General features: G+C 40.1%; 1 protein-coding gene across 4 annotated transcripts; it reads right to left on the bottom strand.

Annotated features, from left to right (window-relative positions):
• Nucleotides 1-3,991: 3,991 nt before the first annotated feature.
• SPMIP4 (sperm microtubule inner protein 4) lies at nt 3,992-47,167 on the bottom strand. Of its 4 annotated transcripts, none has more exons than XM_012773335.3 (10): nt 46,806-47,166; nt 45,980-46,137; nt 35,449-35,625; nt 28,401-28,472; nt 25,419-25,448; nt 22,487-22,668; nt 19,434-19,522; nt 8,613-8,787; nt 8,233-8,324; nt 3,992-4,852 (listed from the first exon to the last, which is right to left on the bottom strand). In XM_012773335.3, the coding sequence occupies exons 2-10, from the start codon at nt 46,111-46,113 to the stop codon at nt 4,052-4,054; spliced, it is 1,752 nt and encodes a 583-aa protein (XP_012628789.2). In that variant the 5' UTR covers nt 46,114-46,137; nt 46,806-47,166; the 3' UTR covers nt 3,992-4,051. The 4 variants fall into 4 exon arrangements, with proteins under 4 accessions (XP_012628789.2, XP_012628790.2, XP_012628791.2 ...); XM_012773336.3 differs by having other exon boundaries at nt 19,434-19,483; XM_012773337.3 differs by lacking the exons at nt 8,233-8,324; nt 8,613-8,787 and having other exon boundaries at nt 46,806-47,167.
• Between the last annotated feature and the right edge of the window lie 5,050 nt (nt 47,168-52,217).

Raw genomic sequence — 52,217 nt, 5'->3', positions numbered from 1 at the left:
CCAGTTTTCTTTCCATTATTGAAGCAGATCTAAATGTATGTATTTTCTCTGTAAGGTGTGTCACAGCCTTCTTGCACTTTGAAACATTAAATCAGGGGCCCTCAAACTTTTTAAACAAAAGGCCAGTTCACTGTCCCTCAGACCATTGGAGGGCCGTACTATAGTTAAAAAAAACCTAGGAACAAATTCCTATGCACGCTTTTTTACTTCCTATTTTGAAGTAAAAAAACAAATGGGCAAAAACACCCACATGTGGCCTGCAGGCAGTAGTTTGAGGACGCTGGCATTAAATAGTATTTCAGTCTGGGCACAGTGGTTCACACCTGTAATCCTAGCACTTTGGGAGGCTGAGGCTGGAGGATCACCTGAGAGGCTGAGGGCAGGAGTTTGAGACCAGCCTGAGCAAGAGCGAGACTGTCTCTACAAAAAATAGAAAAATTGGCCAGTCACAGTGCCAAGTGCCTGTGATCCCAGATACTTGGGAGGCTGAGGAAGGAGGATTGCTAGAGCCCGGGAATGTGAGGTTGCAGTGAGATATAATAATGCCACTACACTTTATTCTGGGCCAGAGTGAGACTGTGTCTCAATCAATCAATCAGTCAATCAAAACATACATACATATATCCACACTACACTTGGAGGCTATTTTAACCAGCAAAATCACCAACAAAAGGCACAAAAATATGAAAAATATGGCATAAAATAGACAATAAGTGGGACAGTTGTTTACAGTTTGGAAGCTGAAACAAGAAGACAGTGTCACCTTGTTCAATCTTAGCTGGGAACTATATTTCCCAGACAGTCGAGGTCAGTTTTCTGGCAGCCAAGGGGAACACAGCTCTCAGCACTCAGTGGTCAGTGTAAGATCATCATGCCTGTTATTCTCTTCTTGTCCATCTAGATCCGTTTTCCACACTTCTTGCCTTAGGCCACCTAAGGACTGTGTCATCTGGGCCTCCTTGCTCTCTGACTTCTGATTGGGTTCCTCCCGTGGGAAGTACTGTACCCCTGGACCCTTCCCTTTTCCTGAAGGGCTGGAAGTGGTAAGGCTTCTTGCTGTTGCAAGTTCCTAGGATCCTCACTATACTTAGGAGGTTCCCTAAAGCCTGCTCATATCTTTGTAAATAGTCCCATCACTAACCCGCCCCTCAATGAAATCCCTTGAAGGTAAGGGTCTCTTTCCTGCAGTCACTTTCCCCCTTTTTCAGAACAGTGTCCTGAACTCAGTTATACTTTGTTGTTCTCCATGCAAGAAACCTTATTTACCTTTCTTTAGAAAATAATCCTCCAGACTTCTGTCAGCATGAGAGAGGGCAGTTGCCCCATACTATGAAGTATAGGTTAGAAGGGAGAGAATCTAGGGAGCCTCGTGTGTCTCTGTTTTCACCCAATCTTCCTTTATTAGCAAACCCTCTCCCCAACCCCAACCCCCATGCTGCCTTTGCTCTCTCTCATATCCAAAGGCTCCTGGTACTGAGTTCCTGAGTCTTTGGGGAATTCTGTGGTATAACTCAGGCTGTTTTCCCCATTGCCAGTTCAGGGTTTTAATGTTCTCAGCCAGTTAGGATCTATATTTCATCTATCTCTTTTCTGTTTTTTTATTTTGTGTTGTTTTATTAATTCTGTTTTCCAAAATGTTTCTGATGTCTTAGCTCCTATTTCCTGCATTGACTTGGCTAGTTTATGCTTGTGTGTAGGATAAAACAAAAACAAATTACAGCAGTAAAAAGGTTTGCTGTAGTTTTCATGTGCTTTTTCACAGTAAGTAAAATTAGACGCATGGATTCAATCTGTCTTAACCTGGAATCCTCCACTAGTACTTTTTAAAATTGAGCTTTTGATGAGCATACTTGGAGTGTGGGTATTCTCTATACCAAATAAGGTCAGATCAATTAGCCTTACCGATCATCAGCAGAGTTAGGAGGAAAGCTGATTTCCTCTTAGTTGAGGAGGATGACTATGACAATGTCTGAAGAGAAGGTTGTACCACTCCTACATGGATGTGGGCAAAGTAAACGTCATATTAATAGAATGTAATTTCTCACCAACTTCCATGCAACCCAGGGGAAAATGTGCAATTAAAACCTCAAATTCCCATACTAGAAAGGTGTATCATTGAAGTTTGCTCTTCGAGGTGGGAAGGTCGCTTGAGGCCAGGAGTTCCAGACCAGCCTGAGCAACATAGCGAGACCTTGTCTCTAAAATAAACTTGGCTGGGCATGGCGGTATGCACCTGTAATCTCAATTACTCATGAGGATGAGGTGGGAGGATTGCTTAAGCCCAGAAGTTTGAGGCTACCGTGAGCTATCATGGTGCCACTGTACTCCAGCCGGGGTGACACAGTGAGACCCTATTTCTACTAAAAAAAAATTGTTCTTTGGAATTCTGGTCCAATGATATACTTTATGATATAATTCTGGTCCAGTGATATACTTTATGATAAAAGGATCAAATTAGTTTAAGAAATGTGTAGACTATAACCCCCTCACCTTGGACAATCCTAATTATATTACATATTAAAGGCTATGGAGAATCCAGTGATTAAATTATGTGATTGAATTTGTTACTCTAGTTTTCTCCAATATTATTTTACCATGTAAAATTTTGCCTCCCATAATACATAATGTAATTAGTGTTATATATTAATTAGAATACAGTTTGGAAAAAATTTCCTTATTTTAGCCCAGAATAGTTGTTTGTTTTTTGGTTTTTTTGAGACAGTCTCATTCTGTTGCCCGGGCTGGAGTGCCATGGTGTCAGCCTAGCTCACAGCAACCTCAAACTCCTAGGCTCAGGTAATCCTCCCGCCTCAGCCTCCTGAGTAGCTGGGACTATAGGCATGCGCCACCATGCCCGGCTAATTTTTTTCCATATACTTTTAGTTGGCCAATTAATTTCTTTCTATTTTTAGTAGAGAGGGGTCTCACTCTTGCTCAGGCTGGTTTCAAACTCCTGACCTTGAGCGATCCTCCCACCTTGGCCTCCCAGAATGCTAGGATTACAGAAATGAGCCACCACGCCCGGCCTAGAATAGTTTTAAGGAGGTATAAACAAATGACATGTTGGTTGGTCATAAAACACAAACAAAAGTTAAAACAAAAAAAAAATCTTCACAAAATACTTAAAAAAATACCTCATGAACTTTCTGTGATAAATATGTTTGAAATAATCTATTGGCACATTGAGTTGACTTGCATATATGGGAGTTAGCTAAACTCTTGGTGAACACCTTCCAAAAATGATGATTCTTGGGATCTGGAATGACTGATGTTAAACCATCCTTTCTTGCTACAATTAGAACTCACCAGTTACTAATTAAAGCCATTACTAGGTTTTCACAATAATAATTTTATCTCCATGAAAGAAGTAGTGATGTTTCAGTGATCAGAAGGTTAAAGAGCAGGAAACCTATTTGACTTGCAGTGTGTGCATGCACAGCATTTTGGGTTTGACATTTTCCACTGGCTGTTATTTTGTCCACATGTTTACATAAAGGAGTAGGGTCCACGTATTTACTTTATTAAGATAACATAGTTTGCAGAGCTGTCTGTCCCTCAATTAACTGGACGTTTGAGTTTTGTCTTTTCTACCTAATGTTATTTTGTGTAAACAATTACGTAGAGGCACAATGTTCACATAGTTCTCTTATTAAGCTACTATAGTTTGTTACTTATTAAGCATTTGAGTTTTTTACAAATTTTCATGTTTTGGTAGAACAGTGAGATGATGTAAACTTTGTTGTACACATTGCTTTTCATGATTTTGGAAAATTTTCCTTGCAGTATAATTTGAAGATGAGATTAAAGACTATAAATTTTTCTGGTTCTAATATTTTATTGCCAAATTGTTAAACTTTTTTAAGAAGTCAGAACATCACCTTTTCTGGGTTACTCTGACCAGATCCTAACTTAAATTCCTGAAAACATAAGCCTCATTAACAAGGTCATTATGGCTTCATCTAGAAAACAGAATCCAGTAAAATGAAGGAAATTCTGTTATATTTTTTCTTTACTTGCAAGATGCTGGGTTTTGAAGGGAAGAATGAATATCTCAATTATAGAAATAATGAGAATTATGGCCAAAGAATTGGTGTCTCATCCCTGAATGGTCATTATCCCTGAGGTCTTTCTGGTCTTCTAGAATTGATTTAAGGAAACGTTTTTGTGCACCAGTTTTTGAAAAACAGTTCTTAAGGTCCAGCAGGTTGGTGTGAGGTGTGGCCACTCCAGATCTAGGAATCCAGCCCAGAATAGGTTTTGTTTCATCATAGGTTTCCATATTCAAACCCAACTGTTCTTCTGGTTTACTTAAAAAATGATCTAAAGCCAAGCCTTCTGTGTCCAATTCATTTTGTAAAATACTAGGCTTACTAAGGTTAACAGGGTTTGGACACATATCACGTAAGGGATATTTATAATGGTCATAGCGAATGTAATCGCTTGGTTTACTGTACTGTGTGGGTTGGGATTTTAATAGCTGTTTCAAGTACAAATCTTCTGTCTTTTTAGTATCTGTGACTTTCGGAAATGATTTTATGTTGTAAATACTACTTAGATGTTTTGTTGGGTAGTAAGATGGGCGTGTATAGGTAGACAGCAATTGTTCTTCTTTGATCTTCTTTTCAATATCCTTTTCTTTCTGGGTCACACCAGCTGACATGTTATCTCTAAGTGCCATCACTTCTGTACTGGGTACAAAGGTATGAAAATTACACAAAACTCTAGGGGTACAATCCGGGCAGGCAGGCTTTTCCTGGACGGCAGCCTGCAGAGCGCGTCGGTGCTGAGTCGATCTGGCAGTTCGTCCTTCCAAGGGTCTGGAGGGTTTGAAGACAGGATGGAATTTTTCTTGCTGTAGTTGTGGGATAAAAAGGAGAAAAATAAATCAATTAATAAATATGGCATTACAAGGATATTTCTACAAATGGCAGGTAGAAAGTCATACCCATTTCACTGTCTGAGTACATGAGAGGGGTGCAGGAATGTACGTTACAATGTTCTTTGATGTTAATTTAAAGACATTGAAATTTAGGTCCAAATAAACACATTGTTCTCCCTCACTGGTTTTAGCTAATATGGAAAGGGCATATTTTTTATTTGGCTATATAGAAGCTCTTCTATGTAGGAATTCTTTGCTTTTAAACTTCAGAGATATAAAGGAATCACTGGAATAAAACTTCTGCCTATCACCAACAGATGATGTTGGCAGTCGTGTGCAATTATTTAAATCTCAGCCAAAGCCTTTTATATTAGGCCAAAGCAAGAATTCTTAAACCTTGGCTGAATCAGAATCTTCTTCAGAGCTGACATGAAATTCAGCTTCTAAGACCTTCCAAGATTGTGATTTGGAAGATCTGCAGTGGGGCTCAGGAATATACATTTTTAACAAGCAGCTCAGGTGATGCTGAGGCCCATAATGTGCCATGCTTTGAGAAAGGCTGGTCAGAGGTGTCATGTCTGTGCTTCTTTTGAAATGTTTTCTAAATATTACGAACTCATCCATGTCTGGTAACTGTGAAAGCAATGAGTGCATTCAAAGTGCTATATATATGCTGAGTGGGAGAAGGAGAAAGGAGTTGACTGGAAAGGGGCATGAAGGAACTTTCTGGAATCATAGTATTCTGTATATTTATAAGGGTTTGGGTTTGTCAAAACTCAGTGAATGTACACTTAAGAGTTGTGCAATTTCATTCCACCTTAAAAAAAAACTGAAGCCAGGTGTAGTGGCTTATGCCTATAATCCTAGCACTTGGGAAGGCTGAGGCAGGAGGACCATTTGAGGCCAGGAGTTCGAGACCAGTGTGGACACCATAGTGAGAACTCTGTCTCTATAAAAAAATGTTAAAAATTAGCCGGGCATAGTGCTGCGCACCTGTAGTCCCAGCTATTCGGGAGATTGAGGCAGGAGGATTGCATGAGCCCAGGAATTTGAGGTTGCAATGAGCTATGATGACACAATTACATTCTAGCCCTGGGCAACAGAGTGAGACCCTGTCTCAAAAAGTAAAAAAAAAAAAAGAAACAAATATTGGACTCTGGTTGAATATACACATGCTGAATATTTAGGAGTAAAGTATACTAATGTTTATAATTTAGTCTAAAATACATAAAAATAATAAAGTTTATTGGTGGATGGTTAAAGAGATGGAAAAATGGATAGGTTATGTGATATAACAAGTATAGTAAAATGCTAATGGTAGAATCTAGGTGGTGAGTATATGGGTGTTAACTACAAGATTATTTCAACTTTTCTATATATTTTTATAATAATATGTTAAAGAAAAAACTAAAAAAGGATGTATGCATGATGATGGAATTATCAGCAGAGTTAATAAAAATGAGACTGGTGAGAAAAATAACTGTGGCTTGGACTTTAAAAAAATGTACTTAGGAATATCCTTTTGGTTACAACCTAATCTGTTCATAGTTGGAAAAATTTCCATACTGAGTTATTATTAATAACAAATTTGTTAAATTTTTGCTAATCAAGTGTGAGTAAATAATATGAAGAAAATAAAAAACTCTCTTTGACATGCTTTGTTAAATTTGTCATAAACAACAAAAAGATAGGGCTTATCATATCATAATTTAATAGCATGTCTTTATGCAAGAAGCAGTTTTTGCTACCTTTAATTTACTACTGCAATATAATATTTCATATGCATTTTATTACCACTAAAGCATGTTTTCCCAGAGTCTGTTATTTATGTTTTAGTCAGAAACCAGCAAGATTCACCGAAACTTTCTTTTAAACTTCCAACTATTTTAGGTATATTTTATCTTGTTAATAAATACTTAAGTGTTGATTTATTTGCACAAAAATTTTGCATATAATATACTTGGCAAGCATCCTTTGTATAACAGTACATGTATTTCTTTGTAAAAATGATAAAGCTGCTTCCTGAGAATCTAGACCCTCCAGGGTCAAATCTGAGGAAATCTGGACAGGTGCTGAACACACCTGAACACACTTGCTCCTTGCAAGTAAAACACAAAACCAATTAAAAACCCTTCAGTGAATGATAAAGCAGTCTAGGCAGTCTATGGAACCACTTCTGGTGTTATGATTTTATATCACCCTAGGAAATGCTGAAGCTGATGTAAAATGGATACGTTCAGCTCAGTCTTTATGAAGAGTTCAAATTTGAATAATCTTACAGTTGTTTTGTATGTGTCTTTCCATAATTTACATCTTTAAAAATATTATTTTTTTTCAAAATTTGTAGTTGTAGAGAATAAAATGTAGGTCTCAAATAAAACAACATATATGCAAACTATTAGGTCATTTCATTTCATTTACATAATTAAGCCAACAGATTATACCTTCTTAATTAAAGGGCTTGATCATTTCCAGGCCATTTCACATAATCAATTAAAAAGTCTCTATTGATACTTGCAGAGAATTTATTGGCTTTTGGTTGTAATTTAGCCAACTCTCAATTATTGTAACTATCAGGAGGAAGCATTCATCTATTCAAAAGCAATGGTGATGTACAAGATACACAAATATACAAAGATCCACAGAATTTATTAAGAATCTCACTAAATTACTAGCTAAGCCCTATTTTATAAACCAACTCCTTTGTAAGTTATTTTAGCAAGAGTAGCATAGTGGAAAATCTGTTAAAAACATACACACATATACACACAGTGAAGAGGAAAAGAAACTTTGTTTTTCCAAGTAGTAGACAAGGGTATTCAAACTAGTTCAAATGAGTTCAGAATTAACTTTTTTTGTTTTATTTTTTTTATTTTTTTTTTATTTTTTTTTGAGACAGAGTCTCGCTTTCTTGCCTAGGCTAGAGTGAGTGCCGTGGTGTCAGCCTAGCTCACAGCAACCTCAAACTCCTGGGCTCAAGCGATCCTTCTGCCCCAGCCTCCTGAGTAGCTGGGACTACAGGCACAAGCCACCATGCCCGGCTGATTTTTATATTATATATATTAGTTGGCCAATTAATTTCTTTCTATTTTTATGGTAGAGACGGGGTCTCGCTCAGGCTGGTTTTGAACTCCTGACCTTGAGCAATCCGCCCGCCTCAGCCTTCCAGAGTGCTAGGATTACAGGCGTGAGCCACCGCGCCCGGCCAGAATTAACTTTTGAAATGAGTTAAATTTCCCCTTTGCTAGCTTAGTTGCCAATATTCATGACACAAAAAATGGGCAAAGCAAGAAGGAGCTGAACTCCTGGATACTTTCCCCCTAAATAACTGAGAGTTGACTGCAATTACTTACAGGCTCTGGGTCAAATCCTATCTGTCCAGTTAAGTCTGCCACCTCCTTTTCATGGAAATCATCCAGTTCTAGGGGGTTCATGGGCCCCAGACCTTAATGGAAACATTGTCTTATTATTTTGTTATAGTAAAAGAAGAACGCATTTAAAGTTGTCATTTATAGGAAAGCTTACCCATTCCTTTTGTAACATAATTAGAACCAATAAAATGAAAACCAACCCTACCTCCCAGCTACCCATGAAGAGAAACTTACCACCCACCTTAATTCCTATTAGTACTTAGACTGAGAAACAGGGAAAAATATTAGAAGATGAAAGCTTGTAATAGTATTTGTCAAAGATTACAATTTTGTTCCAATTTTGTATTAAAGCAAACTCATACCTGTAAAATCATTAGTGTATGAAGTGAGCCAGTGGGACCTCTCAAGATTTCTTTGTATGTTGGCATCTTTTGCAGAGTTAATATGGTCCCATGAATTTAAAGAAGAGTTTGGAGCGTAGGTTTTAGGAGGTTTTGGGTAGAATACTGGCTTGTTTTTCTCAACACATTTAGGAAACTAGAATATGAACATAAAGATTATTGCTATTACTGTCATCTAGTAGAATAAGGGCTGATTCACCATCTCCGCAGGAAAGGGGCAAAGGAAATTCTAGGCCGAAGTCAGATATTGTTTTTTGTTCATTAATTGCTAATATTCTATAACTGTAACCATATTTAAACACAATATTTTGTCAAAGAAATGGTAGGGTCTTTTCTAAAAGTCTTTTGCCTTAGCAGGGACTCTGATAACACATACTGGAGAAATGTCCCTGCTTATTCTTCCTCCAGTGAAATTTTATTGGAAATACAAAGGGCCCTGAGGTACTCTTTTGGCTAAGGTTAGACAAAATTGTGTGCCTCCTACTTTTCCTTCCCTGCCTGAAATGAAACCATTTGATGTCTTTTATGAATTTCTGATGCCAGTTAAGTCACTGAAATAAAATTTTTATTCTTCAGACATAACTATGGCATTTTATTTTGTATTTTCAAAAGAGGTATGCTTGTAAACATGAGTGAATGAATGTTTCACAGCAGTATTTTTGGTGACGTAGACATTCACCTTTTCTCAGTATCTCTCTTATATTTAATAAATATTTACTGAGCACCTATATGTGCACAGTAGTGGCAAGAAACAGGATGGATCAAATCCTTGAGACAAATCCTGCCATCTGGGAGCATACTGGCTAGTAGGGGAAATAAGGCCTGAACACAAATGACTATAAGATGAAAAGTAACTCTTTTGTTATAAGAGAGATTAAGACAAAATTATTTGGAAGTTCAGAGGAGGAAGAGATTTATTCCACCTGAATGGGGAAGTGGGGCTGGGAGCGGGGAGAGAGGGAGGAGATGAGAGGCCTTGTTAGGCCACAGAAACTGGCATTTGAATGACATGCAGAGATGGGGTTACCAAAGCAACAGCAGGAGCACAGGTATGGATGGTGGTGGCGAGTGTGGGACTGATATTTCTTGAACATTATGCTGCTTGTTTTCCTCATAGCTAGGCCCATGCTTACCATTTGCAGGGCCTGGGGCTAAAAGTACAAATGAAAGTCCATATTCCATTTGTCTAAATAGTTTAATTTATAAGTCAAGCAAATAAATTGTTAAATAAAATATTTTCCATTCTCCTACTTGTTCAGGGATAGAGAAGACAAAATACCTTTGTAACAACCTGGAAGACCAGGTTCAATTTTAGACTTGTTGGACAACTCTGAGTTCTGCACGGGGACATGGTGGCTCAGGAAAAGCCAAGCCATTGGCCCCTGGCCTCAGCACCCCTCTTGCTTTCTTTCTTACCTGCCCTATTTACCCATCACTCCCACTTCTAGCAAACAGCCATGTCATCACCACTCCTTTGGCCTAGAGGTATATACTGGATGGCAGCACTGTCAACCATTGGCAAGAGGGGCCTGAAGAAGATCCCCCAAGAAGGCCCTAGGACTGGGTCCAAAGCCATTTGGCTAGGGAATTCTGTGGCCCAAGATCATGGTCTGGAGAGGGAGACAGGGGAGCATGGGCTGCAGATAGACACATCCTCTTGCTCCCATAAACTCCCTGTCCCATAGGGAGGGGCACAGTCAGAGGAAGACTAGATCTGGGCCCTCTAAAGCATGGGGTACTTTAAAGTTTCTGGGCTTAAGAGTGACACTGCTCATGGCAACCCTGTGAGGTTGGAGTGATCCCGATTTTACATATATAGAGCACTCACAATAGAAGGCATTTGGAATCTGTCTCAAGAAGTATTAAATAACCCATAGGAACCTGTAGCAAATATGTGGCTTACTTACTCAGGGCTAAAGAAAGCCCCTTTGTTCTCCTAATCATTATTATTTGCAGACCCAGCTTACTTGGAAATAAGAAGGACTTTTTTCAAATATTGTTGTAAGGGGCTGGAGTAATCTTGTGTCTTATACTGGCTGAATGAATAGCAGTGACCAAGGACATGAGGAAGAAAATAGGAAATGTGAAATTTTACTGTAGCCTATGATGTCTTGGGAAGTGGTTAAAGAGCCAGGAAACACTGGAAGGGGGAGCTGGTTAATTTTCAGTAGGTCAAGGTGTTGTTACTCGGAGAGAAGAGACAGAGAGAGGGGCTGGTGGCAATCCTTCACTCAGTAGGTGTTCGTTGGTTCGATATATTCTCTAAAGAGGAGAATTTGTATCTGATACAGAAGATAAGTGCAAGGCAGGAAGGAATTCCAGTTCCTGAGATGTAAGTTTCTAGGCAGACAATCTAGTCTATGAGGAAGTGATGTTAGTTGTTTTGAATTTGGAATACAATCTTAGAGGAATAGTACTATATAAATCATGGTTATATTGCCAGTATAGCTCATAAAGTATATGTAACTCATAACTTAAACATTTACTGAATACCTAGTACATGCAAAACTATGTGCTAAGTTTTGAGGGCTCTATGCAAGGCACCCAAACTCCATAAATTGCCATTAAAATAACAGAAAGTAATATGGTTGTCATAAATGAAACAAAAAAATCAAACAGTTTTTTTGTTTTTAGTCTTGAATGATGGGGCTTAACTAGGTTTAATAGGGGAGCAAGAAAAAGTTTATTGTGAAGACCACATTGCCCTTTGGAGAGACTTTAGTATTTGGGGACACTTGTTCTTTCCTGGATCATATTTCACTTAATTCTATTGTATTAGCACCATTTTTACACTAAGAAGTTATGATCAGGCACTTTGTTCATTTGCATATGGAACGATGAGAGACATAGAGAAAGGGAGCAAATAATGTGGCAGAGATATATATATATATTTTTTGGCATCTAGTCAGGACTTAGAAGTTTGAAGGGGGATGAGGATGCACAGTTGCGGAAGGTGCTGCCTGGGCTGGAACAAGGGGAAATGAGGAGGGGGCGAGGCGGGAGATGGGGAGAGAGTGTGGCCTTTGGCAGGTGGGGGGGGGCACAGCGTGGCGGTGATGATGGAGAGGTGGGCTGTGGGTATCCCGTTATGTGGTAAGATGTACTTTGCTGAGGGAGGTGCCTGCATGCTCACCAAATTCCCTCTGGCCATTTGAGGATGGGTGTGGATTGTGGAGAGAGAACTGTCTCGGGACTAAGCAGTGCATCTCTAGGAGAGCGCTGGGCCTTTTAGGCCAGAGAGATGGCAGACAGCTCAAGAAAGAAAACTGCTCTCCTCTGTAAGGGGAGATACAAGTGAGCTCCTTTTCAAAGGGAAGCCAAGTGTCTGTCCAGATACTTAGGTTTATGGAAAACTGGGTTGTCAAGAACATTGTGTTGTAAAATACAATTAACTGGAGGAGAATCAAGATGGCGGACGAGAAACACCGCCAGAAAGAGCGTCTCTGCAGAAAAGACAGATTCTAGCAGAAATTAGAAAAAAGAAGCAAGAAGGCGAGCCTACAGCAGACGAGGGCCGGAAGGAGGGGTACCTGAGACACCGGGAGACTCCACGGGAGGAGGCTTCGGAGCAGAACTGGAAGCTGAGACTGCCGGAGCAGCCCGGAGACCAGCGGGAAGGGTAGGTGGATAAAACACCTTTCCCCTCCCCTGCATTTGGGACTGCTGGTGGACTCCCCAGTGGGTGGAGAGACCTGCGGACACCAGCCCAGAGACAGCCGCTGCCAGCTAGCGGTGAGCCTGTAGCGGACACGGCACAAGACTCCCAAATCCCTGTGCACCTCCGTGTGCACAGACCCGAGCCACGGGGCAGGCACCATATTGCCTCCTTCTCCACTCCGCGGACCCTACCTGCGGCTGCCCAGAGAGACAATATAGCCACCAGCCGGAGGCACCTCCAGGGAACGGGACCTTCCTTTTTGGGACCCTACAGCTGACTAAGGGGAACTCAGACTGTGAGCTCCCTACCCGCCTGCCCTCCCAGGTGCTGCTGGCACTGTGTTCCCAGGAGAACGGTGCTGACTCAGAGGCTGAGAGACACAGACACAGCTTGGGCTCCCTGTGGGTGAATTGGGACCAGAACTCCTCTCCCTGGTGGGGATACAGTTTGAACTCTGGGACCCAGAGGTCAGACCTGCAGACCAGATCCCATGCACCGAGGTCTAGCATTGCCCGGGGCACAGAAGGGATATTTGTGAACAGCCTGCGGAAGTGTGTGTGCCTCCAGGGGCAGATCAGCGCCCTAGAGGGCAACCCTCCCACCAAAGGGAGGCCGTGCGCCCAGCCCAGGCAGCATTTCTGCGCAGGGAACCTCCCCACAGGCATCACAATCTGGGGAGGCCTGGTGACGTGTGGTCTGGACTGCTGGCAGAGGCCCAGGAGTAGCTGCGGAGTTGGGGAGGGTGGAAAGAAGCGAGGCCCGCTCCAGACTGCGGGTCTCAGACAGCCCCACCCCCACAAGCAGACTTTCTGGCTGAGCGGGACCATTCCAGCCCCGCCCTGACAGCTTTTCCTGGAAGCAGAGAACAGAACTTTGACCCCTGCTAATTGCATTGGTGGTGCCTGAGGGCAGGCTTACACAACCCAGCTCCGCCCAGAACAAGAGCTGATAACAGGACACAAAATCAACAGCATAGCCTGTTCCTCCAAGCAAGCGCCACCTACTGACAGGGACAGCATTGTGCACAGCCTTATCACGGCACCCACTGACTCATTATACAGGGAGTGGTCAAATCTCACCCACAGGACACCACCTAATGGCTCAGAAACTAAACAAGGCGTGTGAATACCCAAACAAAAACCAAAAGGAAAGAAACAACAACTGATCAGCATGGGAAGAAATCAGCGAAGGAATTCTGGAAATATGAAGAACCAAACGGAAAATACACCCCCAAAGAGGAGCACCAGCCCCCTAGAAATGGACACCAACCCAAATCAGGCAACCAAAATGACAGAAGAGGAATTCCGTATGTGGATCATAAGAACACTCACCGACCTGCAACAACAACTCAATAACCAACACAAAGAAACCACAAAAAGCCTCCAGGATCTGGAAAAAGAAATGGACACAATGAAGAAAAGTTTAACCGAACTCCTGGAAATGAAGAATCAATTCAGGGAACTACAAAATACAGTGGAAAGTCTCAAGAACAGGGTAGATCAAACAGAAGAAAGAATCTCAGAGCTTGAAGATAACACCCTCCAACTAAATAAAACCATCACAGAGATAGAGCAGAGAAACAAGAGAAAAGAGCAAAGCCTACAAGAGCTGTGGGATTATGTGAAGAAACCTAATGTGAGGGTCATAGGGTTACCAGAAGGGGAAGAGGACAACACCCAAGGGTTGGACAAGCTATTTGAAGATATAATAGAGGAAAATTTCCCAGGCCTTGCTCAAAATCTCGATATACAAGTTCAAGAAGCTCAGAGGACCCCTGGCAGATTCAATGCAAACAGGAAGACGTCACGACATGCAGTCATCAGACTGACCAAAGTATCAACTAAAGAGGCCCTTCTAAGAGCTGTAAGACAAAAGAAGCAAGTGACATACAAGGGAGAGCCAATTCAAATAACACCAGACTTCTCTAATGAGACTTTACAAGCAAGGAGAGACTGGGGCCCCATTCTCACTCTTCTGAAACAAAACAATGCCCATCCTAGAATCTTTTTCCCTACAAAACTAAGCTTCATCTATGAAGGAGAAATAAAGACATTCTCAGACAAGCAAAGTCTCAGAGAATTCACCAAGACAAGACCAGCCCTACAAGCAGTACTCAAAACAGTGTTATCCATAGAACACCACAATAAAAACTCACGAATATAAAAACAACCAAAACCCAAAGATTAAAGGCCAGATAATACAATGGCTCAAGAGAGAAATCAAAGCAACAACATCCAACCCAACAGAATGAACAGTAATCTACCTTACCTATCAGTTCTCCCAATAAATGTGAATGGCTTAAACTCTCCACTCAAGAGACATAGGCTGGCTGAATGGATAAGAAAATACAGGCCAAGTCTATGCTGTCTTCAGGAAACACATCTAACCTGCAAGGATGCATATAGACTAAAAGTAAAAGGGTGGAGATCAGTATTCCAGGCAAGTGGAAGCCAAAAGAAGCCTGGCGTGGCAGTTCTAATTTCAGACGATTTAGTTTTTAAAGCAACAAAAGTAGTGAAAGACAAAGAGGGTCATTATATAATGGTGAAGGGCACACTTCAACAAGAAGAGATAACAATTTTAAATATATATGCACCCAACTTAGGTGCACCCAGTTTCATAAAGCAAACCTTACTGGATCTAAGCAAATGGATTAATAGCAACTCCATAATCACTGCAGATTTCAACACCCCACTGACGGCACAAGACAGATCCTCCAAACAGAAAATTAATAAAGAAATAATGGACTTAAACAAAACCCTGGAACAACTGGGTCTGACTGACATCTACAGGACATTCTACCCAAAATCAACTGACTATACGTTCTTCTCATCAGCTCACGGGACATTCTCTAAGATTAACCATATCCTAGGACACAAAGTAAATCTCAAGAAATTTAAAAAAATAGAAATCATACCATGTACCTTCTCAGATCACAGTGGAATAAAAGTAGAAATCAACCCTAACAGAAACTCACATTTCTACACAAAAACGTGGAAATTAAACAACCTCCTACTAAATGATTACTTCATAAATGAAGAAATCAAGATGGAAATAAAAAAATTCCATACTCCAAAAAAAAAAAAAAAGAATATTGTGTTAATACGTAGGCTCAGCTAAGCTCTAAAAATGGATTTGTTAAAACATTTCAAATAGTCCAAGGTTAGGGAAGTTTATGGCACTTGACCTACGTGATTATACTGTATCTTACTCAGAAGATGATTACAAGGAAGATTTTATCCTAAAGACTATTTTCATATTGCAGAAGCTAAGACCAGATGCGTGGGTTCTTGAGAAACAGAAAGGACCAAAGTCTAAAGCCACTTGAGCAAGTAGTGACATAAACAGCACAGAAGAGTAACATATTAAAACCTATTATTGTTTGCCAGTTGTAAAAGGAAAAGGAATGTTGACTGGCTTGGTTATGGCTGGAACTGGTCTGTGAGAAGAGATCTCAGAGGGAAAAGAGTGGTAGGAGAGGCCCTGATTAGAGTGACAGCAAGTGCAATGATTAGTAATGACTCTGCTGGGGGACAGTATACAAGTCCAAAGAGACAAGAAGTCGGGCAGCTCTGGGGTCTGGGTGGGAAAGAGGTACCTGATCTCTGTAGGTCCCGAAGGCACAGCCTCTATACAGATGTAAAGTGAAAGCGTGAGGGCAAAATGACATTTTAACTACTCTGTTAAAATTAAGCCCCAGCACTTACTTTTTAAAAGAGTCAATCTTCTTATGTGGACTATTCTCCTTTCCCAGGTTACCCATTTCTTAATGTTGCTAGGTCAACAAAGTGTTATAACCACTGGAATAATAGTACTGCCAGTAGCTAATGTTTATTATGAGCTTATCATGTACTAATATGTTGCTGGGTGCTTTTCTATGCATTTCATTCTCAGGACAACATTACCAGGTAGATTTTATTATTCTTTCTGTCTTATCTATGAGGAAACTGAGGTATTATTGAAGGATTAAGTATATTACCTAGGTCATAGAGCTGTCAAGTTTTACAGCCAGGAGCTGAGCCACTTTAAAATTCACACTGTTTACCAATATGTTATGCATATTTTCTTATTGGCTTGGATGGAAAATACTAAAATATGGTTCCTGGAGTTTCTTCTTTTGCAGCTAGGTGATACATTTTTGAAACTGCTTATCAGGTTCTTGGTGTCCCTCCTCCTCTCCTGGCACAGGGTAGAGGAGGAGGAGAGAGAAGACTATTAGCTATAAATAGAAGCTACAGGGCTGGGTGCGGTGGCTCACGCCTGTAATCCTAGCACTCTGGGAGGCCTAGGCGGGTGGATCACTCAAGGTCAGGAGTTCAAAACCAGCCTGAGCAAGAGCGAGACCCTGTCTCTACTAAAAATAGAAAGAAATTAATTGGACAACTAAAAATATATAGAAAAAAATTAGCCAGATATGGTGGCACATGCCTGTAGTCCCAGCTACTCAGGAGGCTGAGGCAGTAGGATTGCTTGAGCCCAGGAGTCTGAGGTTGCTGTGAGCTAGGCTGATGCCATGGCACTCTAGCCCGGGCAACAGAGTGAGACTCTATCTCAAAAAAAAAAAAAAAAAATAAAAGAAAAAGAGAAAAGAAAAGAAAAGAAGCTACCAAGTCCTTAAAAACAAGGCATTCTTGCTATGGGTCCCATCGTCAGGTGATGATTGAATCGATGTGGGATACAGCCAAGGTTGAGAACAACTGCTCTAGCAATAGGAAAGGTAAATATCATCAAAATCCCTCCTTTAATAAAAACAGAACATTACAGATAAAATTGAAGACTCTTTGACTACCACCCCCAATTAAGTGGTGAAAGGCAGGAAAAATGGGAGGACAAGTACAGGGCATTATCTTAAAGATTAAAAAAAGATGAGTCTTCCATCAGGCTCAGTAACAATTTTATATTTTTTTGTCAAGAGAAGTGCAAAACTGGATTAGGGTTAGAGATGAGCCAGAAGAATATCCAAAAGGTCGAAAATGAAGACCAGTTAGAACAGATTAAGAAAGTGGGATTAATCATTAGAGAGAAGAATCATCAACTCTGCCAAAACTATTTATGTACAAAGTGCTGTGGTGGATATACACATAAAACAATATCTTCTCAAAGAACCTGTCATTTAGTTGATGAGACATAAAATGCATGTGAAAAGGTATTGTTTCCAGTATGTGTGGTAGAAGTCAGAAGAAGAAGAAATCACTTCTGCTGGAGCAATCATGCGTTATAAATTATAGTGTTTTCTAGTTTTCAAATCTTTCATATGAGCCTTATATCCTGTGAAATTTGTAGGACATATTTTGCTGAAATCATACAGATAAATTTTATTAATTAAAACACAGAGAAGGGAAGCAATATGCCTAAGATCGCTTAGAGAGCAAAAGGCAATGGAAGACTCACTAGCATATAGGTCTCCTGACCTGGTTCTCTTACCACACAACAGAAACAAGGAGAGTTGAGCTGAGCCTTGAAGAAATGGCAAGTGTTAGGCAGAGAGGCCCCGAGTAGAGGGCATTACAGGAAGGGAAATGCCATGAACCTGTTCCGGGACCAGCAGGTGGAGCCAGGCTGCAGGGGAGAAAGTGAGGCTGGCTCCTTAAGGGTCTTCATACCTCTTTTAAAGCATTGGGATTTACACTCGGGCAGCAGGGGGAGCTGTTGAGGGTGGGTGCAAAGGGGTGTGACATGAGGGAAGCAGGATTTTGATGAACAGGAAGAAAATGAACTGCAGAGTTGGAGCCTTTGGCTATGAGAACATGCAATGATGGGATGGCACCAGAATAACTTCTCATATTTCTGGTTGCTTAGATAGATTTTGCTTAAAAGAATGAGAGAGATCCAGTAAGGCAGATGATTCTTTAAGGATTCTTCTTGATGTTTAACTTTAAAAAGCAAACAGGAAATTGCTTACTTCATAGATGACTGTGTGACACTGCAGTGACCACATGCTGGCCTGCCATAATGAGTTCCCAGGTAAAATTAAAATGTTCCCAACCTTCCATAATCATTATTTGCCTATCTCATAGATGGTTGGATGCAAGGAGATAATACGTTGGGAACACTTGCCACTGTTTCTCACAAACCGATGGTCAATAAATCTTAGCTATTTTCATTTTCAAATGTCTAGATATTTTCATGATTTAACAATTTTTCTTTTTATTCATGTGGAGATATATGGTATAGAGGTTAAAAGCAGAGACTAGAATCTCACAAACCTGAGCTCTGTGATTATGACATAGTCACAAACTCTCTCTTATCTATAATATAGGAATGGTAATCCTGCCAGGCGCGGTGGCTCACGCCTGTAATCCTAGCACTCTGGGAGGCTGAGGCGGGCGGATTGCTCGAGGTCAGGAGTTCAAAACCAGCCTGAGCAAGAGCAAGACCCCGTCTCTACTATAAATAGAAAGAAATTAATTGGTCAACTAATATATATAGAAAATTAGCCGGGCATGGTGGCGCATGCCTGTAGTCCCAGCTACTCGGGAGGCTGAAGCAGAAGGATTGCTTGAGCCCAGGAGTTTGAGGTTGCTGTGAGCTAGGCTGACGCCACGGCACTCACTCTAGCCTGGTCAACAAGTGAGACTCTGTCTCAAAAAAAAAAAGAAAAAAAGTAATGGTAATCCTAACCTTGGGAGATTATTATAAGGGTTAAATGATGTATTATATATTAAGTGGTTAGTGTGTAGCAATGGCTCAATAACTGATAGCTTTTGTTTTATTTTTATTTTTAGACTTGACACAAAAGTACTCATAATGGTTGAAACAATAATAGCTTGTAAATCTTTCTGAAAACCTCCCATTCACTCTGAGCATATTTGGAGTTACTTGATAGATTATGAATCATAAGAATAGGGTTGGGGAAATACACAGTGTGGGAAACACAGTCCATCTCTACCATCTTTCTGGGGGGAACATTTTTTTTTTTTTGTAACTGTGAAAATGTTCCATAGCTGCCAAAAGTACATGAAATCAGCTAAAAAATTGAATTGGAAAATGTGAATCATAGTCAAAATCTTGCATTTTTCATTCAGCTAGAAAATAAAAATAATCTAGTTTTGGGATTTTTATAAACGTATTGAAGAAAAATATTTTTTACTTTCTTTGAAACACACATTTAAAAAGATACTTACGTCATAATATACACCTTGACCTGGCCAAGTCAATGCTCTCTTCTTTGAATCTGTGGGAAAATCAAGCAGTTCATATCTGTAAGGATGACCTGAAAATTCAGGAAAAGTATTGTTATCCTGAAGAAATAAGCACAGTCTTTTATCCAATGGGATTAATAAGTACTATAAATACAAATGAGAGAGGCAGAGATGAATGTTGTTGGTATACATATTAGCTGCATAGTTACAGCTTATAAGGCAAATTCCGCTCTTGAATTCTTGAGCCCTCACGTAAGCAGTGTGTGGCTACATACAGTGAGAATGAGTCTTTAACTCTAGTGCTCTCAGCAGTAACTGGTACATGGCACCAGGACTCCACCTTTCTTGTTAATGACACAGATCCTTATTATGTAAATAATAAATCTTCCCGGATTCTCTTTCTGGTCTCTGGGGGCTCAACAAATACATTTCTATACTACTTATTTTGGCCTTTCTCTGCCTAAATATTAAGAGTTTTCCAAAATTGAATTAGTACTTGCTTACTCAAAAGGTACTAAATGAGAACATTTTAAAGATAACAGCATCTTAGATTTTGGTTCATAATGTTATAAACTTTACAACACAGCATGGCTTTGTTCCCATGATAAGTTTCAGGTTAAAGAATGTTCTAAACACCCATCCTCATATGTAGTAAGAACAGAGGCTGGTGTTTATTGAACATTTACTATGTGCCAGTCACTAAGTGTTTTTTATATATATCATCACATGCATTTTTCATAACATTACTATGAGAAAGATACTATTTTTTCCTACTTTAATGAATAAGGAAACTGAGGCACAGAGAGAATAAATAATTTTTCCAAGATCACACAGCTGTAGGTAGAATTCAAACTTAGGTAATCTGGTTCTAGAACCTGTACTCTTAACCTACATGCTTCTTATTTCTAATAAAGAAGAGTTAAAATAAGTGGAAAAGTAGAAATGTAAGCAATACTAGTTTTTGGAAAGATCTTTTTATAAGGGTTATTATAGTTACCTTTTTAAAATCCCCTAAGAGTGACTAAATGATCAGAGAGAGATAGATGCTTGGAAGAGCAGGAAATTAAGAAGGCAACTTGTTTCTTCAGTCCCTTATCTAAAACTGTACTGAAAAGTGTTTTTATGAAGTTAACACATATTTCTGTGATTTTTTGTTAACTATATGTACTTCATATAATTTCAGAAATCCTCATTGAGGATCGAAAAATAATTTACTTTGACGATTTACTTAATAAGATCATAAAAATTTCAGTTGTTTAGGTATCATATCTTTTTTTTCCCCAAGAGATTTGGGTCTCACTCAATCTCTTGATTGAGTGCAGTGGCATGATCATAGCTCACTGTAACCTTGAACTCCTGGGCTCAAGTGATCCTCCTGGGATTACAGGCATGTGCCACCATGCCCAGCTTTAGGTATCAAATCTTACAGTTCTTTTGCACAGTACCCCCTCTTCCTACTGCCCCAATATATAGTTATGGCACTCGACACTAAACTATCACTCTACTTGATACATTTTCACTACTTTTTTTTTTTTTTTTTTTTTTTTTGAGACAGAGTCTCACTTTGTTGTCCAGGCTAGAGTGAGTGCCGTGGCGTCAGCCTAGCTCACAGCAACCTCAAACTCCTGGGCTCGAGTGATCCTTCTGCCTCAGCCTCCCGAGTAGCTGGGACTACAGGCATGTGCCACTATGCCCGGCTAATTTTTTTATATATATATATCAGTTGGCCAATTAATTTCTTTCTGTTTATAGTAGAGACGGGGTCTCGCTCTTGCTCAGGCTGGTTTTGAACTCCTGACCTTGAGCAATCCGCCCGCCTCGGCCTCCCAAGAGCTAGGATTACAGGCGTGAGCCACAGCGCCCGGCCATTTTCACTACTTTTAATCAATGCTGCCTGGTCTGAGAGGCGATGGAAAAGTTCAGCATGGTGCACACATACTGGAGTCCTTATATGTTAACAGGGCAATAAAAATAATAATTGCTAACATTTATCTCTGTAATTCATGAAGTAGGCACTCATATTTCCATTTTATGGACCAGAAAGTAGAGGCAGAGAAATTCAGAAGGTTTCCCATGGTGCACAGTAAGTGGCAGATTGAGAATTCTAGCCATGCAGTCTGACTCCAAAGTCCATGCTCTTAAGCATTCTGCTATGCTAGAGCTCAAAACACTGCAGTCTGCTAATTAGGTATTGAGGTTGAGATTATGGCAGTATTCAGTCCTTGCATTTTCAGGTACAGAGGAATTGCACTATAGGACAATTCTTGAGTCTCACCTACCTCACAGCCTAAACGCATTCCACACATTTTTACCTTTGACTACCTTGTGCCTTTCTATTGCTTTCAGCTACACTCTCTATCAGTCTTTCTCCAGAGTTGTCCTCTTTGTTTTCACACGTGTGTAGGTCTCCTCGGCAGTGACTGAGGTGTCTAGTGTGGGGGAGACTTGGTGACTGGTGTTGGGATTGCTGTCCTCTCTGCTAAAACACACCCACAAAGACGCCAAGGGTTGAGACTGGAAGAAGATGCTCCAGGGTGTTAAGAGGAACTGAACAAACTGCTCCCATTACTTTCTGAGTCTTATTTCCAGGGGGGAATCTTTCAATTTAATCACTGCTGCTGCACCTACATCCAGGTTCAATCTAATGATTGAACCAAACATCGTTCCTTGTGCTTGCCATCTGAGCTAGGATGGAATTTTAAAAAGCTAAACCATAGGAGAGAGAGAAGGAAGGAAATAAAAACAGAAAATACAGGTAGAATAAAAACCAATTCTACAAAGTTTTGGTTTCCGATTTTACCAAGGGAGGTGGTGTGTAAAGTAGAAAGGTCAGCAGTGTCTGCAGAGTCTGATTTAACTAGTCTTCGGTGGAGTCCCAGCTGATTGTAAAGTGCAGCCACAGCTGAGAACAACTTTCCTAATCTACGCGTTTGAGACTTGAATCCTTTCTGCTCTTTGCTTTCTTTAACTTTATTATTAATAAATCCCCCAAATAAAAGGAATTGATACAGTTCTGATTTCAAATCACATTTTACCTCTTGTCTTCGAAACCGTTGTATCATAAGCCTTGGTTGGCACAGTGGGAGAGAAGGGCTGCTGGGCACGGGCTTTAATGCCAGTGTAGAGGTCCTTAGGTGATGTGAAGGTCGGGAAAGTGGCACCACGAGGAATGTGTGTATGGTAGGGGTGTTCAACTGGATATGATGAGCAGATCTCTCTAAGATTTATTGAGCAAACAAAACAAAACAAAAAAAAAAGAGGGAAAGAAGTGTGATTGAAAAAATTAATCATCAACTATTTATTGGGGCCCTTTTTTTGTTGCAGTGACTATTCTAATCCCTGGGAATATGACAGTGAGACATGCAAACTCCCTGTACTCATGGAGTTAGCATTCTGCTGGAATGTATACTAAAAAACATGAGCTTTTCTTAATTTTGCTAAACAAAACTGAATTTTTAGAATAAATCCTACCTAATTATCAGTGAATAACTTCAAATAATTAGTATAAAAATATAAAGCAAAAGATATATGCATTTTGTGCTTTTAGAATAGTATATAGGAAGAATTTCTAGTTGCTTTTAATTCCTGCTCTTTGTTTTAAGAGGATCCCAGGAGTTTATCTTATTGGATTGTTTTGGGCATTTGGTTTCAGTAACAAAGACTGATCTCTAACCATCTTGGACTGAACTTTCAACCTAGGCTATTTGTTCTTTAAGCAATCAATCAACAAAATATATTGCCTGCTTATGCACACAATACTGTTTCAAAATCAAGAAGCCAAACGTAGCTAGTACATTGAAGGTGAAAATAAGTTAAGAAAACCACAGAGATACCATTTTCTTCTCACTCAGAGAACTGGCAGAGGTTAAAAAACAACCAACCAACCATGTGGGAGCCGTCTAAATTAGAAGAAAATTGAGATTAGGAAGTCCATGGGATACAGAAATGTTGTTTATAATTAGAAAATTAAGTAGAAAGAAGCAGGACCAGTGTTATGGGCAGAATCATACCTTCCCTATCAAACCCATATATTGAATTCCTAACCCCTAGGGCCTCATACTGTAATCTTATGTGGAAATAGGGTTATCACAGATATAATTAGTTAAGGTGGAGTTTCTCTATACTAGAGTAGGGTGGGGCTCTAATTCAGTATGACTGATGTCCTTATAAAAAAGGAAAACCTGGATACAGACAGGCACACAAGGAGAATGCCATGTGAAGAGAAGGCCGAGATCAAATCTGCAAGCCAAGCAACACGAAGGTCGCTGGCACACCACCAGAAGCCAGGAGGGAGGCGTGAAATAGATTCTCACATCCCTCAGAATGAACCAACCCTGCTGCCACCTGGACCTTGGACTTGCAGCCTCCCTCTTTGGAACTTAACCCACCTATAAGCAGAAAGGTGAATCCAAGAAATATAACCCAACAAAAAGGGCTTTACTTTTCATACTGCTCATGAAGAGAATGCAAAAAGTCCCAACCAAGGGTTCTTCATATAGTTGTTTTTAAAAAAACAAAAACCAAAAAACCTAGACCTTAATTTTCATAGCTTTTTGAGTCAGTCATTGCTTTAACTGAAACACAATTTTAAAATGTCAATTTCATATTTTCAGTTAAGACTGACAGAGGACTCCAGCAGCACTGAGAGCACCTTGTGCTCAGATGTCAGTTTCTAGTACCAGTGTCCAGTGAAAGGAACCAGGGTTTCTTGGAGTTATGGCTGATTCTAGGAGCAGGGCAGGGAATATACAAGATGAGCCTGGAGCATCTTAAAGTGCCAGAAAGTGAGGAAATGCTAAAAGCAAAGAAACCCAAACACCACACAATGATGGAGGAAATGTCAAAGGAATACAGGAGTGAACTAAAAGAGCTCCTAATGGCCAATTAGAGTAACAAAATAAAGTGGCATTGGATTACTGCCTGAGTACCAAAGCATAAAATAAATCCACAAATCATGAATATAAATAAATGGTTAAATAAATAAATGGAGTAGAATAGATAAATCTCCTATGCAAAAGAATGCCAAATAATTTATGTAGGTATTCTGCTCTCAAGAAGGTGGAGTGTACTTCCAGACTCTTTAATTGTGGGCTGCACTGTGTTCTTTTAAAGAATGAAGTGGAGAAAGGAGAGAAAAAAGAGTCAAGTGTACATTCAGTGGGGAAACCCAATAAACACTACCTCTGCTAGGAGATTAAAATTAACATCAACAGTAATAAATGATCTTGATAGAATGTACTCTTTTTTTTGTTTGAGACAGAGGCTCGCTTTGTTGCCCAGGCTAGAGTGAGCATGTACTCTTGATATGATGTGATTAAAGTGGCACTTTACTTCTGTGGACTTCCTTCCCAAAATACATCACCCCAGTCTAATCATAAGAAAAACATCAGTCAGACCCAGTTTGGGGGCATTCTATGAAATATCCAATCAATGATCTTCAAAATCATCACGGTCATCAAAACAAGGAAAGCCTGAGAAATTGTCACAGCCAAGAGGAACCCGAGGAGACATGATGACTGAATGTAATGTGGTGTCCCGGATGGGATCTTGGAACAGATAAAGGACATTAGGATAAAACTGAGGAAATCTGAATAAAGTATGAACTTTAGGAGGTAGTACTGTATCAATTTTGGTTCATTCATTATGGCAAATGTGCCATATTAATGTCAGATGTTAACAATAGGGGAAACTGGGTGTGGGAACTCTCTGTATTATCTTCCTAATAATTCTATAAATCTAAAAACTATACAAAAAATTAAAAGTTTACTTAAAAAAAGATTTACAGGGGATATCATTGGAGAGAAATCAAAATAATACTATCTTGGAGTTACATCAGCATCTCGTTGCAATTGTTAAAAAATAGCTTTCATGAAAAGTCCTATCCTCGCACTTGTCTAAGGCATATGGAATGTCAATGTGTGTTTTTTTGATTGTAACAGGGAAGGAAAATATAAGTTGAATACTTACCCTACTGCTGAATTAGGTGGTTTGGGTAACCTAGAATAAAAACAAGAAAGAAGATCTGATTTATATTAAGAGCTTTTTATGGCTTACATTACTATTAGGAACTTGATTAAGAATAATATTGTACCCTATTTTCAAACTATAGTGTCATTAAGATAGTATGTATATGTGTATGTATGTATGTATGTATTTATTTATTTTAGAGACAGAGTCTTGCCCTATTGCCCAGGCTGGAATACAGTGGTGTGATTGATTGCTCACTGCAGCTTTGAACTCCTGAGCTCAAGCAACCCCCCTGCCTCATCCTCCCAAGTAGCTGGGATTACAGGCAACTGCCACTGCACCTGGCTAATTTTTTTTAGTTTTCTTTGTAGAGATGGGGTCTTGCTATTGCCCAGGCTGGTCTTGAACTCTTGGCCTCAAGCAATCCTCCTGCCTGGGCCTCCCAAACTGCTGGGATTATAGGTGTGAGCCACCACTCACAGCCAAGATAATATTCTTTTTTTTTTGGGGGGGGGACAGAGTCTCGCTTTGTTGTCCAGGCTAGAGTGAGTGCCGTGGCGTCAGCCTAGCTCACAGCAACCTCAGACTCCTGGGCTCAAACGATCCTACTGCCTCAGCCTCCCGAGTAGCTGGGACTACAGGCATGTGCCACCATGCCCGGCTAATTTTTTATATATATATATATCAGTTGGCCAATTAATTTCTTTGTATTTATAGTAGAGACGGGGTCTCACTCTTGCTCAGGCTGGTTTTGAACTCCTGACCTCGAGCAATCTGCCCGCCTCGGCCTCCCTGAGAGCTATAGGATTATAGGCGTGAGCCATTGCGCCCGGCCAAGATAATATTCTTAATTAATTTTCTGGATCCCTGAATATTGACAAGACACAGAGATCTGATGGCTTCATGTCTCAGTTGTCTACTGATCAATTTTTTTCATTCCATTTATTCTAACTTCAGTCCTGCTTACCACCCTTTTTGCATTTCTTATTTGTAGCGAAGATACAGGGCTGACTACTTCTAATGAGGAAGAGCTGTAGCTCTTACTGAGCTTCACTCTCATAATTAGGCAGTAGGCAAAGTGCTCTGAGAGAGCCCAACGTCACATGTGTAGCGAAATTACATAACCTGAAGTGACCTGAGTGTGGCCCAGTTGGAGAGGATATGCAAGTACCACGTTGTACTTTGTCCCTTTGCCCAGGGTTGCTGGTCTCTCATGATCGTAAATGTGGCCCAGTCGACAGAGAGAGGCAAGGAAAAAAAACTGACCAAGCTTCTGGAGGCATGCCTTCCGAACCAGTTCATTCCAAGGTTGTGTATTTACAATTACTCTGAACCTTGCATGCCAAGAAATAATATTACAGCTCTGGAAAAAAGTCCACTAAAAAGAGAATTATCCACTTAAATTTGATTTCCACAGTTAGCTACAGCCCATGCAAATAAGACTCTGAAAGATTTCAGGCATGAAAAATTGACAGAATGTTATCAATTTCGTAGTAAAAATCAGTAAAATTGAATACACTGTTTAATTTTTTAGATGCTCCTCCACGTTAGAGGATATTCACTAGAAAGTGGTATGTAAGCCATATAATTTTATTATCCTATAATGTACAATAAATACACAACTCACATGAACCACAAAAGTTTATACCTTTTTCCAAAGTTATTTTGCTTTGGAAAGGAAAAGAAAAAAAAAGAAAAAAAACCCTTTATATCTTTATTTAGACTGTATATTGTTGAGTTGGAGAGATGGGGTGGGGAGGTGATGAATATATGAATCCAAGGAATCTAGAGTTACTAGATTGGCTACTATATATAAAACTTTAAATCGGTATCTAAAATTGTTCTCATGTGACAAATTTTGCTACAATATTAATAAGCATATGCATAAAATTGACTTGATTAAAATTGAAAAAAATGAAATAAAAGAGAATCTTTAAAAAAACCCAAATTTGAAAGGATAAAGTGAAAGTAACAAATGCTCAGAGACACCACTTCCTTGACTCAGACTAGTCTTATTGTCCTGCCGTCCTTCACATCTACTTTGCAAAATTCACTGATTCCAAAGGAGAAAGCTCAGGCGACCACAAATTTTGTGTTTTTGACTCCCTCTAGTGGCTACACTCTGTATTAACTTCTTACCTATAAACTAACAATTCTTAATAAAGTGGTATTTTCACAGTTACTTCAATGCTGCGTTTTCTTTTTATCTGAAAATTAAAATGTATGCTTTTGTACTATACATGACAAATGATTTAAATGAAGCAAAAATTTAATATACTGGAAAATAATACCTTTAAGTAAAGGATAAATAAATAAGTATTCCTTATCCAAAAGGAGATTTAGGAAGTAATCTTATTAAGAGTTATTTGTAGGGAGGGGGGCGGGTATATACATACATAATGAGTGAGATGTGCACCATCTGGGGGATGGTCATGATGGAGACTCAGACTTTTGGGGGGAGGGGGAGAAATGGGCATTTATTGAAACCTTAAAATCTGTACCCCCATAATATGCCGAAATAAAAAAAAAAAGAGTTATTTGTAGATCATCACAACAAACCCAGTCTTTGAATAAAATTCTGATTGAAAATTTGCTGAGGGCCACTGTGGCATTTTCTATGAATCTTTGGTGAACTGTAACATGTTCTTATTAAATTGAGTAAGTAGGTCAAAGGCAGGGAAACAGACCAAGAATGACCTGCAGCAATCCCTTTGAACATGACTATTCATTATCCCCATTTTTTTCTTGACTTGTTTAAATGCTACAAACTAAGTAGAAAAAAGTGAGATCAGTGTTGATTTATGGTTTATTTGCTTTGTTTTTTGTTTGGTGTTGGTTTTTAGTTTAATGATCACTATTAAAAAAAGGAAGAAATTATTTCTCTAAAAGTCCCCATTTGGGGGCTTTGTTATTTCTCATATAATGCATTTCCCCTTAAAAATGTTATCTGATCTTATATAAGGAAAAGAAATGCAGACTTACAAAGAATCATTTCCATAGATGTCACTTTTTTTGTTTTGTGTCAAATAATAGAATTGTTCAATAGGAAGCTTTCTGAAAAGAAGGAAAAGGTTAAATTGAACATCTTTTTAAATTAACACAGTATAATGGAAAGATAGTAAAAGACAAATAGATTAATACAACTATATATAGAAATTCAGTTTATGAAAAGTATATATAAAAATTCAGTATATACAGAAATAATTTTAAATCAGTAGAAGAGGATGTATTTTTCAATACAGGAAAAATTCACTATCCATTTGTGAAATATTACATTTATATCTTATACTATTCATAAAGATAATTTCAGAGGTATTAAAAATCTAAAGAATTAGAGGAAAACCCTATATAAATATTAAAAAAAATATATAGGAATATATTTTTTCTTGGGTGGTAGGAAGGACTTTTTAAATAAGATTTTTCTTTTAAAACTCAAAAGCTGAAAGGAAATTTGATAACCTCAAATTAAAACTTTTGTCAGAACACCCCAAAAGTTCAAATAAAACAAAAATTGGAAGAAATATTTGCAAAGATAATGCACAAAGGATTGATATCCAGAACATAAAGAACCAACAATAATCTATAAGTAAAATACAAGCAATAAAATGGGCAATTAATAAATACAGAAAAGGAATATAAATGGCTATACAAAAACCATAAACATAAGGAAAAGTATTCAGTCTAAATAGTAACCAGAGAACTGCATTCTCATAACCATAATACCCTTTAAACTCATTAGACGGGCAAAAATATAGTTTGATAATAAAATACAGATGTCTGAAAGTGTGAGGAAACAGATATTAATACTTTCAGACCCACCATGAGAATATAAGTTATTTGGGCTACATCTACTAAAATTAGAAATATTTATATATTGTGACTCAGGATTTGCCCTAGAGAAACATTTGTGCATGAGCTCCAAGAGCCTTGTACAAGGATATTCCTTACAGTATTGCTAATATAAAAAGCAAAAGAGAAAAGAATACATGAATGGCTAAGTAATCTATGGTGCATCCATAGCGTGGAACACTCTGAGAAATTAAAAAGAAATGATGCAGCTCTCTATTTACTGGCATGGGACTCTTTCTAGGTTGTAGAGAGAAAAAAGCCCAAGGTGCCTAATACTTGTATCAAATTATTCCACACATAAACAAAACACAACCTTATATTTTCAATGGATACATGTATAATTGTGTAAATGCATAACAAAAGGTGGGGAAGGGGACATGCCAAAGTGATAACAGTTGCTCCCTCTGGGAAGGGACATAGGGTTGGGGGTGGTGGTCAAGAGAAGATGCACCTTAATTGTAACGTTCTCTTATATATTGTGCTCAATTGTCACTTGTGGCTGGCCAATATCTTTTGAATACCCAGTTATATTTTTATAGTGAGTATGCTGTGAATCTCACCTGCCCAACATGGATTCCAAAAAACTTGGCTTTCCCAGCCTCTGAGTGGCCCTGGAGTGTGAAGGTTATTTGTGCCCTACAACTGAGGATGTTCTTAATAATCAGGTAGATAAAATGACCAACACTGTGGATGTCGGTCAGGATTTTTTCAGTCGCCTCTGTGCTTGCTTAATGGCTTCGTAACAAAGTTATCATGGGGGCAGGGCAGAAGTTATGTATGGACTCAGCAACATGGACTTCTCTGCACCCAAACTTACCTGGCTATTGGCACATTTGAGTTTGCCAGCAGAAGTGACCAACCCTAAGCACTTAATAGGGTGACCTATCCCCATGTGTACTAGTCAGCCACCTGGTGGTAGGCTGATTACACTGGACCTGTTCCATCATGAAAGGGAGAATTTATCCTCACAAGACAAGACAGTCCTTCAAAATATGGATTTCCCTTCTCTTCTCACCATGCTCCTGCCAGTAACACCATCAGTGGACTTTCTGAATGTCTTGTCCCCTGCCATCTTAAACTATATTATTTTTGACTAAGGGCTTGATTCACCACGAAAGAAACTGGGCAATGGTTGGTTTAATTCGAAGGATTTGACGTATTTACAGAATATTATATTTTGCCATATTTACGAAACATTAGCATGGCCCGCCGAAGGTTTAGTTATGGCTGAGTGTTGTCCTAAGGCGTGTGGCATATGCTCTGAAGCAGTGACTAATGACTACATTCTCCCACAGCCAGCTAGAAACCAAAGGGTGGAAGTGGGAGTGGTGCCTCTCACTGTTATATTTACTATTACACTTGAGAGAATTTACGTCTTCCTCAGCCACTTTGAGCTTTGCTGGTCTAGAGGTCAAGGGAAAAATGCTTCCATCGAGGGACACAACCATGGTCCCACTACATTGGAAGCTGAACTGATGATGATGTGGTAATTTGGGGCTCCTTATGACTCTGGATAAAATAGGCAGGAAAGGATTTTGCTTAGTAGGCTGGGATGAGACTGATCCTGAAGAGCAAGGGCCAGAGGACTCCTGCAATACAATGTTGGGGGGAAGGATGATTTCTTGAACTGGAAGAACCTTTGGACACCTAGTGTTGCCTCCAGTGGCATAAAGATAATGGAGTACTGCAGCAACCTTACATGGGCAGAACCACCAAGAGCTTAGATCTTTCACAAAGAAAATTTTGGATTGTTTTACCAAGTAATGGCCTTCTACCATCTTAGGTATTGGCTGAGGGTATGGAAACGTGGAACAGGTAGTGCAGGAAGGAAATTATGAAACCAATGGTGGCCTTATGACCAGCTGCAGAAATGAGGACCATCGTCACTTCCCATATTTACTTCCTTGCTGTGTCTTGGATACTTTTATATATGAACTTTTCTTTTTTTCTCTCCTTTTTCCTTATTATTTAATATGGAGTATGTTGGTGATGGTTAACTTTATTAAAGTGCATAGGTTTAGACTATCAGGACAAGATTACAACTGAACTTGAGAGGAGTGAACACTTGGAGCTGGATGCAGGAACTAATGAGACTTTGGATCTTCCCTTCTGGGGAGGTGAGTGCATTTTCATTTGCATGGACAATTGTTGCATTTTCTTACATTGAAGCAGCAGTTCTCAAACTTTGCTGCATGTTGGAACTATCCGAGGGCTCCTCTTAAAATGCAGATTCTGTATCAGTAAATCTGGGACAGAGGCCAAGATTTCGCATTCACCATTTCCTAAGTGATGCTGATGCTGCTGGTCCATGGACCACATGTTGAATAGAAAACATGTTATTGTCGTTGCTATTGTTGTTTAGAGTGAAGTCAACCAGCACTCATGCCTATCTAACATCTTTACAATACCCTCTCTAGATTTTGCTAGTTTCCCACATTTGGAACACCAACCACACCCAGAAATTCCCTTCCCACCTTCCTAGCAGCCAGGGTGCAAATGTGCCCGAAATTCTGCCAATCATCCACATCTGCACCAGATTTTGATTTGAACATGAGTAGCCTGAGACAACAGGCTTCATGTGGGGGCTTCCACACTGCTGATAAGGTGGCAGCAGAGGTGTCCAGTTATACCAGAGACACTTTCCCTGGATGAGGCCAGTCCTGGGAGTGGGGTCTGACTACTCTTCCTGGAAACTGAGCAATTAGCCTATTTCTCTGGCCTCCCTACATTTTGTGAGATAATCTAATATCCTCTAATAAATCCTGTTCTTCAATACTAGCCAGAGTGGATTCTGTCATTTGCAACCCCAAAATCCTAACACATAAAAATGAATAACTTGTGTAATTAAAATTTAAGTTTAAAAATAACAAAAGTGGTTTTACTGGAAAAATGAACTTTAAAAAAAATAGCAAAAGTAATTTAAGTGAGATGGCCATAAGGCACTTAGCATAATGTGTGGCGTGTAGTACTTGATAAATGCTGTTGTTTTAAAAAGAGATTATTTTATTATTTTTATGGAAATGATACATCCTCATAAAAGTTAGAGTAATTACAGAAAAGTACACACAAATACCACCAGGTAGAATATGACTCTATATATCTCTGTCTAAAAATAGACATAAGGAAGTAAGAATGGAGAGGTGGACAGCTATAGTCAGAATTAAAGTTGCAAGAGTAGGATCAAAGTTCGTGGTGTATTTAAAGGAAGATTAAAAATTTAAAATTTTATTAGCACCTAACAGATGAAAAAGTAAAACTGAAGGAATTCCTGAACTGTAGATATGTATCTTTTCACTACACAGGCCCTTCATATCTGTATAAAATTTTAAAATATTTTGAAAACATTTAGCATGTCAGGGTCATTATTATTTTGTAGATAATTTGACTCTCAAGTCTGAAAGATAAAATGATAAACTGAAAATAAAATCCTAAACCCTCTGCTAACTAAATGGATTCCTCTTGGCCAAGGGGACCCCCAAAACATTTTAAAACTGAGTTTCCAGCCATGATGGGATGGGAGAGACAAAGCATAATTACACATGAACATAATTTCCTTTTCATAAATATTCATGACCCTTCCTATAGCCTGTTAAATATTTATATATATATATATATATATTTGACCGCCCTGCTCAGTATAAAATCTTCTTCCTTTTGTCCGTCTTTGAAGCACATGTGCTTGGCTTTTGGCCGGAGTTCTGCTTCCCAGCCTATTGGGATGGCCGCCCAACAGGCTGCTACCCTTCATGAGAAATAAAGCTCTCCTTTTCCCAAAATATTATATAAACCTCGTTAATGTTTTTTTGACAGCCCTATACACTTGCTTTTGCTTTCCCTCCCTAATCTCTCCAGTTTGGTTTTTTATACAATCTGCATTTTGCCAGGGTCTGTGACATTTATTACATTTTTGTACAATAGCTTTCCCACTCTTGGATTCAATGCCCACCACCAGCCCTTTTGTTACAGCTTCTCTGTTCTAGAGTTCTTTTATTTTGATTCATTTTTTGGAATGTTAAATTTATTTTCAGGTTTTTTATTTTTCTTTTTTAAAGAAGGGCTCATTGGGTGCCACATACTCCAAATTTTCTCATGCTTGTAGCCTTTAGGCTTGATTAGCCATTTTGTTGCAAACATGTCTTTGGGTTACATTTTCTTTTCCTCAAAACTTAGAAGATTTGTCTTCTCACATTGGAAACTGCTGTAGAGGCTTGAAGCTAGTCTCGTTTTTCCTCCTTGTTGCTGACTTGCTTTTCCTGCTTAGATGTCTAAATTAGTCTTTATGAATTCAATTATGTGACCAGGTTATATCTAAATGCCAATAGTTCACCAGTGTTTCCCATTTTAGGGGATCTTCCTTTTATATTCAGAGTCGGTTCATCCTTAATTTTATGGGAATTATCTTGTGTATCTCCGAAAACTGTTTTTCTGTTCCACTTATTAGATGCTCTACATTTGGGGCATCAGTTTTCCTTATTATGAATAATTATGCCTCCTAGCCATCATTTTATTCTTTTTATTGCTTTAATGCTGTTATCTTTCTCCTTTGCCTTCTCTGTGATTTGTTGTCTGTATACTATTAAGTCAACATTTAGTCACTTCTATTTCTTGCGTTTTCTTTTTTACTATATTTGTAAGTGTGGTTTTGTGACAGTGGTGTGTTCCTCATTTTTTTCTTAACCTTGTAATCTCCCCTTTCACAACATTCTATTGCCTATCCCTTATCTTGTCTTTTATTAGATTCATATACCCATTTAGTCCTTTTATAGGGAATCTGCTTTTATTATTTTCTGGGCTATGTTTTCTCTTAGACCTGGTTTCTTCATATATATAATATGTGTGTGTGTGTATAAATTTATAAAGAAAGTTTATAGAGTTTTTCTTTCCAAATAGGATGACCTACTCATTCTTTTAGTCTTCTTTTCAAAGTGAAGAATTCTCAGGATTTTGTTGACACACCTTGCCTCTGGAATAGCTGGGACTACAGGAATGTGCCACCATGCCTGGCTAACCTTTTCTATATATTTTTTAGTTGTCCAGTTAATTTATTTTTATTTTTAGTAGAGATGGGGTCTTGCTCTTGCTCAGGCTGGTATTGAACTCCTGAGCTCAAATAATCTTCCCGCCTCGGCCTCCCAGAGTGCTAGGATTACAAAGCCACTGTGCCTGGCCTTTTGTCTGCTTTTTATCACATCTTTACTGAGGCTTACAGAAGGTCATTGGCTGCACACGTCCCTGTTAATGTTTCTCTCTCTAGCTGCAGCTTGTCTTTCCTAATTTATTTCTTTTATGTGCTTTAGAACAAAACATGAGTTAACCAGATTGCTAGTAAACTAGATAATTAGGATTGTTAGATAAACCAGGAGTAAATAGGCTCTGTGACAAGGTTTGATAGATTCTGCTCTGAGTAAATTTCATAATCTTTAGAAAATACTCTTTTTTTTTTTTTTTTTTTGGAGACAGAGTCTCGCTTTGTTGCCTAGGCTAGAGTGAGTGCCGTGGCGTCAGCCTAGCTCACAGCAACCTCAAACTCCTGGGCTCAAGTGATCCTTCTGTCTCAGCCTCCCAAGTAGCTGGGACTACAGGCATGAGCCACCATGCCCGGCTAATTTTTTCTATATATATTAGTTGGCCAATTAGTTTCTTTCTATTTATAGTAGAGACGGGGGTCTCGCTCTTGCTCAGGCTGGTTTCGAACTCCTGACCTTGAGCAATCCGCCCGCCTCGGCCTCCCAGAGAGCTAGGATTACAGGCGTGAGCCACCGCGCCCGGCCTAGAAAATACTCTTAATGTGACATTTGCTGCTCAGATTTTTTTTGCTTTGTCTTTAATTTTAACCTGTTTTGAATAGAGTTGCTGAGTGACTACAAGATTTATAAATTATTATTGAAGTATTTTAATACTTGAGAACAATGCCCAGAAGATTCTGATGACTATAATATTGATGAACAAATTACAAATCCATAGTTTCCCCAAACCAAAACCATCTGTACAAATTAGGTCAGCTCTTTGTTCAAGTAAAAGCATTTTAAATTTAATCTCTCTTTCTCTGTCTCAAGAATATACCCATTTAGTTTGAGATAAGAAGTTTGGAGGTAGATTTAAGTTAACAAAGGACTCACAACAGAAATAAAGAAAAATGTATAATACAGACCTTTATGTGAATGGCAGAAAGTTTATTTACCTTGGACAGGTGTCTCCCCCAAATCCATAATGCTGATGTCCTTTGCCCATCGCGAGAGGATGTTCATATTTTGACCTGTGCTCTTCGGGGAGTGAAATTGGCATTATCCCACCATATTCCCTTTCAGCACCCCACGGAAGCCGACATCGTTGCATTGAGTCCCTTAATTCCCGATACCTGTGAAAGAAGAGGAACCCTTTTTGAACAGCTTCAGCAACATAACATATGCTTAACTGCATAAAATTCCGGTTACTCCGTAAGTCTTTTTAGATCACATTTTCAGAACACAGAATTCTCAGTGTCAGGTACATTATGATATTAATATATTAATAGATACTGTTTTTTTTTTTTTTTTTTTTGAGACAGAGTCTCACTTTGTTGCCCAGGCTAGAGTGAGTGCCATGGCGTCAGCCTAGCTCACAGCAACCTCAAACTCCTGGGCTCAAGCAATCCTTCTGCCTCAGCCTCCCAAGTAGCTGGGACTATAGGCATGCACCACCATGCCCGGCTTATTTTTTGTATATATATTTTTAGTTGGTCAATTAATTTCTTTCTATTTTTTGGTAGAGTCGGGGTCTCGCTCAGGCTGGTTTCGAACTCCTGACCTCGAGTAATCCGTCTGCCTCAGCCTCCCAGAGTGCTCTGGGCGTGAGCTGCCACGCCCAGCTGATACTGGTTATTTAAGCATCAAGGGACTGCGGAAGGAATGAAGTTAAATTCCTGAGGACTAGAGCAGGGGTCCTCAAACTTTTTAAACAGCGGGCCAGTTCACTGTCCCTCAGACCATTGGAGGGCCGGACTATAGTTTTAAAAAAACTATCAACAAATTCCTATGCACACTGCACATATCTTATTTTGAAGTAAAAAAACAAATGGGCAAAAACACCTGCATGTGGCCCGAAGGCTGTAGTTTGAGGACGCCTGACCTAGAGATTATCTTTTTTCCCAACAGTTGCAGTGTGTTTATTTTTTTAAACAGCTTTATTGAGATATAATTCAAATGCCACACAATTAAATCATTTAAAGTGTACAATTCAATGGCTTTTAAATTTATTCACTGGTATGTGCAACCATCAACATGGTCAATTTTAGAACATTCTCATCATCTCAAAAAAACTCCTATATCCTTAAGCCACAACCCTTATGCCCTCTACCCTAACCCTTATCCCTAAGCAAGCACTAATCTACTTTCTGTCTATAGATTTGCCTATTCTGGACATTTCCTATAAATAGAATCATACAATATGCGGTCTTTTGTGATGCACTTCTTTCACTTAGCATTATGTTTTCAGGGTTCATCCTGTTGTAGCATGTGTCAATACTTCATTTCTTTTAATGGCCACATGATATTCCATATGGATATATTACATTTTCTATATCCATTCAGCAGTTGATGGATATTTGGGTTATTTCTACCTTTTGGCTCTTGTGAATAATGCTTCTAAGAATTTTTTTGTTCAAATACCTGTTTTTTATTCTCTTGGGCATATACTTAGGAGTGGAACCACTGAGTCATGTGATAATTCTGTTTAATTTATCGAGGGATGGCCTAACTATTTTTTACAGCAGCAGATCCATTTTACATTCTCACCAGTACTGTATGAGGGTTCCAATTTCTTCATATCCTCAATACTTATTATTTTCTGTTTAAAGAAAAAAAATTCTTTATTGGCTGGGTATGGTGGCTTACACCCGTAACTCCAGAACTTTGGGAGGCCAAGAGAAGAGGACTGCTTGAGGCCAGGAATTTGAGACCAATCTGGGCAACATAGTGAGACCCTGTCTCTACAAAAAATTAAAAAATCAGCTTGGTATGATGGTGTAGGATTGTAGTCCCAGCTACTTGGGAGACTGAGGCAGGAGGGAAGTTCGAGCCCAGGTGTTTGAGGCTGTAGTGAGCTACGAACATACCACTGCACTCCAGCCTGGGCAATAAAGTAAGACCCTGTTTCAAAACACACACACACACACACCAAAAAAATTTTTTTATTATGGCCATTCTAGTGAGTGTGCACTAGTACCTCATTGTGGTTTTGATATGGATTGTTTGAGCTCAGGAGTTTGAGACCAGCCTGAGCAAGAGCTAGACCCCATCTCTACTAAAAAAATAGAACAAAATTAACTGGACAACTAAAATATATATATATATATTTATATATATATAAATATATATATAAATATATATATATATAAATATATATATATAAATATATATATATTTATATATATATATATTTATATATATATAAATATATATATTTATATATATATATATAAATTAGCCGGGCATGGTGGCACATGCCTGCAGTCCCAGCTACCTGGGAGGCTGAGGCAGGAGGATTGCTTGAGCCCTGGAGTTTGAGGTTGCTGTGAGCTAGGCTGATGCCATGGCATTCTAGCCCGGTCAACAGACTGAGACTCTGTCTCCAAAAAAAAAGAAAAGAAAAATAAAGAGATTGTAAAGGAATAATACTAATATCATAAAGGACCTACTTGCTCCTAAGTTCTATCTAGAGCTCCTATGATAATGGTTCTCAAAGTGTGGTCTGTAGACTCATAGCATAAGAGCTTACTAGACATGCAAATTCTCAGGCTTCATTCCAGGACCTAGGAGTCAGAATCTTGAGGACGAGTGTAATGTTTCAACAAGCCCTCCACATGATTCTTATGCATGCTAAAGTTTTAGAAGCACTGTCCTATTCAACAGTTACCATCTACGGTCATCAGGTCTCCATATCTCAACCCTTACTACAGTATTATTCAGTGGACTGAAGACATGGGAATTAACCTAAATTGGCTGGTAGGGCTCGATCTGATCTTTAATCTGGTAGCTCAGATGATTTTCTCTGCTCTTTCTTAACAAAGGAGTGAAGGGCAGGGACTCTATCTTGTTCATTGTTGTAACCATGCTTCACCCCAGTGCCTGACACACAAGAAGTGCTCAATGCATATCTACTGAATGAATGAATAAGGCCAAAGAGATGGATCTGTTTCCTGGACTGCTTTCTAGTGTGCAGGAATGAAATTCTCTGGCAGGGGAGAGAGCCTCAACAAACACTTAAGAATATATCTGGCAAAAGATCTGCTTCCTGATTAGGAAGGATTTAATGATTTCTAGTTTCCAGCATTGGCAAGCGGGGTTATTTGAACCAAAGTTGCCACTGAAAACAACTAAAAATGCTGGGAGGAAAAAACAAAAGCTTAAAAAAAAAAATCTGTCTTGTTGACAAGACAGAAAGGGGTATGAGTGCTACAAAGAGGATAAATAGGAATCCAGTAAGGTAAACACAGAAGCCACTATTGCCCTCCCTCAGGCAGTGCCAATTCTGGCAAATTTACGTATTTGTTTTAAGGGCCTTGCAAGGTGAGGGATACAGAAATCAGCCAGGTGAGGAGTCAAAAGGAGACCATCTCCACAATAAGCTGAGACCCTAAAAGGTTTCATTTCTCACGTTAAAGGTGATTCAGAAGTAAACCAGGCCGGGCGCGGTGGCTCATGCTTGTAATCCTAGCACTCTGGGAGGCCGAGGCGGGCGGATTGCTTGAGGTCAGGAGTTCGAAACCAGCCTGAGCAAGAGCGAGACCCCGTCTCTACTATAAATAGAAAGAAATCAATTGGCCAACTAATATATATAAAAATTAGCCGGGCATGGTGGCACATGCCTGTAGTCCCAGCTACTTGGGAGGCTGAGGCAGAAGGATTACTTGAGCCCAGGAGTTTGAGGTTGCTGTGAGCTAGGCTGATGCCACGGCACTCACTATAGCCTGGGCAACAAGCGAGACTCTGTCTCAAAAAAAAAAAAAAAAAAAGAAGTAAACCAGCTCTAGAGTGGCCCAAGTTTGCATCCACCCAAAGCTTGCTCTTGGATTGGTAGTATGTGGCCCTGGATTGATATTATGCCCTTAGGCATTTTGTAAGACAAATAGGAATCTTTTCAGGAGGAAGGATTCTTGACAGAATCAGAACATGGGTTCCAAAGGATGAATTGGAAGAGAGGGAATACTGGGGTAGAGGAGGGATAATACAGAGAAAGGCCTAGAGATTAGAAAATTGAAGATTTCTGACAATGTTGGCTTTAGAATCTCTTTAGGGAAGAAACTACTTTTGCTTGATAAAAGTATTTTGCTAAGCATTGGTGTATGCATAGAGACTCCAAAAGCATGAACATTGGGAGGAGCCCAAGCAACCTCTGACTGATTACACTGTTCTGCAGTGGGAGGGACTTGTTTTTTGTTCTTGAGAGAGGAAGAGGAGAGGAAAGAGGAATAAAGGAAGAGGGAGAAGAGTGGAGGCAGCAGGGTGGTTAGGATGCTGGGAACTGCACTGGCTGAAAACCCCCTGAAAGACCCCTGGTGACAGCTGGGTTAAAGAACTTTAAAGAATACTAAAGTTATGGTTAAGAAGGGATTTTAAGTTCTATGTAGGATGGCATGATTGACTCTCCCTCCTGGCCCCCAGCAGTTCAGTGACGTTTACCAAGCTCACAAATGCTGTGTGGAGGAGGTCTTGGAAGGAAATTGATGAACTGAGTTTTGTGTCTGGATTGGTGTGTTGTTGAACAGAAACAGCGTAGTCAAACCAGGAACCCACAGTCATAAGTGACCATGAGACTTTCAAGTGCCACCCCTATCCTCAACCTGGAATTTGGATAAATTCTGGGTAATTCCACAAGGCATGGAGTTAAGATTTGAGTGGAACTTTCCTGGATCTTAAAGGCTGAGAAAATAGAGTTGAATTTTGGATTATTTTAGTAGAGCTGATATAGAATTCAGGAATTTGGGGCACAGTAGAGAAGAGCCATGGTGACTGAAGATACAAGGACAATATCCTGTGGGGCCTTCTAAGCCCCTTTGGGCTATGAGACCAATGGGGAGCAGTCAGAAATGGCAGAGAGCTCAGGAGAGAGGCATGAACTGTGGAGCTACTCCTTTCCCTTGTGCCAGTATGGTGCTTAGCTTAATATAACTGAAGAAGTAACACCCAGGACTGTCTAATAAATGGAATGTACTGGAATGTATTATTTTGTGAAGTCACTAGATTGAGGGTTGGTAAAGTATGACCCATGGGCCAAATCCAACTCACCATCTGTTTTTGTAAATAAAATGTTATTGGAATGCAGCAATGACCACTCATTTATGTGTTGTCTGTAGTCTACTGCTGCTTTCACCCTACAATGGCAGAGTTGAATAGTTGTGATAGACAATGTAAAACCTAAAATATTTATTATTTGGCTCTTTACAGAAAAAGTTTGCTAACCCTGCACCAGCTAGTCAAGGAGAATCTTGGTGACCACTGATCTGGGTGCTGCAGAAGGGACACTGGCATTCAGCTAGGTCCTTTATGGCCCCTCACCAGCTCCTACTACGATCAACAGACATGGTTGGGGGACATGACAAGTGAAAAATATTTAACCTTCTGTACTCGGATGTCAAGTTGACACAGTTAGCATTGGTAGCAGCAATAATTTGAAATATAAAAAAATCCAAATAAATAAGTTTGTATGGCCGGGCGCGGTGGCTCACGCCTGTAATCCTAGCACTCTGGGAGGCCGAGGCAGGTGGACTGCTCAAGGTCAGGAGTTCAAAACCAGCCTGAGCAAGAGCGAGACCCCCGTCTCTACTATAAATAGAAAGAAATTAATTGGCTAACTAATATATATAGAAAAAATGAGCCGGGCATGGTGGCGCATGCCTGTAGTCCCAGTTACTCGGGAGGCTGAGGCAGCAGAATTGCTTGAGCCCAGGAGTTTGAGGTTGCTGTGAGCTAGGCTGACGCCACGGCACTCACTCTAGCCTGGGTAACAAAGTGAGACTCTGTCTCAAAAAAAAAAAAAAAAAAGTTTGTATGAAAAGAAACTCCAGTTTTTTATTCTACTCCTGCGTTTTGTAAAATCTGGGGTATTTAAAAAATTAAATCCCGAGTAGAATAAAGGAATCCAGAAAAAAGTGAGTGCAAAGGGTTAAACACACTTGATTAATGACAACCTAAGCTTTAATATCTAAGTTTGTAAAAGTTATATTCAAATCCTAAATGAGTCAATTTTTCACCATCTGACCCCTGTATATTACATGTCCCTGGATGATAAGCCAGTAGAAATGTTAATCAATCATCTGGGCTGGCATCCACCTAAAACCAGCAAGTTTCAGAAAACCACTTAAAATAAAAGGCAATGCATAAATAAGTCAAATTTCTCTTTTATTTTAGAGTCTCATGCCCTACCCCCCTTAGCTTTAATACTCACAGCATTGTACAGAAGGAACCAAATTAAAACAAAGATTGAAATTTTTAGGATGTAATAATTTTAGAGCTTAAATAAAACACATCTCCATAACAAAGAGAATAATCATCAAATTATTGGTACTATAATCTATAGCTACAAAATTGTATACTTGTTTTTGAGAAAGACACATCCCCTATGGATGAACCAATATCCCATTTTTAAGTCCACTCTATAGAATTTTGGGCATCAAATCAAAAATTCAGGAAGCGGAATTTAGCCAGTAATTACTAAGAGGCATGATTAAAGGAAAATTTGGAACAAATATAACCCTCATGTCTTAGTTGGCAGAGAATATTTAAAAAAATATTCAAGAATCAGAAAGCAAAGAAGTGAATCCAGAAATAAAAGAGGAGACTATAATGAAATCCTAAGCAATTCTCAAGGTACCTGCTTAATTGATATGTTTGTTTGCCTAATGAGCTTTCGAACTTGCTAGAGCTGAGAAGTCAGCTGAATGGAAAGAGGATGGGAATCTGTGATGATTTTGAATAGCTGTCCTCAGCATTGTTAAATTTTCAATGGAAGAAATACAAAAGAATACTCCCTGTTTAGTTTGTTTGCAATTTTTTTTTTTTTTTTTTGAGACAGATTCTCACTTTGTTGCCCAGGCTAGAGTGAGTGCCATCAGCCTAGCTCACAGCAACCTCAAACTCCTGGGCTCAAGCAATCCTTCTCCCTCAGCCTCCTGAGTAGCTGGGACTACAGGCATGCGCCACCATGCCTGGCTAATTTTTTCTATATATTTTTAGTTGTCCAGCTAATTTCTATTTTTAGTAGAGACAGGGTCTCACTCTTGCTCAGGCTGGTCTCAAACTCCTGAGCTTAAACGATCCGTCCACCTGGGCCGCCCAGAGTGCTAGGATTACAGGCGCGAGCCACTGCGTCCGGGCCTCCCTGTTTACTTTGTAATTTTAAAAGAAATCAAGTGAGATTATCTAAAATAGTGGCTACTATAATTGCTCTAAAATATGTACTTGAACTAAGTAAAGTACAGCGATTAACTTGCTCTTGGTCAATAGGTAAGCCAGAACCATAATTGTGGTTTTCTTACTGTTTTCAGTGCTTCTTGCTAGCCCAGTAGTAAACTGAAAAACTTCTAAAAAAAGCAGATTCTTTTGCCCCACCTCAGACCTAATAAGTCAGAATATCTACATCTGGATCCTGGGAATCTGTGTTATTAGAAAGCTCTTCAGGTGATTTTGATATAAGACCAGTCCTGTCTATAGACCAATCCTGGGTAACGATGGAGCTAGATTGCATTGCCTATTATGAAATGAAAAAAAGGTAGGCTGATGTGAGAAAATAATTTTGTATTAGTTAAAATCGCCAAGTTAGTGCAAAATAAATGAAGATATTTAAAAAGAGTGTCCCTTTAAGTACATCCATGTTTAGAAAACTAAGCTGCTGAGAGCTAACACATGCTAGGTCTCATGCCCAATCTTACCATTATAAAGGGTAATCCCTAAAAACTAGGAACTTTTTGGTTTGTATTGTTTTATTTTGCTTTTGAGAGGCCTTGTAGTTTAAGTTGGGAGCCAGAAACCCTGACCCTCACCTGAAAAAGTAAGCCTCAGCAATGATAGAGCAGAGGTACCATTGTTATCTTGGTGACTCTTTCCAGAGCAGTTCAATGAGTTACACCGAGAGCAAAGAGAATCTTCTGTAAGCTGTCTGGATGCTTTTTACGAGGAAATTAAGAGGAAGGGTTCTGAGAACACATGATTATCCTGGCTCTCTCAATCTGGGAATTGTGAAAGGGAAAAATTCACATGAAATAAAAGGGAAAGCAAGTTTTAGGTATTAGGAGCCAGGAATGTGCTTGTACCTAGCTATAGCTTCAAATAATACCGTCTTGTACTTTATAGGTAGCTGACCTTATGTTGTGTTTAACTTCATAACCAGCTGATGAAAAGCTACATTTTCTCAAAGGTGCTTTTCTTAAATTTCATACCAGTTAAAGGGTTTAGGAGCCAATAGTAACCAAGCATAGGACCACTTAGGTAGAAGGAGATCAAAAATTCAGTGAAAACCCTTTGATAAGTGCTTTTTGAGGCCACAATGAACTCAATCAGATATGGCAGCCTTAAGTTCTTACTCAGATTACTTTTGGCCAAATATAAAACTTCACATTGCTGCTTTTGAGCCAGAGAAAACTGAAACTGCCTATCCCTGGAACACACAAGCTCTGCTAAGGGTTTCATTTGACTCATCTGCCTAATGTGATGGCCCTTGGAGTTGAAGAGGAATTTAGGGCTGACAGCCACTCTTGTGAATCAGGTTACCAGTGGAGCAGCAGGGGCAGCAAAGACTGACTCAGAAGTATAAGTAACATGAGCCCTTTAACCCCAAACATAAAAATATTCCTTTTAATTAAGTGAAAATAGCAGTTTACACATAAAAAAAACTGAATTATGATCTTTACATTTAAAAACTTAGAGAGGGCACATATTGAGATATTAACACATTGGTTATTATTTCTGGATAAAGGAAATACAGAGGTTTTCTTTCCTGTGCTTTAATCTCATAATTTTTCTGTTGCAAAACTAGATACTTAAAAATTTTTTGTTTTTATCGAGACAGGGTCTCACTATGTTGTCCAGGCTGGTCTTGAGCTAGCTTCAAGCAATCCTTCTGCCTTGGCCTCCCAAAGTCCTGGAATTACAGGTGTGAGCCACTATACCCAGCCCTGTTTTCTTTATGGATTTGTATTTATTTATTTATTTTTTTAAGACAGAGTCTCACTTTGTTGCCCAGGCTAGAGTGAGCGCCATGGTGTAAGCCTAGCTCACAGCAACCTCAAACTCCTGGGCTCAAGCAATCCTGCTGCCTCAGCCTCTCGAGTAGCTGGGACTACAGGCATGCGCCACCACGCCCGGCTAATTTTTTCTATATATATTAGTTGGCCAATTAATTTCTTTTTATTTATAGTAGAGACGGAGTCTCGCTCTTGCTCAGGCTGGTTTCGAACTCCTGATCTCAAGCAATCCTCCCGTCTCAGCGTCCCAGAGTGTTAGGATTACAGGCGTGAGCCACCTCATCCAGCCGGTTTTGTATTTATAATCCCTTAAATTATAAGGAACATGTATTAATTTTATAATTAAGGGGAAAAAAAACACCTTCTTTTTAAATATAAAGAGCATATTTATAAACTGAAAAAGATCCATGGAAGATCAAGATGGTGAAAGTCTAGATACAAGAAGAAAGAAGAGTTTGCAAAGTCTGTGAGAATCAAGGTTTAGTTTGGCAAAGACAACTCTTCGAGAGGCCTAAAGAATCTTCAACCTCTTTGAAGAGCTGCTAGCATAGGGTTGATGAATTATTATTTTGTATAGTTTCAAAGGGAAGAATCAGAATCAGCAGATACAAATTATAAGGAAGAAGAATGTTCTCATAGAAAGAAAATTATCTGACAATCAAGAGCATTCAAAAATAGAATGGACTGCTTGTGTGGTAGTGCTGTCCCATTTTGGAAGCTGGGTGACTTCCTGTCTCATTTCCTAAAGATAGACTTCATAAATAAGAGACATGACCAAGTGAACTTAAAAAACATAAAACAAGAAAACAGATACACAGTGTATTTCTTTTACTGTCCAAGTGTTTTGAGATTTTTTTTCTCTCAAAATCGATTCAAGTAAATACAATAAAAAAAAAAAGTTGGAACTAAGATTTTGTCAAATTACTTGTCTGTACTTTTTATTTCACATGTAAAATGGGGATGATAATAGTACTTATAAGGTTGTCATGAAGGTTCAAAGAATTACCACATACAGAGCATTTGGTACAGTGCTGACACATAGAGATCACTAGATGTTAGATGCAATTTTCATCATAACGTTTAATTAATGTGTTACAGGGAATTTGGTAAAGCAGAAATTTCAACTACTATGACCAACAGGTTCTGCGAGTATTTTTGGGCAAATGGTAGTAGGGTATGTTAGGAAACCACTACAGTAACCTTTATAAAATAAAAAATCTTTGATTAAGACAGATTATCTTCCAAATGAGGTATAGAATTCTACAGGGCAGTGGATGAAATTGCTATCTGCATTTTACTAGTACACAGCCACTTGCTTCTCACTGAGTTCCTAACAGATGTAGACACTTTAAGGTTTAGTTCATTGTTAGGTTTTGCCTTCCCTATGTGACAAACAGAAGAGCCCCAGAACGATAAATGTTTTTCATCATGTACAAAAATACACTAAGTATATTCAAACGCTTTCTTCTTGTTTGCTTTTTCTAGTTCGTTTTACCTGTCCTCTGAGGCAGATGGGCGAATAGTTGTTTGTAGTGGAGTGTGCAATTCATTAGAGTAAAAGCTGTTTGACAATATGTCAGATCCTTCAAGTTCTCTGCAATAGTAGGGCCTGCCATGGATTACCTCCATGTTCCTTGGCTAAAAAGGCACAATCTGGAAAAGAAAAGGAGGGCACATTTTGTTTGGGAGACAAGGCAGGCAAGAAACACGATCTGTACTGTTTAACTGTTCAACTCAACGAGGCAAAGAAATCAGGGGCTTCCTTAACTCACTGAAGCCCGTATGTGGACTCTCTGATGTCAAATCAGTAATTAATAGCGACTTAAGTTCTGTGGAAGTAAATTTCAACAGAAACACATCCACAGAGTGGAAAGTGTTTCCAAGTAGAGTCTAAATACTACTTGGTCCACACAAGCCTGCTACTTCGCAGATACCCACTCAAATCCACTTCTTGCCTCAAATTTAACCATAACTATTCAAGAAACACTCAGCTTATTTTTACCCCCGTGGTCCTTCTGAAAATTAAAGAGACTCATCAACCAACACAATCAAGAGCTGTCCTTGAAGGCTTGGGGGATTCTGGACAAGAATCCCTTTGCAGAGAGGTGGAGACCGAGGGGTGCAGTAGGAACGGGACCCCAAAGGGGATTCCTGGCTGCCGACTGCGTGGGTGAGAAACCCACGCCTCCCCCGGACTTGGGGGTAAAGCTGAGGAGGCGCTGAGGAGGCTCGGAGGTTGGGACTGAAGGTCTCGGGATCTGAGGCCCAGCCTCCGGGCCATCCTTACCCCGCCGAGCGGCGCCTTGGGGACCCCAACGCACCTGGAACATCAGCCTGGGAGTGCCACTGCACTGGACGGCACCTCCGCTTCTCCTCCCCAGAGCTGCGGGCTCCGTGGGGCGTGGAATTCCGCGGTCTTCCGCACCTGCGGCCCCGGAGCGCTGCTGGCAGGTGCGGGTGAGGGAGAGAGAGGGACCGCGGGCGGGCCGAGGGTGGGGTAGAGGGTGCCTGTGACGGCGACCGTGACCATGGCACTAGGTAATGCATGCCTGAGGGGCGGGGGCACCTGGGTGGCGGGCGGGGAGCCGCGAGCCGCTCTTCGAGGTCTCGGGAAAGCGGGCCCAGGAGCTCCCGGCCCCGCAACAATGGGAAGCAGCACCGGAAGTGAAGAGGAAGAGAGAGGCGCCCAGTCAGACGGCGAAATGGGCCCTTCCGCCACCAGCCACCTGGCCCCGCCCCCTTCACAGCCGGCCCCGCCCCGCGCCCAGGAGCCCTCTGGCGGCGGAGGCCGAGACTTCAGGTTCTCCTTCCCGGGCTGCCGGGTCGGAGATGTCCCCAGGCTGGGGCGTTCTCTCTGTGGACTGGGAGGGGGAAGAGCTCTGGTCCAGCGGAGACTGCTGGGGGGCAGGAGCGTCCGACCTGTCCTCCTCCCCGACTCACCTTGCGGGAATGGAGCATAGAGCGGCCAGGTCGACGGTGGGGTCTGCAGGCTTCTGCAAGCGCAGCCCCGGTTTAGCACCCAGAGTCAGCTCTGCTCTTCCTCCCCTGGCGGGTGCGGACGTGGCAAAGGCCTTTAGCTGCCCTTTCCCAAGGGCCTCGCCCCACCTCGATTACCTGAGGTCACCCCAAAAGAAATGAGTGCGAACCACGTTTCTGCACCTACCGGCACATGGCCATGAGCGCCTGTGATGGCGGAGGAAGGAACGGGAGGAAGGAAGGTTATTCTTTGGGTGTGCAAGGCTAGAACTGAGCAGAAGAAGGTGGGAGCGAGAGTGACCATCTCTGAGAAGAGAGGTATGACGGTGCTTTTGCCGTTCTCTGCCTATTTTACAACTTTTTATTAACCGACCAGTAGATATTCATTTTGTGCCACCCTCTAAGTGCGTGTTTCCTGGTGGCAGAGGAAAAGCGTATTGGAGGAGTAGGCACAGTGGTGATTTTGTAGTCGTGTATTTCTCAGTCCTGGCACCTCTCCCAACCCGAGGGTAGTTAACACCTACCAAGCCTGACCAAGAAGATCCTGCTGGAGACAGAATTGTGAATTAAGTGACATTGGCTTTTATCTTTGACACCTTCACCCATCTTTTTTTCTCAATGTCTGGTAGGATTTTATTTTTCTTTCAGTTTTTGGTAGAAGTCCGTCCTAGTCTTATGCCCTTTTTGCTGCTCTTGTGTATCCAGGATCCCATTAAATTCTTCATCAGCCCCGCTCATTTCATGTCCCCAGCCTTCCAGTACTTTCCATGCTTCTCCTTTTCCTCATGTTGGACCTTCCTCGTGGCTTGATTCTTCCTGGAAGGAATAACTGAGCTTGGCAGATATAATCAGAGGCATCTGATGAAGATGTGTGTGTGTATGTAGACGGTGGTGACGCCCGGGGAAGTTGTCGCAACTCCAGGTTGAATGACCAGGATATGTGGTGATAGCCTGCAGGTTCTATTGGGTTTGAATTTCTTTTTAAATTTCCAATTAATTAATTAATTAACTTTTTTAAGAGGCAGGGTCTAGGTCCTTAGCACAGGCTTGAGTGCAGTGGTGCAATCATAGCTCACTCTAACCTGGAACTCCTGGGGTCAAGCGATCCTACCCCCTCAGTCTCCAGAGTAACTAGGACCATAGCACATGCCACCACAGGAGACTAATTTTTAAAATGTTTTTTTTTTTGTGTGTGGAGATGGGGGTCTCACTATGTTGCCCAGGCTGGTCTGGAGCTCCTGGCCTCAAGTGATCCTCCCTACTTGGTCTCCCAAAGTAATGGGATTACATGCGAGAGCCACTGCACCTAGCCTGAAATTTGATTTTATGACATATGAGTGTAAAGGATAGGAAATGTAATGAATTATCTTTATCCTTGTCATTTTTCAAATAAAATTTACAGGCAAGGAAAATTCATTGTTAGGTCTTTGTGAAACAATTGTACTCTTTGGAAATGCTTCTCCATCTGAAAGTTCTCAGGGTTATCAGGATTGGATCTATTTGTTTGACTAACATTATTTTTAGTTTTTGTGATTTAATTCACTCCACCTCAGCCAGCAGGGGATGTGTGTGTGTGACTCCAACACACAAAGTAGCTTCCTACCCAGGGATGCTGAAAGTGATTGACTTGTTCTGTATATCACGGCCCTTAGGGTCAGTTGCTTCAGATTGCCTTCCTTCTACTTCTGACATGTTAATCTCTCTCTCTCTCTCTTTTTTTTTTTACCACCTCACTTCACTAGTAATCCTTTAAACTGGAAAGACAAAATTTGGCAATGAAAATAATATACGGATAGAATACTGTATCTGAGTTGACAGAAATTTCCAAATCACAGCTAGACCTTTTATCTTCAGACAAAGAATGTATAGAAAGTATAATAATGTAAAGGGTGAATTATATAGTCTATAACCTTTCTTTTAAGTCTGTTATAGCAATCTTTAACAAAATGATATTTGAGAATGAATTAAATAAGCTTTTGAGGGACTCAGTATGAGTATTTTTTAAATGAAAACATTTTGGGTCTGATGCCTTGCCTAGAAGATGTATTGGGAAATCTCTTTCAGTAACTTTAAAATATGAAATTTTAAAAAATTGAATGGTTTCAGTATAGATATCTTCTTACTAAAATGACAATTAAAAATATATATTCTACTGGCTTTAAACTACAAATGAATTAAATGACACTTTAATATTATTATTATTATTATTTTTGCCTTGAGTAGCTAAGGAACTATGTGGCCATTTAGTAATGAACATTGACATGACATAGATACATATATATATATATATATATATATATATATATATATGTATGAATGATGTGCTTATTTCGTAAATAGTCCCCACTTGCCTAGAATGTGTCGGGGGTTGTCGCAGCGCCTACAGTCTATGAGGATGTGGAGCAGTGAATAGTCATAATCCAGTGACATAAGGGCATGACTGGGGGAGCTGGGGAGCACACTTGCTGTAGGAGTCCATAGCTACCTCACCAAGACCCTTTCCATTGTGACAGGAGAAAAAGGCATAAAGATGGGTGGGGTTGCAGGTTAATTTCTAAACTGGGGGAGGAGGTTGAGACAGGAAGTTGAAAAAGGTAAACAGGTCAGATGATTTGCTGAGAATGAGGGCAGAAGATGAGGTGGAAAGTGTGAGTAGTGGAGAAGGTTTGAAATAGTTGTTTTTTGGGAAAGGGAGTGCTTTTAGCAGAAAAGAATAACTACTATTTACCTAGAGTTGCCATGTTTTACAGTTGTACTTCCTTCACTTGCACCTAATAGCCTGGTTAGGTAGGTGAATGTGGTGTAATACAGAAGAGTAGCTGGAGACCTGGGGTTCTTGGGTGCACTGAATCAATAGGGAAAGAGTACAGGGGTTTCTTGTATTGGCTGGAATAATTGATCTCAGTTATTTAGGGAGAATGGGTTGCTGCTGTACAGTAGGCAAAGGGAAGATTCCGAGAATTCCCTGGGATTTTGGGGGGTGCCTTTTTGTTCATGTTCAAAGATAAAAGTTAATGGAAAACTATAGCAGCCCAATAAAGGCACCACCACTGGTTCAGATCTTTCAGGAATAAAGATTACTGTCCAGGTAAAAAAAACCTTTCCCTGGTACTGCCTGAGAGCAGGGGGAACGTGGAATAGATGGTAGAATAATGACATTATAACTATCAATTCCAGCCTCAGGAGTTACAGATGGACATGAGGACTGTAGGAATGCTCTGTATTTTCTTCCCAGCTTCTGCTGGTAACTAGACTCCAAAGATGGCCCCAGTGAACCACCTCCTGCCATTCATACTTGTTTGTAGCTCCCTCCCACATTTGTATGGGCTGGCTGGTCTGTCACTCGTGTCAAGCACTGAAATGCAGCAGAAGTGAAACTGTGCCAGTTCTAGACCAAGCTCTTAGGAGGACTGTCAGCTTCCACTTTCTCTCTCCTGGAACACTTGCTTTTGGGATCCCTGAGCCACCATGAAATGAGTGTACCACCTTGCTGGAGAGACACTGTGGAAACACTGCATGGAAAGGCAGAGAGGCTCGGTTGTTGGAGTATCCTGGTCATTCAAAGAGATGACTCCAGCCTCAGCTGCCATCTGACTGCAGTGACATGAGGGGCCCCCAGGGAGACCAGCAGAAGAACTGCCCAGATGATCTCAGCCAACCTACCAAATCGAGAGAGAGAAAATGGGTGTTCTTTAAAACCACCAAGTTCTGGTATGATGTATTTATGCAGCAATAGATAACTAAAATACTTGCCACTTATCTGTTTGCATACATTACATAATTTGTTCTCTCTCTTGGCTTCTATTTTTATATTAGGGTGCTTGTTAGTGGTTGACTTTACAATTTAGTACATAGAGTACAGGATATTTTGGTGAGACTGTAATTAATCTAGAAAAGGAAATAACATCACCCAGAAATGGATATGGTAACTATTAGGACCTTCTGGGGAGAGGATGATAGGATCCTCATTTGTATGGAAAATAATGGCATGTTTTAGGTGGAAGCAGGCCATATTATTATTGGATTGGCATTTAAATATGAGTAGAAATGTGTGCATGAATACTGACAGCCAAAGGAGTGGACTGTGCTGGTTATTTACCTATTGCCTTCACTTTGAAGCCCATCCTTCTGCAATTCTAGGGCAGAGATTTCTGTAAATTACACTTCTCAGACTCTTACTAGCTGACCTTCCATTGGATTCTGCCAATGGAAGGCACAAGGGGAGAGAGTGTGGAAGGCAGGAGGAAGGGAGAAGGGATTTCCTTGCTGCTTTCAGCACGCCTCCAGTGGAAAGCTCTAGCTCCAGCCTTCAGCTCCTTTCAGCAGTCCCCTGAACCAGCTTTGCTGTGCCCCTCAGTGGTACCAACAGCAGCCAACAGCCAGGTTACATCCATTGACATTGGGGGTACCAGTTATTCCTCACTCTTCATCTGATGCGCTTTGCCCTTGTATCATCTGTATACACTCACCAGGTCATGTCCCCTTTTCAGAGGTCCAAGTACTGGCTATAGTGTCCCTTTCAGTCTAGAGGTCTGAAAACTAGCTATGACAAGCCTCTTGCCCATGGAGGTCTGTGCACCAACCCACATGGGAGCCCTCCCCTCAAGCTCTTAGGTTCTAGAAACACCACTTCTCTTTATGGTCCCTCTGTCCTATGGCTAGTAGCTTCTTTTTGAAGTTATGAGTGTTTGTGTTACTTTGCATTTCCATTCTGCTTTTTAAAATCAATCCTTAAGTCATCTGAGCTTGGGGAGATG

Source organism: Microcebus murinus, chromosome 9 (assembly GCF_040939455.1).
Source record: "Microcebus murinus isolate Inina chromosome 9, M.murinus_Inina_mat1.0, whole genome shotgun sequence".
NCBI lineage: Eukaryota > Metazoa > Chordata > Mammalia > Primates > Cheirogaleidae > Microcebus > Microcebus murinus.
The sequence above is the reverse complement of the archived record's forward strand: the minus strand, read 5'-3'. Positions and strand labels throughout refer to the sequence as shown.

What these genes read in the sequence shown, in the direction of transcription:
- SPMIP4 (XM_012773335.3), bottom strand. Translation starts at nt 46,113, where the DNA reads ATGGAGGTAATCCATGGCAGGCCCTACTATTGCAGAGAACTTGAAGGA. An exon ending in CCACCTAATTCAGCAGTAGG is followed by an intron (nt 22,669 to 25,418) that starts GTAAGTATTCAA and finishes AATAAATCTTAG; the next exon opens with AGAGATCTGCTCATCATATC. An exon ending in AACGGTTTCGAAGACAAGAG is followed by an intron (nt 19,523 to 22,486) that starts GTAAAATGTGAT and finishes CTGAATTTTCAG; the next exon opens with GTCATCCTTACAGATATGAA.